Here is a 72,089-nt window from a genome sequence, read left to right as displayed (position 1 = left end):
AAAACTCAGCTAAGGCTAATCTTATCAACATATAACCTTTTAATCAGATTATTGAAACAACATGTTAATTTATGAAAAGTTCAGCATTCTGTTAAATTGCAAACAACGTAGTGAATTGCAACCCAACAGGCTGCTTCATTGAATTCATGCAGCCATTCCTGGCAAAGGCATTCCAAATTTGAACTTAATTAATATTCCTACTCCTGGTTTCCATAGTTTCTTTTTAAACATGAGTACCAGCAGAAACTGGCAGTAACTTCACCCATATTCTCAATAATAACCCCCCTCTGGCTGTCAATATGTATGAAAGGCAAAATTTTTTGCATACCCCAAACAGCCTGTCATTTTCCTGTCTTTTGTCAAAAATATGTTGGCAACTTTTTTCTCTTTTCTGCTTACACAGCTTAAGATGCTTAACTGTTTCTCTGCTTGGGTTACAAGCGAGGCACCTTCCCTCCTTTGTGTACTGGAAAGAGAGATCAGTAGCCATGCTCCTCCAACCTCAGATGACAGCCACGTTGCAAAAGAACAAATTTCACAGAGGTGGGGGGGGGAAAAGCTTTCCTTGGAGAACCAGGAACTTAAGTGGCTAAAATGCTTGGGGAAGTGTTTCATATTTTCCTTCCTTGCCTAGGAACTTCAAAAATGGCTAGTGCCCATCTTGGACCAAGACCTTATTATTCTAAATATGCTTTAAAGCTATTTTTCTATTCCTATATAAAAGGGGACTGCCCTTCTTATAAGCAATACCTGAGCTAGCCTGAATACCAGAAACACAGACCAAGAAAGTCTCTCTCACCATCTGGACAGAAAGCAGGAGAGAAGCACAGCACTGGATTGCACTTGGGCAAGGAGAAGGAGGGAAGAGACATTCCCATCAGTGTCCCACTCCCACAGGAATCTTTCTAGAGGGCACAACTCTGACTCTGCAGCTTAACAACACTTCCCTTTCTGTATAATGTGGCCCCAAACACATCTTTCACTGTCACATGAGCCTGTTCACCAAACGAACCCCTCATTCACAGTATCCAACCCAGTATCCTCTGACTTTTGGGGAGTATTCTTTGTCTTTTGTGCTGGGACGAGAGAAACATAAATATCATTCGGGAGGGTACCCAGAGAGCAGAGGGCCCCCGTGAAGAATTTCAGGTAAACATCTGCATAACAAATCCACCCTGAGCTCCGTGCTGCTACAGGACGCTGTCATAAAGATTAAGCCCTCAAGTGTGGAAACCAGTTACTTCAGATCTATGCCTTTGGACTGCTGCACAGGAATAACCCTGTATCACTTTCCATGGGGAGTTCGGTGTGTCTGTTTTACCTGGCCAAGCAAACTCCAATTATTTCAGCCAGTGTCCGACTGAACCTCACTTGCAAGCGGAGTTGACCGGCTAAGCTTTAAACCAGGTGCGACCGAGGCAACGCTAGCTGGCAGGTGGAAAACCTGGTGAGAATCGGAGATGGGTTGTTACCCGAGGATTTGTGATTTATTCCAGTTCATAATCCAATAGCCCTATAGACTGTGCTTTTCCTAGAAGACCGCTTAATGGCAACGGTTAGGGCACTTTTCAGCAGTTGCCTGCTAAAGGACTCATCGTTCCCTTAACATACAGATCTTGCGATGCCTTGCATGTCACCTCCATTAGAGAGTTCACAATTTCCTATGTTAGGGATTATACCTAAACCTTTTTCCTAAACTGAAACCAGCACGTAAGCTCAGGGTCTCGCCACGGATATATCCAAACTGATTCTTCTCTCTGAATTTCTAGGGGTGGGGTTTTTTAGCCCATTAGTCCATTTTAACCAAATGTGGCAGAGGCATAAAAGATTAAAAAAAAATTATGCTCCAATAAATTTTGTGCAAAACTTTCAATGCAAAGTTCAGAAATAAAAATTAGTGCCTCACTAAAACAAAGGCTACAGAGCGAGCTCAGCAGTAGTTTGTTGTTTATCCCATCTGTTGACCAGTCAAAATGCGTGAACTGGTGTCCGGTTAGCACGTAGGCTAATATATGAGAGATATGTGAGATGTTAATGTATATCTCACAAGGATCCACAACACAGATGGCCACTCATCCACCCAGAAGTTGGGGGACACAGCAGAGCACAGAGGCTACTCCAGAGCTACTTAAGGGAGTCTTACGGGTCTTCAGTGGGAGGAACCCGTTGGACATCATTCCCCAGGAAACCAGACTTGGTTTACTCCACTGTTCGAAGAGCAACCCTTACACAAAAAAAAAATTAACACCCTCCTGACAAAATAGGACTTAGATACACACAAGCAGCAAATCAGCCTTCTGCACCTTCTTGCCGGTGCTGTTAGCCCCATTGTTCTTTATGGCCTGAAGTCAATGCTGACCCTGCTTTAAAAGTAGGGGGGTGGACCAGATGACTTTCTGAGGACCCTTTCAATCTGAATTATCCCGTGTCTATCATATACCTAGGAATACAAGCAGTAAGACCTATACTTGCCACGCAGCTAAGTACAGCCAGAGTTGAATTGGCCAATTGCAAAGGTTAGACTACAGAAAAATTCAAGTCAATAAAGATTAAGCTCACATATGATAAACTGGCACAGTGAGTCTATGGCATACTCTCAACAGGTACAGGAGACAGATAGTGATGCCATGAACCAACTAATCAAACATTAAACACAACAAGGCAACCTTGGGCTGGACAGGACCCATATTTCATTCCATCAAGGCTGATGTCAACTACAATTTCCAAGATGTTGCAGAATAAGAAGCCTGCCTTCAGGGTACCACAGTGCAAAAAAGTGATCTTTCATCCTGACGTTCCAAATTCTTCTGTTTTATTGAGTTGAATCAACCAGGCTCTGTTAGCAGTTGCCTCCTGTGTTGCCAGACGGGGAAGCTCAAAGCCACCTGTGAATCAGGAGGGGACAAGATGACAGGCAACTGCTTGACTGATAAAGATCCTATTCTTGGAATAGTTCCTGTCTATCCTGCCAAATACGCCTTGGCTGAAGAGTGTGTGGTGGCTTGGGAGGAGGGATGAAAAGAGGGGAGGGAGTGCTGAGGATCAAAATTGCCTCCAGGTAAGGTAGGCCCAAGGCAGAGTCGAAAGAGAATGGCAGGTCAGATGGAAGCACCCTAGGAGAGACTGGGCATCTGAGAGTATGTCCAGCCAAACCCAGGATTTTCTTCAGAAGGAGATAAATAATTTCTCCTTGATGTTGGTGGTAGCCTTCAGCTTTAGGGACTCTCAAAGTCCTAACCTGAGGTAATTGCTTTAAAAAAAAAAATAAAATAAATTGATCAGGAAGCCAAGTGGTCCTTTGATGGGACAAAAGATGTTTTGTGGTTCACAGTTCATAACATAGAGAAGGGCAAATATGATGGCTAGAAATACCATTCATTGTTGCACAGGAAAAAAACTCTCTAATTCTTCAGCTCCCCTGGGAAGGACAGCAGACATTATTTCTGTTATGACCTGACAAGCATTAGCTAGAAGATGGATCCTGGAAAACAAGAGGGTGAAAGTAGTGAGGACATATGAGGGCAGCTCATAAACAGAGCCCTGCAGGAAGCAGACAGACGTGAGGTGAACCCCAACAGACTGCCAGAGTAGCTCTGAAATATCAAAAAGCCTGAGAAGTGACTCAGACAAGGACCAGCACTGCAGAACTCCCCCTGTGAAGGAAAGTTCACTGTGTTCAGCATGGAAGAAGAGATCCAGAAAAGAAACTTTCGAGGACAATGGAAGAAAGTCCACTTCTACAAGAAGCCAGCGATGGAACAGATGGACAGCATCTGTAGATTGTCTAACTTGTATCGTACCTCATTGTGCAGTCTTAGACAAATGCACAATCATCAGTCAACCAAACGGTCAGACAGCAGCTGTCACTCATGCAGGCAGAGCTGGGATCCAAGGGGGAGCAAAATGAGAGGGCCTGTTCTTCTCTGCCAAGGACCAGCAGGTGTGGAAGGAGGGAGATGCCAAGCAGAAGGGAACCAAGCTAGAAGAAAACTCATTTTGTTTGAAGTTAGCCGGTGTCAGATTAAAGAAATCAAAGACTTGTTTAGAGTAAAGCAAAGAGAAATAAAGGAAGCATTTTTCAGATTTCAGTCCAAGCCTTTTGTCCAGTTTAACCTCTTTTCTCTTGTTCCTCCATTTGCTTGTTTTCTTCATCAGTCACAACAGAATGGCTCCTCCAGAAGAGACTCATCCCTTGGCTTTGAGATCACCAAAGAGACCAAGATCAAAGCAATTTAGGAAGCACAGTTTTCATGCCTGCATCACCATGTACACTAACGTGCTTCTTCACACAGCACTGTCACTAGAGATAAATCCATAAGCAATGCTGTGCCAGAGCAGCCAGAGTTACTGTGCAGCCTTCAGAAAGACAACTACTAAACACTGAAAGGCAGTATTTGCCTGCTATCAAATTCTCTGTTCTCTAGTCTACCACCAGACTTCCAAATGAAACAAAATCAGCTATAGATTCTTCCATTTGCCAGGGAAAATGAAATCCAGTGAGCCAAGCAAGCTGAAAGGGCTGAATTCATTACAGACGGTCTTCAGGGGCCAAAATAACAACTATCAGTGGGCTTCCTTGGCCTCTACAAGTAGGTGAGGCCATCTTAATCTTTAGGCATCTCATTTGAGCTGGTCTAAACGAGTGGCTTGCATCCCTTCATAACTGATGAAGCAACTGAGACTCTTCTAGGAAGCAAATCATTTGTCCTACTTTAGTTCTATGCTAGGATGAATCAGACTTTGGAATAGCTCCCTTCTCTCTTAGTCCATGATATAGGGAGCCTACACAACTAGCACAGTACACATTTAAATTCACAGAATCAGAATTTGGCGGTATCAGTCATGTTGATGTTACCATGCCTTGAGAACTGCTCCACTTTTGCCTCTTTTGGCTCCAGTTATGTCTTCCAGGGCAGGGCAGAGTAGCTGTGTTGTCTTCTACAATCTTGTTTCATCGCAGAATTGGCTACATTCCATTTTCTCCTTGGAATCCACATAGTTTAACATCCAAAAATAACATCCCACTAAATTAAAACAAAAAATTGAAAAAGTCACTCTCCCTTAGCTTCCTCAGCACATCTAGTTCTTTCTATGTCTATTTTATACAAAGCAAGTTCTGCTCAAGAATGAGAGCCGTTTCTTGCCTTTTATGGCATGAAGCAATTTGCTGGCACTTAAAGGAAAGTACACTTCAATTCAAAGTTCGAGACAAGTGTAAGAGTGTATCTGACAGCACACTGTATAACTCATGCAATTTTTTAAACCAAGTTGACAGACTCTTTCAAGTTTCTAAGAGTAAAGGGCAGACATTTCCTGAGCCTGATTAGGACCTTATTCATTTCTGGAAATAAAGAACCAAGATGAACTCTCTTCTTCAGCTGATATTGCTGTTGATTTCTGCCCTCGCAACATGACTGAACAGTTGAGCACTAAGCACTCCCGTTGAATCGTTATTTTCTGCCTTCTCTTTTTAAGCTAGGCCCCTAACGTTGCTAAATGTACCGTTTTTACATTAAACAAAACAGCAAAATGCCCACCTTCCTGTTCGTTACCTCATACGGTGGGTCTGAATTGAAAACACCAACATGGAGAGAATTGCGCGTTGCACAAAGAATAGCTTGGGTTTTCTCAACATGCGCAGTGTCTTAAATGGGAAACAAACTACATTTTCGATCATATCACTTGACGCACGAGGCATTCTCCCTCTGGTGGTCTGATCTGAGGGTACGTTCTGGAATAATTTCCTAGAGGGAAGCTGACAGCTCTTTCACACCCTTCCCCTCCTCCCTACACACAACCGGCAGTATTATTCTTACAGGACTGTTATATACCAAGACCAAATAAAGTAATTTCCTTTAAAGCAAAGTGCCTTCATAGTATAAAGACTTCAAAGGGATCTTTGCCCACCTTTGTAGGGACTACTACCACCTTGGACATATGTCTTTTTGTCCTCCAAAAGCCACTTTAACCTACTTTTCAATTTTCAGAAAAGAGGCATTCTTTGTTGCTAACAAAAGCACCACCTTAGCACCTCACTTGCCAAAAAATTAAGTGCTATCAGCTAAACACGCTCCACCGTCTGCTCTGAGTTACACACCAGTCATGGTAGGTTTTAATTTGATTAGTGATTGGGCTAAAAGCAGCTAAATAAAAATTATAATGCCCAAGAGCCACTTAGACTGGTTCAGACACTTTAAATACCAAATCCCTTCAGCAATATAACATTATCTTTATAGACAAAACTGAGTTTAAAAGTACAAATCTAATTGATCTCAAGTGCATTGGAATTACTATATTTAGGCATTGGATTATGTACTATAGAAAGCCTCATGCTATGTAAGCAACAAAACTAATTGTGGAAAGACAAAGGTATGTGTCTAACGTGCTTATAGACTTTTAAAAATTCATATTTTCATTGAAGCTGGCAAAGTTACAGCTGCTCACACCAGCAGTGAATTTGGCACAGCGCCCTATATGTTGAGCAAACATAAGCCGGCTATTTCTGATCTCCTTCAGAAGACTTGGACTTCAAGCCCTGCCTCAAAATTACTATTTAAGGCTCTCACTGTTGCAGGAAGAAAAAAGTAAATTAGAAACCAGCAAGTTGATTCTCAACAGCTAAGCAAGACTTTCTTTTCTTTAGTCTCAACTGGGGGCTCAGTTCATGTAGGCATTTATGGCAGATGCTCAGACACCACAGAAGGATGCCATTACACTTTTAAAGAAGCTTTTCAAATGTAATATACTATTTCAGACTGAACAATTTACATAGACAAGAGGAAGGAGCAATCCATCCCCGCAGCCACTTCTGAGATTAATATATATCAGCATGTACTAAAAAAAGGACACAGAAATGGAGAGGTTCACTAGTCCAGTTGAACTTGTGTCTGGCTGGACGGGGAAGTTATTTTAAAGTCTTCAGAGGGATGCATGGATTCTGGCTGCTTTGAACTCTGCTGCTGCATGCAACTCAGTTGCCTGCCTGCAGACAGACATCCCTAGGAGGGAAAAGCAACAAAATCCATTTTTTCCTGAATATAACCCCATATCTGCATCTCAGAACAAAACCGCCATCAAGAAACACTTGCAGACAACATGATTCAAGATATCCCTCTAAAACTTAGTGGCTCATCCCGCGTTGCACTTTCTGCTTAACGTGGGATTTTCCAGTGACAACAAGGCCCAGAGAGGAGTCTCTCCTCTTGATCCTCCTTTTTAACAGGAGAGATATTCACTGGTTAAACAGGCTAACTTTACCCTCAGAGGCTTCCAGAAAAATGCGTTAAGAGGAAAAAACAACATCAAACATAGCAGAAAACAAAATAGGTCTCAAAAATAAAAAAGACAACAATGATCTTCAGTTAATTCAGGAAAATCCGCAGAGGGAATCCACCTATTAAGCACCTAAAACAAGGTTGTATCCCAGTATTAATACAAGGGTGTGGGCTGGGTCTTGGAGGTCTCATTTACAAGATGTTTCCTAATAGGCTAGGGAGAGCAGGAGTGGATTTGGATCAGAAATTCCACAGAAGAGTAAAAATCTTTCTAGGTTGAAGGGTGTTTGTGGTTTGTTTTTTTTTTTTTTTAAATGAGAAATTAAACACACACACACTGGGAAACAAAGTTAAGTTAAATCTAGCCCAGCTTTACACATTTTAACAATTCACTCTGCTGTCTGTAGAACACAGCAATATAAATATTGCTATCTCTGTTAAAATGAATTATTGACAATTTTAATACATGTTGCACAGTACATATTAATATAGAAAAATACATGTTATCAGCAGTGCAATGTTGACCATGTACTAATCCATTCCACCTGCTCAAATATTAGTGCAAATAATTATATATTTGTAATGCATCATTGCTGTCTAGTTTGAATCTCTGCCTCCAGAATAAATGTCTCTTCTCTGAAGTTGTTTGCTATTATGAGTAAAATGTTATATATTCATACTCAAATTGACTTTGGGTGGATAAGTAAAATGAGCAACCTTCAAAAATCCACTTGTCTAAGACTTAGCAAGTCATTTTAATGAATTGTTTACAGTAAAATGAATGTTATAAAAATGTTTCAAACACAAGCTCATGTTAGCTGGCTTCTCTACAACACTGAAATACCACACGTCAAACGAGTGTAGAGTTCAAAATGACCATCTTCAACTGGCAGCATCAACCGAGGTGAACCTTAACCATGTCTTTCAGCAGGAACTATTTACCCTGATACCATGCAGTTTATCTACCTATGAATCGACTCTGGGAACATCTTCTCTCCACAGTCCCACCTTTCTTTTCAAGCAAAGAGGTGGCGTTGATGAGGCCAGACACTTGGTAGAACAACAGCTCCTGTCGCCAATGGACTGATGATCAAAATGGGAAAAGCAGATGGACAACCAAGACACTGCAAGGGCTCGTTTGTGCCAGGATATACCCCGGGCTAGAAGTGAAGTTGGGATAGGGCTGAGAAGGAGAAGGGCAGCCCTGAGAACAGATGAGGTGGTGTAAAGGTGAATAAATTGCAAGGGAAGACTGTGGTGCAAACAGCCAGTTGACAAAGAGGTGGGGAGCAGAAACAGCCCCAAAAACTTACAGAGCCCCATTGTGCACACAAAGGGGAGGAATGAAAAGGACCGACATCTCTTTGTCTGTTCTCTTCTCTGTCCTTGCTAAATCCAGGTTTGAGAACAACAAAACACAGTGTGAGGAAGCTTTCAGCAACAGCCACCGCTGCCGTGATGCCTGTCTCCCACAACAGCATTTGTTTCTTCCCACTCTGGCTCCAGCAGCCTGATGGACAATTTCGGGTTTCAGTGAAAGAAGAGGAAGAAGCTTTAATACTTCAAGAAGAAAAATTCTAAAATATCAACTTTCAAAGAATATTGCATTTCAGAGGATCAGCTGAACAAGCTGGCACTTACAGCTATGGGTCTCATGAGACGGTCACACATGCTCTAAAATTACCTTACTGGGGTGGAACAATTCTGACCCTCTACAGATGACAAACTGTAGCTCGGAGCTACTGCACCCTTTTGGGCAGCCTCTGCAGGACAAGCACAGATCTCTTCTGTAGCACACAAAAACTTCACGCTACTCTATGCTGCGGCTACACAACCAGGGGAGGGCAAGGGCAGGCAGAGAACGTGCGTGCTGACCCCCCACAGCAGGGGCGAGCTGCCTGGCTGCGACCAGCGCAGGCTTTAGCGTGGCAAGGGTAGGACCTGCCCCAGCCTGCGGCTCGGCCAGCGTTGCAGCCTCAGCTCCAAGGTCTCCTCACTTCACAGAGGGGAAATAGCAGTGCAGATGAGCAGGATTTGGGACCACTATAAGGAAGTCTCAAATTTATTTTCATCCCGTATCAAGATGAACTTAAATTACAAATAAATTACAAATAAAATGTCAAGATATCTTGACCCTCAAGTATCAAACCAATTCATTTTGGTTTATTCAGCTGTTCTCAAAGGTACTCTTCAGAGATGGCTCAACTTTACATTTCATGTTACTTTCCTGGCACATTACCTAATGGACGCTGAAGGCGAGGTACCTGACACTTTTCCCCCCATGGCTAGTCCCTTCCATGAAGTTTCAATATAACGCACTGTACAGCCAGGTCAGCGGAGTGTATGTGGAAACAGAGACCTGCAGAGATGAGAGAATATGGGGAAGGTAGAGGAATGAAGGGGAAGGGAGCTAAACTCCTTCTCCTACCAGGCTACATGCGGATGAAGAACCACCAGATAAATACATAAAGGTCTCCTAGAAGCCACGCTGCAAAGTTAAAGGTTTCTCTCTCTCTGGCAGTGTGGTAGCAGCGGGGAAGGGATAGTGCAATCCTGAGATCTGGAAAGGAAAACAGGGCACAGGGACGTAAAGCTAATAGAATAAAAGGAGAAACCAAGGCTTCCACATACACTAAGGGCTGTATTGACACAGATTAAGCAGTGCCCCATACAAAAGACGACAGGCAAACACAGCTGCTTCCCCCTCTAAGATAAGCAGAAGACACGGTATAGAAGTTTCCTACCACCGAAAGAAATTAGAATGGAGGAAAAAAAGACAAGCAAAGCAGTGAACATGACTGGGCAGGAGATCTGGCTCCCTCCCCTCCTTAAAACAGGTGTAGAAACACCAGGAAACAAAAAACAAACGTGTCAGCCTTGATGTTCAGAGAGAAAATACTCCAGTGTAGATAGCAAAACAGAAATCTATGTCCACTTACAACTAGCATAGAGGCGGTGGTGGAGGAAATAATGCCTAGAAGCCAATATCCAGCAGAACATGAGGACAGGAAAGGTGCTCCTACCTTTCAGTTGTCCTCTAGAAGAGTAGCTTTTGGTGTTCACAGCTGGCTCATCCTCCTTACTGCTCCTGAGACAAAAAGTGCAAAGGAGAAGAGCTGCTACCTGCATCTAAGATTAGATAAGTAATTACTTGGGTATCTGCTTCCTTTGTATAGGAAAAACCACCACCTCAGCCTGGTTTCCCTATCTGTGACTGGTTCAACTCAAGTGCTAATTCAAATTAAGACAGTTATTGCCATGAAAACAATCCAAAGAGCACCCCTCCGTTTTGGAATTTGTCACGACATCTAAAACTGAGTACATTAGGTTTACTGTCATGCACATATTGGATTGAGAAACCTGGAACTACTGGCTTCTGAAGAACAGGCCAATGTGTACCCAACTCGTGAAGGAACCCAACGGGCCTCACCCTCTTCAGGGCACTTTGTAAGATGCAGCATTTTTGCCACGTATTTGCAACATTTCCTACAGAAATGGAGGAATCAATTCAGACAACACTCAATTACAACACCCCAGGACCAGCTATATGGCAGAGGATTGCTCCTTAGGCAACTGAAATTACGAGTTATCTGTGGCAGTTAAACATTGAAGCAACCAGTGATTTAAAATGACTGTGAAAGCTAAGAGGAAAAAAAAAACCCACCAAACCCCAACCCAAGTTCTCTTATTGATTGCGAGACAAACTGACCCGCCACCTACCAATGCCATGCCATTCTCAAATCAAGCAGTCACTTACCATTATCCAGATCACTGTACTCTTCAAAGGAAAAAAAAAAAAAAAAAAAAAAAGCTCAGCTCTGGCAAATTCTCCTTCCCTCCAATCAGACTGCATATTGCTACTCCTCACAGTGGAAACGAGTAGTGCTCACATTCACAGCATCCCTACCTATCCTTCACAGCAGATGTACGCTCCTGTGCGGATAGCCTCTTCCGGTTGAATCCAACAGTTTCAAGATGAGCGAACGGCTCCACGGCAAAGTATTTTATCCACTCCCCCTCCTCTGGAGGCTCACTTCATTTCAGGGTGGGTTGTAGCTGTGGAGGTTTTAATTCCAATCCTACTTATTCTCCTAGGTTGATGTGTATGTCAGGTTTCTATAATCACATTTTAACCTCCTCCTTCCATGTGCTATGCTACTTCATTAAAACTGCTTGTTCTCCATATCCTTCTAGTTCGTGTCTTCTTCACTTCTTACCCTCTATCTCTAAATATCTAGATGTTATTTTCCCAAGCACTTCCATTTCCCAGGTTTTTTTATTTGTGTCGAGAAGTATTCTTACAGAACACCAACTCCTTCCTGCCCTCTGTGCACACACAAACAGAATACAATACCAAATCACGTTAATAAATTATAGGACTTGTAAAAACACAGCTTATTTTCCAGCCTACAACAGTTTACTGCAAAGCCATTTTCACCAATTGTAGACAACATAATTACAGACACACATACACACCTCCTTTCAGGCATTCATTTGGCTGCCAGCCTGTTAAATGCCTGCGTTCTAGGAGCAAACATTAGAAAGGCAATACTTTAACTCATTACATGAACATTAAAAGGCATATTTGTATTTTGGATAGTACTTTATTGTATTCAGAAACCACTGGAAATATTTTCCCAAATTACATGCTATAAGAGCTCTAAACTTAAAAATGTGTGAAAATTATAGTTCCCCACCCCATCCCAATCCAACTTGTATTGTAAAGTAAACTCACCGACAATGTAGGCTTCTCTAGAAACAGAAACTCTTTCAGTGTGCGCATGGGGAGGTTTCTTAAATGAAGGGGAAAGGGAAAGCTCACACCAGTGATAAATTTGGTCAGTAAAATTACTTTTATTCTTTTTTTTTTTTTTTTTTAAATAGAAGGGCTTATACAATTGCGTATAAAGATATTTGAAGAACATGGAAATGAAATGAAAAAAGTGTCTGGAGGGAATTCTTTTTATTGAGGAAGAGTTTACATATCTAAGTTTAAGTATTCACCTACTTTTTGCTGCCTCCTGTTAACAGGCATAATGAAAATATTGCACTGAGCATCTGCATGGAAAACACAGCTAATAAAGCAAGAAATATGGTAAATACATTTCATACAACCTTAAAATAATTCAAACAATCATACAACAAATTCTGAAGCACTTCTGTGATCTGCAACCTTAAGATGATGTTCACTGTTCTGAAGTGTTTACAAATTGACACTTTTTCATAGAAAGATTTTGTATTGGTTAATAAAACCACAGCCTTAAAATTGTTGGCTTTCAGTTACAGAGGTAACAGAGAGGTATCATCTGAATTCACATCAGAGCTTTTGAAAAAAAAAAAAAAAATGGCAGCAGTACAAGCATGTGCCTCCTCCAGTGTCCAAAACTCTTTGTGGCTTTGCCATGGACAAGGAACAGAGCTACGCAGCTCAACAAAGCAGCCAGTCTCCCCGAATACGCTGAGACAGTCTGGCATCCGTTCTTTTGTTTACTGATATAATTCTCTGCTAAATATAAAATGAAGCAGAAGAACCTCAACTAACCAAGAGAAGTTCCACATAAGTCTGTCAATATTGACTACACCTGGGAATTCATTAACAAAAGAGGAAAATAATTTTATTTGACTGGCCCATAAAGTAAATTTATAGAAATGCTCTTCTGAAGATGGGAGAGAAAGAAGTTTCCATAAAATACGCTGAGCCCACAGTAGAAATAAAGTGTCACAGATGATTTGTTCAGGGATGACGTAAGTCAGACTGAAGACACAAACCACAGCAGTTCCAACCTGTTTTCCACAAGAGCTCACTCTGAACAAAGGTCTATTTACAACAGTTTTCAGCTGCTTGTGGAAAAGCTAACCCAGATGTTTCAAACATCACTGTTGCTTCAATTCACTATATGCACACTATGGCTCCATCTCAGAAAGACCTTGAATAAACGCTGGAGCATGACAGACACAAGAGTAGCCTGTCTCCAATATTAAAATTATGATCAGCGGAAGAGAAGCTTTTGCGCACTTCAACATTTTATATTGCTCAGGCACTGAGGATCAATTATCTTCAGCACAGGAATTTTCAACTCTAGGTTTTTGCTACAGCCGCTGTCCATTCCTCCCACATATGAAAAACTGGGCTACATTTTATCCTTTCACTTCGTTATAACTTGAATTTATTTACATACAAAACAAGAGACAGGAGAAAGTTCTCTTATATTAACCCAACAATGGGCACCTTTACCTTGTAATAAGAATGCCTTAGGCAAGGCAGCTGCATTTACTTTAGGAGCATACATAAAATTCAGTGTGCTGGTATCAAACAGAAACAATAATGTCAGATCATACAACGCCAATACGTTCCGGTGCGCCCTTGACTACTAGGTACAAAAAACCCCAAAGCCGAAGAACCAAAAACCACCCCGAAACTTTTCACCACTTTAGTTCTGTTTAGAATGCCACACAATGAATAAATTACATCTTTCTGGGATAGTGTTGCTTTTACTCCTACATCTCAAAGAAATTCCAAGCTAATTAATTAGAGCAAGAAATTACATTGAGCAGGATAACGTTTTAAATGAAAGAAATGACTTAGAAACACCAATCAAAGATAATTTGATTACGATTAGCTGTGCTGAAGTCTAAGTCATTAAAATTGATGAAGAATGTTTTTACACTGGTCTATTCTATGTAATCCATTACCTACGCTATGCTCTGTAGTTCAAGTCTAACAAATGGTATCTGATAATTCAATATTGAAGACTAAAATACTTTCAATGCACCACTTGCTTTCCTACACTGACATGTTTCCAATTAAAAAAAAAAAATCAGTAGCAAGAGTTGCAAAATTCTTCACTGGGAGAACTTCAGCTTACATGAAATATCATTCAGATTTTTCTCTGCTCACCTTCTACATAGTCATGTTTAAATATGGCTGCTGCTTTATTCTGAACAGTCATTATCCCACAGAAGTTACAACCATGGTTTGGTAAGAAATCATTCCCTGTGCTTTCTAACAACTGAGGCCTGCCCAAAGGTACTACACTTCTTTCCACGCTCTCAGCTGAAGTGACGAGCAAGACGAGCAGACCTATAATCAACACGCAGTTGAACAAAGGAGTGAAGGATGTTCTTGTCCAGGTTAGCAAGTTGTTCTCCTGAGCAAACTTGCTTTAAATTATCCGGGGCTACAACCAGAAGATTGCAAAGTGCATGCAAGGTATCAAAGAGTTGTAACACCAGCGCAATCTGCGGTTAAGAGAAAAGAAAGAAAAACACAGATATTAAAGAGTTAGAGTTGCAAGTCTTATAACACAATGTCCATCTAGATCTTCAAAATACTTCCTCCCGACAGAGGATTCACATCTATCATTCTCTCCTCATGTGCATAAATATATATAGATACACACACATATACATCTGTAGGGAGATATGCACACAGGCAAAGTTATATATAGAACACATAATAATGCAAACTCAATACTTCTTCAATACACACACATAGCCTGCAAGCAATAAAATGCTATCAGGAAACTGCTCTTTAGGACATGATAAAGAACTGCTGGTATAGTAACAGAATATATAACATCAGTATACAAAATGGTGATGTTCAAGCAGAAACAAACTATTTTTACGAAGAAAAAATGCCTGATTAAAAATAGAGTCCTGCTACTAATTCCGACACAGCTGTACATCACCAACCTGTACCTGCTTACCTTGAAGTCTTTGGCACACTTCCTATATTCAGCCACGTCACAAATAGCTAACATGCCTCCCATGCAACTGTAGGAATATTGCTGTAGGTGTTCATAGATAAGTCGATGAAAACGAACTCCAAGCTCCATCAAAACTGTGTCCACGTTCTTACCATCCATAGAATTTCTAATCTTTTCCACCTGCTTTCTAACATAGCCACAGACTTTAACACAAGCCTAAATAAAGAAGAAAAAAAAAACCAAAACTAGGTAACTTACTTTCTAGAAAGCTGTTCTCAAAGTGGCTTCCACATCATAAGCTGAACATCAGTCACTAAGTCTTTAAATTTCCCACATCATTGAAATTCACCATTTTCCAATTAATAATTTTCCAACAGTTTTTTATTTGCCACAAAGATGCAAAAACACGAGTAGAAAGATGGATGCAAGATAACATTAAATTAAGTTATAGTTCATATCAGTTCAGAATAGAAAAGTTTAATTTGGGCTTTTAATTCAAACAATGATCAACCAAGGGGTGGGGGGGGAGGGGGAAGTGATTAAAAACCTCTTGTCAGCTGCAATTATAAACCCAAATCAACAGCCACGCAGGCATCGTCACCCTTCCCTCACAGTACCAGACTCTATGTCCTACTGCTCCACTTCTCCCATTCCCACCTGGCTGCAGACATTCAGGCAATGCTCACGCTTCTTCCCATTGACTGTAGTTTGTTCTCTACTCCTCTCTGCATTGGTCCCTAACAAAAGCCTCGTGTAACCCAGCACTACAGCTTCTCAGCAGCCCGTAGGCTGGGATTCAGACAGATTCGGTGGTAGAGACAACGTTGTGCAGCAAAGAATGTTCATGCCGTACCCATGATGCTTTGTCATGCTCCTGCCATTCTAAGGGGAAAAACAGCCCAGCAACTAGAGACTACCTGATAACTGATTTTCTGAAACTGATAGCTTAAAGCTAATTATCAGCTAAAAACCTTGTTCCAAATCTGGGCCTCTTGGGAGGGGAAAGAATGTGACAGTTCATCCAGCGCCTACTGATTTGTGTCTGACACTAGATACAAAACTGCTAACGTTCCTTTTCAGCCTGAGAAAATAGTCCACAACAGAGTTTGGAGGTGCTTAGTGCGAACTGGAATAGCTAAGTAAATTAATCAAATGCACATGTTGTCTAATGTGTGTTTGGTAGGGAACATCTTGTACTTGATAACACTCATGAGCATTTGAAGCTATACTGATGAGCTGGGACTTAGTTTACTTACATTAGTATATTGAATCAAAACATTGTTTTCATCTTCTGGCTTAAAATCTGTCTTCTTTTGCTCTGCAGCCAAGATGTGCTTCATCTGTCCAATCATACAATTCAGTGTCCTTTAAAGTTACAAATACAGATCGGGTTTTGAAGGGAACGTTTTAATTTCCTTGATTTTTATATTTACATATACTAATATGATTCTATCCAAAAGTAAGCAGCATAAAGCAATGAGGAAAAAACCCCACTACTTAACATTTGAGTAATCTGCAGAAGATACACTAAAAGCAAACATTTATTATAAGAAGCAAGTGGTGCTAGGACATGTCAAAGGAAATACTTCATTTAACAGACATGCACGCACACACATACGCACCCTTCTGAAGCTGCAACACAACTCTATAGAGAAGATATGCTTGATTTTACATAAACAGTTAGAAAAAGAAGAATCAGCCAAAAAAACCCCAACAGCCCTAAAAACTCTTTCCTCCAAGTTCAGTGTCTTGGAGCACAGCACACAGCATGCTGGCCAGCTGGTTTTAAAGGGGACACATTAATTGTAAGGTAATCCATTCAAATCCAGCTCTTCAGGGAAATTAGATAGCATTCTTCAATGCAGAGGAAATCAGAAAGCTGAAGGAAGCATTCCAAAGAGTTTAGTAGAATTAGATCACATTGCGTATTACTCAGAAGCAAGCATCAGAAAACACTTGGAAAATGAAAGGCGGGGGGGAGGGGGGGGCAAAGAAGGAAAAACCTCTTCCTTTGCCAGAGCTTGGTATTTTTTTTATTCTCAGAAACCTAATAGAGTTTTACTGTGTCATTTATTTCTCCCTTACAGGATTTATCTTTTCAGAACATTATCTAAGGTCAAGGCCCTGGTTTACTTTAAGTCCAAACCAAAGGTCAAACAGCAAAGCAGCCAAGAGAGGTTGCATACCTCTCTCAGTGCCTACCTTTGCCAGGAACCTCCCTCTGTCTCTCCTTTTTTGTTCTCCCCTTTTCTTCATGCCTCTCACCCCTCCAACCTCCCCAAAAAACCACAGTCAAAACCATGACAGGCCTTGAAGGATTCAAGCTGGGGTGAAGGGGAGAGGAATATATGTATCCAAAGAGGGAATAAACTCCCTTTTTTCTATGCATAGAGCTCAGACTTGCATTTCAGGTGTACTTCATTCAACAATCCACATACCAATACAAATTTAAAGAAATTCTATCTTGCATTCTCCTCAATTTCCATTTTCAATAAATACTCCCAGAAGGCTGTTTACACAGAATACAGACTGAAAGAAAATCAGTTGAACTAATTTTGTTTGGCTAATAAATCACTCTTACAGAGGCAGACAATTGCCACGAATGGCATTCAAGAAGCTGCTATTGGACTGTTTCAGACTGGATAATGTTGAAACCATCAACGTTTAGAAATTTGCTTTTATTTTTTAAACTCGATCATTTCTTTAAGCAAGACAATCAATTCTAAACAGCATCAGTGGCACCACAAAGCAACATGTAAGCAGGCACACAAATACATTTTACATGTAGCATTAATCTCAAAACTAATCTCTTTTATATGTGCCAAAGCACAAATTTTTTTGAAGTCTTCATCCACAAACCTTCGAACGTACCTTTTTCCAACAGGGACTTGTTCTCCTAAGTCTTACTATCACTTTTAAGGGATTAATTATTTTACACAAACAGTTACAAACTATTCTAATGCTGATGACCGACCTGTATCTGTCTAGATCTAAGCTTATGGCCTCAATGGTTCAAGTATTTCAAACTTCGTGTTTAAACCTCTAAGGTCACTTCCAGCAGAGGCAGCTAAAATCTCAATGGCCACTTACACATCCCCTATCTCCACCTTTCTTTTTGCACCTACAGAAAACGTAGGTGCAAATAGTATATCAAATCTCTTCCTCATCTCTCTGCAGAAAATAACCAGTAGGACACAAATGCAATGCCTGTTTTTTCCTATGCAGTGCTGTTCTCATCCCTCTCCAGTACGGTGTGATCCTTACAAAAAGCTCAATAATAATTTCCAGAGTGGCCCTCGTTACCCACAGGATGGCTTATTTCCGTTACTGCAGAGAGCAAACAGGCACAGAAAGCTTAGGTAACATGTTCTAGGTTGACTAATGCCACCTTGAAATATGGGAACACTACATGCTTCCCAGACCAAAGTAGGGCTTTGCACAGCAGCTCCGTTTCCTAATATTAAGCATGTTAGTTTGTTATTTTCCTCTTCTGTAAGACAGCTATGATTTTAATTTACAATTTTTATAGCTATCCCCTCATTTTTATTTGGAGAACTATTAAAAAAAAAAAAAGATTAAATGAGTCAGTCAACCTCAAAGCAAGTCAATGTCAGAATCAAATTATTCCAGGTCTACAGACTTCTATGACTAGGTCTAATCCACAGCACTGCACAGATTCAAGCAAATCATCTAACCTATTTTTGTCAAACTTTGCTCCTAATGGAAATCCTGCAAGTCTTTAACCTATTTCAATCATCATTCCTCCCTTTTGAAGTAGGAAAAAGTAGTTTGAGACAATAAGGTAAAACTGAATTATTGCACTCTTTCAACATAACAAAAATCCTTTAACGTCCTTCCAGAAGTATTTATGGGTCAGAAATCTGCCATGGAAAATACGACCTTCTAAATAAACAAAATCTAAATTTCCTATACACAATAATGCATACTTATGGATTTAAAAGAAAACTAAATTAAAAAGTCATTTTTGTATTCAGAAATAATTCATCCTTAAAAGGAAAGCTAACACACATCACAGAGGAGTTTTACAAGAATTAATGATAAACGGAAAGTTTCAATCTCTACTTGCCTATCAATGCCCATATCCAGCTTCACTTCCATTTGTTCTATGATATCCTTTTTCTTCTGAAGGCATTCAGATAATTTAGGAGAAGAACTGCAACAGTATAGAGGGTTGAGTGCGTGACAGTGTTAACATATCAAAACAAATTTGTCTGCTGGGTCTGCTGCTTACAAAAGGATTTTGTGTAGATTTCCCATCCCATCAGAAAGGACTAATTTAGATGGAGTTAGCTGGCTTCAGAACAACGAATCAACAGCCTGAATAGCCATCTGACCCTGAGCAGGATCTGCTGAGCGCTGATGGGCAGTACCGTAACACACTTCAGGCAGCATTGTGCCTACTGAGCAGCACCTCTCCGCTGCTGCCAGCCCCTGGCAGCTGAGCGAGCAAAGCCAGCTTTTCACGCACACTAATTCACAGCACATCAGTGCGCTCTACCTCGAGTGTATCCAACCCGTGGCTCCCAACAGCATGCAGCTTTCATGTGGTTCACGTGTGGCTCCCAAGGCATGGCCAGCTGCTCCCTCTGCAGAGCCCGATAGGTACCCCCAGGAGTCTCAGCAGCCCTGATATCGCCAGCTCACCCCAAGGCACAGCCGCAAACCCCCTCTAGTCCTGGCCCGTAACACAGCAGCGAGGTCTCTAAGGAGCAACTTGTCTCTCCTTCCTATCAATACTCTTGGAGCTCCCTCTCTCCCATTAGTTCTCCAAGGAACCAATTTAACTTCCCTTCTTCCCCCTCCCATTACAGTATTTTATCTTCCCACAACATCAAGCTGAACCACTCCAAGAATAAACTCCTCTTAATAGAGAGGAGGAATGAAAAAAATTGCTTTCTTCACCAAAAATGACCATTCACAAAGGAAATGTTAATCAAAATAAGGTACCTGATCAATGGCATCAGATGATCATTGAACTGCTTGTCAAATAAATGGAAAATAGTATTGGCCTGGTGGACAACATCCAAGAAATAAAGATTTGCGTTCTTTGAATCAGAAGAGGGAATGCCTAAAGCAAAGACGGTTTCATTAGGACTGTAACGATATGCAGTTCTTATAATTAGCATGATGATTTTTTAAATATGCAGAATTTTTCCATGAATGCTTAAATCACAGGCTTAGAGTTTCAAAAATTTACCATGGTGCCATATATAGAATACTTCTCATAGCTATATCAGGTAATAACCATAAGCACAGAAATATCTTGCTTTTAAAATTTCTAAAAGCAAAATGGAACAGCCAATTTAAGTATTTCTTCAGAACACGAGTTGTATGCTTTCATGTAGGAAAGATAGGTTCTCACTGTCAAGATTTTAACTTCTTTAATACAAGCAGTTGTCTTATTTACTGTCACTCTTTAAAATGCACAGGTATACAACCAGGCATGGAATGCTTATAAAACGTAAGACGCTAAGCCTTAACATAAAAATATTCTCCTGCTATGGCACAGAGAACAATTAAAAGAGGTAGGGAGTGCTGATGTCCCAACTTCTGTGATACAAATATTTTTGAAGACAGTAGCATGTTTCCATCTGTGCATCAATTCCCCAAATGGAAGTTACACTTTAGAAGACATTAAATGCTGACTCCCAAATACAATACACAAAACAAATTTCATTTAACCAATACATTTTGAACAAGGCCAATCAATAAGACACAGCAAGGACCTGCAAAGATCATCTGCACAAAAAGGCCAATGAGATTAAATGCTCAGAAAATATTATACTCACCAGCAAGGCCTGTTTCTAATGCATAATCGATGTGTTCAGTACATAAGAACTCTACAAGCATAGAAAAAATTCTGAAAGCATTCTTCGGTAAGTCAGATGGATCAGACAGCTTTAAAGAAAAAGAAAAAAATTTATCCTAAAGGTCAGTTCTACATACGTTTGAAAGTTTATCCGATATTGCGTAGGGGATAAGCTTAAAATGTAACAAGTATTCCAGAATAATTGGAATTTTATTCTAAATGAAAAGTATCCATACAGAGAACTATTCAGGAACAGCCTTTAGGATCAATAAACCCTTCAGCATTAACAAGTAAACTGAAGCTAGCACGCCACAGGATGCTACAAAAAGCAAGAGTATAAACAGCTTCTAATAGCAATAATAAAGGAAGATATTAATTAACAGTCCTTAAAACACAGTTGTCCAGATGTAATCTCAGCAATTACCTAAACTGCATACCACTGGATGCTGGGAAAATGTATACAGAAAAGATGACTCTATCGATGCCCTGACTTTTTTTTCCTCTTTTACTACGCTTCTGCCACTGGCCACAGTCAGAGACAGGACACTGGGTTAGACGGACCTTCAGTTTGACCCAGTGCAGCTGTTCTTTTATCACTGCCACAGTACTGCAGAAAAAAATAATACAGACTGAACCTCAGCTACATTTATCACAATTCAGCTGGAGTCAACAGAGCATGAAGATTTTTATTAAGTGAAGTAACGCCCACATATACACAGAGCATCTGTACCTTCACAAGCTGTAAGCAACATGGGATTTTGGACAGCAACCTGTCAGTAAATCCCTTTTCTAAAGAAAAACGCGACAGGGCTTTTGCACATAAGAAATGCAGCTTTCGTTTTTAAGGAATTATGTGAAGACTTTATGAAGCTAGGAGTAAGAAAGATTACTATTGCAATTCAAGTTAATTTACATAACAACACGCCCAAAGATTTCTGCTGTGTTCCCCCCAAAAAACCAAAACAAAAACCCCAACAACAAAACACCATTACAGAGGTTTCCAAACACTGAAGTGTTGCCATATACAGTTACATTCAGAATTACCAACTTATTTTTCCTAAAGCAGTCACAGTTGGGACAGACAGTGTATCTGCACACATCTGTCACGTGATATAAATACTACAATTAGTTAGCCAGGGACACTTTTAACTTCTCTTTTGCATAGTGAGTTGCACTGACCACAAACAAAACCCTAGCAGTATGTATCATAACACAGAAGTTATACACCTGTAATTCTAAAAATCTCCATATATACATAGATCCATTTAGCATTGGTTTCCACCCCAATACATACAATTGTTTTCAGACCAAGCATGAAAAAATCTGACCCTACAGAAGGGAAAGCAAGGGAAAGCAAGGGAAAGCAAGGGAAAGCAAGGGAAAGCAAGGGAAAGCAAGGGAAAGCAAGGGAAAGCAAGGGAAAGCAAGGGAAAGCAAGGGAAAGCAAGGGAAAGCAAGGGAAAGCAAGGGAAAGCAAGGGAAAGCAAGGGAAAGCAAGGGAAAGCAAGGGAAAGCAAGGGAAAGCAAGGGAAAGCAAGGGAAAGCAAGGGAAAGCAAGGGAAAGCAAGGGAAAGCAAGGGAAAGCAAGGGAAAGCAAGGGAAAGCAAGGGAAAGCAAGGGAAAGCAAGGGAAAGCAAGGGAAAGCAAGGGAAAGCAAGGGAAAGCAAGGGAAAGCAAGGGAAAGCAAGGGAAAGCAAGGGAAAGCAAGGGAAAGCAAGGGAAAGCAAGGGAAAGCAAGGGAAAGCAAGGGAAAGCAAGGGAAAGCAAGGGAAAGCAAGGGAAAGCAAGGGAAAGCAAGGGAAAGCAAGGGAAAGCAAGGGAAAGCAAGGGAAAGCAAGGGAAAGCAAGGGAAAGCAAGGGAAAGCAAGGGAAAGCAAGGGAAAGCAAGGGAAAGCAAGGGAAAGCAAGGGAAAAAAAAAAAAAAAAAAAAAAAAAAAAAAAAAAAGCAAGGGAAAGCAAGGAAAGCAAGGGAAAGCAAGGGAAAGCAAGGGAAAGCAAGGGAAAAAAAAGCAAGGGAAAGCAAAAAAAAAAAAAAAAAAAAAAAAAGGGAAAGCAAGGGAAAGCAAGGAAAGCAAGGGAAAGCAAGGGAAAGCAAGGAAAGCAAGGGAAAGCAAGGGAAAGCAAGGGAAAGCAAGGGAAAGCAAGGGAAAGCAAGGGAAAGCAAGGGAAAGCAAGGGAAAGCAAGGGAAAGCAAGGGAAAGCAAGGGAAAGCAAGGGAAAGCAAGGGAAAGCAAGGGAAAGCAAGGGAAAGCAAGAAGTTGTACACAATTAGAAAAAGTTAGTTTATATCATTAATTTAACAACCATTTCTAGCAACTACCATATTGAGAAAAATAATGATCTACCTGCTTGTCTTGCAGTCACTGACTTTCACCACTAGGAAGGTGGTCATCCCAGTGTGTACAGGTAACAGTGCTGTATCTGTATTTTGTTATATTTTTGGCCCCTCTAAGTATACAAGATATTAAAACTTTTAAATATCTAAAATGTTAAGTTTTTCTGCACTAAGCTAATTTAGAATGTTAGAGGCATTAAAATTTGTCAGAAATCAGTGTAGTTAGCTAATAAAAAATCCCTAGCATTTAAGTGTCCAATTAAATTTCAAGGGTTTTCATTTACACTAAAGTATCAGACAAACAGTAATTGGCAGGCAGTAAAACCAGTGATTTAATCAGAAGGAAAACACTTTTTTTTGTTAGACTAAAGCATTCAAAGAACAGTAGAGGGTTACCAAGGTAAACCATGTTAAAGATTATTCCTCTCAGCGTTTTACTGGTGATATTCTCTAATGCTAGAGGAAATGGCACTTGACACAGGAAAAACAACTGTTGAACTATTCTCTGTATTTTTAAAGCAGGAAAAAAAATTACACTAAAGACTTCTCAAGTCTTGGGTCTAATTTAGTAAGAAAAACCATGCAGACAATAGGTTTAACCCTCCCACTTCTTCCAAAAACAGACAGTATTAAAAACCACAAAATACAACTGAATCCACATTTAAAAAACAAACCCTTAGCCTCCACCATGGCCCTGATTCAGTGAAGAATACAAAAGAGAATTAATTTGTTTAATAATGTCCTTCCTTTCTTCCTATCAACTGAAAATTGAACCTTAGGATTTAATTTCACGCACAAAGTTATATCACTAATGGAGATCACAGGAAGCAAACTTACCCTGTGACATCTTTCAAAAGCTTGTTTAGTTTCTTGCAAAAGGTTAACCACCACTTCTTGCGACAGAAAAGTTTCTCCGTGTGTGTCAATACTTGGCCCCAATGGTAAGTTTGTACGTTGCCTTATTCTCTCTTTCAGGTCTTGAATACTAGAACAAAGATATACCAAAAGAAGATTTCACTGGATGGAAATTTGGAAGCTCAAATTCAACAATGATTTAGGATATTTTAGTTGTTAACTTAAAAAAACAGAACCCAAGACACAGTTTAGGGTATGCAAGCATTAAGACAGTCTTGCAAGCTTAAAAAAAAATTGCCAGTAAATGCAAAACTACCACCTCTGATCCCATGGTCAATTGTGTTCTACGATGGCACGTTCACACCATGGGACCAGCTATTCCCCATTGCGGAATAAGAGTAATTTCAATTGAATCCTATGGCACTTATGCTCTGTGGACAAAGTTTAGCCTCCATACACTCTGTCACATTGTACTTTCAAAACACTAACGAGAGCTTTCTATCTCATCCACGCCCACAAATCCTCTCATCCTCATCCACTATCTCAGCAGTCCTGATTTAGTCAAGCATGCTCCAACACATTTCCATGCATAAAACAACCCATAAAGTCAGTCACTACAATCAATTTAATTTTCCCCAAGAAAATTAAATTTTCATCTTTTTTTAATTCATTTAATTACTTTGCTGCTGCTGTTCTCTCCAAATCACTTTTCATTCCTGCCACACTGAACCCAGTAGCTCTTTGAAAGGTGCAGTAGTCTTATCACCTCTGCTTCACACAAGTTTTAATTCTTCCTTTCCCACTTCTCACAACTTCTTTATTAGAGTTTCTCTACCCTGAGGATAATGAAGTCTTGTTTTACCTTTCTCTAAGTCCATTGCATCTTCTGGGCTCATTAAGAGCTTTCTCACTGACATTGCTATGGTCTTTTCCCCTTCCTAGGTCTTGGGAGGGGACCACAAGACCTGGGCAGGTGAAAAAAAATGTATGCTTTTAGATACACACATATACATGCTTTAGGTACCTTAATTTTGCTTCAGTCCTTTTGTGGATCTGGATCCTAAGTTGAAACATAGGTTTAACTGGTATTTTTCATTTCCCATGAGCGTATAAATACCATGCATCACCTTTCACATGTACTGAGAGCAATATACTTTTTAGCAGAAGTTAACATAAAGTGATAGCAAACTATAAAAAGCTGTAGGTCATTTAGAAGCCTGCTCTTTTGCAGTTCATCACTGTACATCTGACATGGCAAATACTATGTTTCTCCCCTTACCGCCACCCTTCCATTTTAAAAGTATGAAACTTCACAGAAGAAGCTTACCCTCCAGTGCCAATGGACCTCTTCTGGTGGTTTTTTGAATCATAATACCGTTGCAGAATCATTGCACTCCTACTTTTCAAATAACCAATTTCCACCTCAATGTAATTCTCCAAGTAGGAAATGAAAATGGATTTGATAAGCTTAGACAAGAAAGTCTGCTTATCAGTACCCAAGTTAAATTCCATCAATTTGCTTGACAGATTAGTAGTTCTTTATGCAAAAGAAACAAAGAAGGGGAGAGGAGGAGAAGGTTGAATTTGTACGAATTACAGCATTACATGTTTGTAAAGTACATAGCACAACGGAATCCTGATTGCGATTAAGACTTCTAGCAGCTTTACATTTAAGTAAAGAATTTCACATAATTCATGTTTAATTACATACAGTACAATTGCAATCAAATAAGTTGCAGTGAGATGCAGAGGACTGGCTTTTGCACAGTTTTAAAATTACTCTCAGAGATCACTATACTAAATACTTCCCATTAAAAATAATAATGGCAATTTTAGATTTTCTTTAGGAAAGCAATCATTGTAAAGGTTAATGGCCATAAAAAATTTTCAATTTTTATGAGAAGTTTACATTTTTGGCTTCTCTTCCTACATCTCGATAATAAATCAATCTATTACAAGAGAATATCTACAACAATAATTTCATCATCAATATATAAATACCTTGTATATAGATCATAGAGATTCTTAAGATACTGTTCTGCATCTGATTTCCTGTGTTCTTCTAGCTGGTCCTTCACATAACTCTGTAGAATTTGGGTACATCTGTTAGAAGATGAACTAGCAACCACAGGTCCTACTCACTACTTGCTAGATTATATGCACTTTACTGCAAAGTGTATATCTTACTTAAGGTAATTCATATATTCTTTGTTTTTAAATCTCTAATTTACAGATCCTGCATTATCTACAGATAGAGTTAAATGCATCTTTTAGAAGAAAATTACTTAATAATACAAAGCAGTAGTGTGTGAAGCAAAGACAAAAGACAGATTGCTTTGAAAATATGCTTGACCAACAAACACAAAATCCTCTCTTTTTAAGAATCAAAAGCACCAGAGGCCTAGGGGCATTTCTGCAGTTGACAGTAAGCAAAGGAGATGCCTACATATTTGCTTATCATAATACATACACAAAGCAGATACAAGCTTAGAGCCTTCTTGTCATTGAATATTTGGACAAAAATATTATTTACCATAAAATACTAAGTCAAAAACTGACACACAAGTTCGGGGTTGAAACACAAGCTCAATCTCTACACTATAAGGAGAATAACATCTACATGGAAATTGCTTTTTGCAACAAATAGTCGTGTTGTTGACTTTACACACTTAAGTAGGTGTATTCGCAGGATGGAAAACTTAATATTTTCAACTATTCCAGACATTCACATAAATATTGCATTAGCTGCGAGACAGTGTTCACAACATAAGTTATTTTTGCTTATTCAATGCTAACCTTACATATGAAACCCAATTCCAAGAATGAACAGATTAAAGATACTTATTAAATGTGAAACTTCTTTTCCTGACATATTCTTGGTAGGGGACATACAGAAGAAATCAAATATGCATATGACGTCTTGTGAATTAGCTAATGAACACACCGATTCCCTTATAATTTTACATATTGAACTTGAGTATGTTCAGTTGCACTGGATTCAGAGTACAAGCTGTTTTATTTGATATAGGTTTGATTATCTGTCTGAATTGTTACAGAGCAGTCCGCTGTGATTCTACATCCTTATACAAGGTTACAAATATTGTAAATTCTCATTAATTGTTATTACTAGATACAATATTTTTGGATGAAAAGTTTCCTCAATGAACTTCAGCATGTTAAAGTTTGAAATACCTGAAGTTTAACTTCAAAGATATTTTGAATGAGTTTGGCTAGCACAGTCTCTGGATTGCTAAAGACTTCTCCAACTTGCTTATTCACTCGCTGGCAGAGAATAGCTGCATCTTCAAAGACGTCATTCCTCAGGAATGCACCCTAGGGTTTCAGAAGCACATTTCATAATTTATTTACAACAACCTATATAACTAAATAAATCAACACCCAAAGAGATACACGTAAAACAAAATGCATTACCTCTTGACACTGTTTTATGTACACATCAACACAATGGGAATAGCCCTATGGAAGGAGCAAAACAACTCAATGTTAAAGCAGGTTCTCCATGCTTTCCGTATAGAATGAAATCAAGGAAATACAATCCCTGTGAAAAAGTTATTACAAAAAAATAGATTCGTCAAAAGCGTAGACTCTTTCAAGACCATTTTTGTCACAATCCTAATGTAACGTCACTTATCACCACTCTACATGGATATACAACACAGGTTTCAACATTCAAGTATGAAAGTCAGTTCACACACATACAAGAAAAGATTATCTTAGAATGGTCTCTACTGACACTGCCTCCAATCCCCCATCATCATCTGCCTCTTTTATTCCCCTGCATTTGGTTTGGGATGGAACATCTCAGTATTTTTGAAGTTATACATGTTATCTGACATGGCGGTTGTGCCCATACAAATATGTTCACTTAAAACAGGCACTTATTGTATCGTGGGTTGTTTTATTTACGTATTTAAATTAAACCCCTCAGTTTTTACCTTAAAATGAAGCAAAACTGCTGCTACTTCTCTCATTCTGGAGATTTCGCCTCTCCGCTGTGCACTGGTAAACTCTTGAATTAGCTGGCACTCTAAATCATGGTACTTACCTGGAGAAGAAAGGGGATAACAACAAAAATCCATCAGGCTACGTAATACAAGCACCGACAAAAACTGTAATACTGACAGCACTGCATACTACTTTAATCATCTTTAACAATTCAAATATAGGAATATGGATTGAACTGCATAGATAACTTACTTGCTATCTTTGATTTTACTTCAGAAAACCTGTTAACAACAAAAATACCATGATTAAATTCAAATCCACATCACAAGAGAAATCACAGACATCCTAGATTATGAGTAACAGGCACTCTACTTAAAAATGAAAACATGTAACAAAGACGACAGAAAAGTTACACGCTTTATATCCATAAAAACCTACAAGCATCTAATTCAAACCTAGCATTAAGTCAGCACAGCAAAATTATCCCATTAAAAGTCTGTTAAGCAGTTTAGGATGTGTATGTAAAGATGATCCTACAACATGAGTGTGCGAACACAAAATCAAGAATAGAGGAGAGAGAAATAAGCACACAACCCATCTCAAAAAGCTACATGAATCACTAAGTAAAGCACCAAAAAAGTAGACAGGGGAAGCATCAGAAAATTACAGCTATGTGAAGATTATTTTTTTTAAAAGATGTTCAGATAGAATTTTACCTGTCAAAAGGCAGTTCTTGTGCAATCAAATGCAGTTTCTGAATAATATCAGCTGCCTCTTTAATCTGTTAAGAGTAAAACATGACAGAATTATTACAGAAGGTCTGATTGTGGGCTATTCCTTTCCTCCTCCTCCACTGTCCAATTTTCATACACGTAGTTCCTATTTCTAAAGCTGGTTGAGTTGATATACCCGTGGAAGAGATCACGCCCTTGAAGTTCCTCTATGTACTTTTATGATGCTTAAAGGTTTGTTTGGGGTTTTTTTAACATAAAATTATATAGGTCAAAACATGATAAAAAGCCTTTTATTATACGTTCACATTGGGCATGCCTGTGTAGGTGTCTAAGCTACCTGGACAAATAGCTCATCACTGCACTATGCCAACATAGCTATACAGCTTGCAGACCAAAGATTTCTCAGGGCTGATTAGATCAGAATTGTGGCTAGAGCAATCTCATGAAAATTTGCACCCTTTCATTTGGGAATAAAATATATAGCTGTAACACAGAGCTGGCTGAACTGCAACATTATACTTTACAAGGGATTAGGATAAAAGTCTTACTGAATCACACCCAACCAGAAGAGATCTCTGTTGAACTCAGAAGTGAAATGGCTAGCAACCCTATCAGACATGTCAGGAAAAACACTGGGGAATTCTTTACAATTGATGAAATTAGCTGTATAGCTGTATCCAAAAAAGCCATGACAATGCTTGGCATGGAGAGGGGAGGAAGGGGAGAAAGCAGATCAAAGAGGAGCATTGTTGGAGTACCTCATTCTCCCAGGAAGGAGAAATGGAAGCTGTATTAGAAATTATAAACTCTGAGGTCCAAAGCAAAGATCAAGATGAAAGTCAGTTAATCATGCATCTACAAAATAGGAATAGATGCATGAATACAAAAGCTAACAAATAAAGTTAATGCAGCATGCAAATTTCTGCTCTGTCCTGGACAGCAAAACCTTTTATCATTTATTCTTCCACGATCAATCAGCATGGGAAGTGCACCTCAGTAGCGCTTAGTGACCATTTCGCTAGGCTGACTAAAACTATAGAAAACACCAATTTGAAAACGTGGGGAACACAGCTGGTTGCAACTCAAGTTCAGTGGATTTAAGCACGCAGCGTTGACTGGCCCAAACCAGACACAGCTCTGGGATGGTTTTACAGGCTTTATTATGCTGTCTTGGTGACTGGAAGGCACCTTGAAGGGGGCGATGAAAGCTCTAGCTACTACATTCAAGCAAAACCTTTATAAGTTGACACAGCAGAGAACATGGAGAACATGCAGTTTATCTCGTCGTTCCTGTTAGTCATGTTCCAGGGAACTGGAGTGAGAGGAAAGGAAGTAATGAAATCCTGTTCTCCCACCACTTAGAGCAGGCTGGGATTAAAACTTTTCAAGAATAGAACAAGACACACAGGTAAGAATACAGAGCACAGGCATCACGCTAGGTTGGTTGTTCAGCAAAAACAGTGGCTCTCAAAGTATATCCATTCTGCTTATTAAGAGCAGCTTATGTTTTGAACTGTCAGCTTACAATAGCCTCTTAAGTCAAAAGCAGCTACGCTCCTCAAATAAATCCAATGAAATAGCAGTTATTTCTATGAGCTTACAGCAACCTTAATACCTAACAATTGTGATCAATACCGATGTCATTAGAGTAGTCTATATATTAGTAGTTATTCACCCATGTTACAAAAAAAAAAAAAAAAGAACAAAACACCCCACAAACACAACATTACAACATTTTCTTTGTCTCCTCTTCACACAATAGCTGTTAACTAACTTAGATTTTATTGAATTCAGGGCCTTTTCTTATGCACAACAGAAGCCATGACAAATCAATTTCCATGGTTTCTGCTTAAATCCGGACATATTTCATTTTTAATTGAATCAGGCTTCTGTAAACTATTAAATCAAAATAAATACAGATTCTGTAAATACAACTTAAAGGCCATAACATATCTGGAAAAAAATCTGAAAAATCATGGACAAATAATGGCAAGAGAGAATTTTAACACAAGATATTTTTATGAACAAGTTAAAAGGCATAATGGAATAATGTTGAGTACAGAACATAAACGGAGGAAAGGATGTAAGAATAATAGTAAACACATTAAACACAGGACAATGCTATTGCATGATAAATAAGTGAGCTGCTAGATAATTTTGATAGTTTAATTGTTTTAACTGGAGTGATTTGCTCACTTCAAGACTCTTCAGTACAGGAGAGGGACTGCTAGCTGGCAGTGCAAGGGAAATTATAAGGATTCAGAGGGTGAAGACACACAATACATAACATGGGACAAGACAGCAAGGAAAAACCTTCACAGAGATGGTAAGTCAGAAATTGCTCAGTACAGCTAGGAGAAAGTAATGTGGGAAACAACAACTTGAGTGTAGGGAAAAAAGGAATCTGACAGAGTTTAATAACTGACACTACTGAGAAAAATATGAATTCCCTAAGAGATAACTGCATTATAATTCTCTTCTCACCTCTCCTTTCACAGGATCCCCTGCTCTCAATGTCTCAAAGAAAAACCCACACTTGTGAGGGATGGCATAGTACAAAAAACCATAACATCCTCCAAAACACTATCTAAAACACATCAGTTTGAGGATCAGAAGACACTGACAAAGCATTAAGGTTTTATATTTAAGAATATTTGTTACTATCTCATACTTTAGAACTATCTTTAGTTCAAAGATGCATTAAGATGTGATAGCACTTGTCTAGGCAGGTTCTTTTATAAACACTACTTCTACTTACTGTTTAAACTAGGAGACAAAAAGCTGCAGAACAGTACTAACCCACCTTGACTGAAATCAGTCTCAGTAAGATAATTTGTATCCAGAAAATCTTGTTTGTGTTCCCACACACTTCCTCCGCAGACTGGCACAAGGCTTCTGGCCTTTACTACATTTGTCTTCCTCCAGATTTGCTGAATATCTTACTATTCTTCAGGGTGTATAAAGATTAATTTGCTTACCAGTTTCCAGGTTTACCCTATTTATCTACCAGTTTTTTCAGATCCTCCAACAGAAAGTATCACGAAACTTCAAGTTGTAAGTGCAAGTTGAATTCTATATGAGACTCTTCAGGAGACAACACATAATTCTCTTTAACTTATGCTTTGTTATTTACCACGTTGCCATTAAATATTTTTAAAACACATATTTTATTTCTACTTGGCGGGGAGGGGGGGGGACGGGACGGGGGACCCAAACCTTATGCAGATCTGGAAAAGTATGTCCATAGAAGAACTTCTGTTATGTTGAAACCTTTCTGTTTTCCTCGGAAGTCAGAGAAGTTTTTATGTGCTCCCTCTCTGATTAGGGCAAACTATCAACTGGTAATTACCATATATCCCCAGATCATGAATCGAAAGTCACTATGCAACTGACTTCTTAGGAATACAACTATATGAAATGATCAGTTTTTCATTTCCCTGAGAGATACCTTCAGCTCAGTAGAGAGGGGATGACTATTAACCTATTCTCAGGTCCTTTATGAGCTGCATTTCAAGCACATATTTTTTGCTGAATGTGCAAACCAAGTTTTTGCTGTTCCCACATACTGTAATTTTTTCCTGACTACAATCATATCACTGCACAGAATTTAAGGAGAGCGGGAAGATTCTTCAAGACACACCTCAAAAAAACCCCCAAACCAACAACTTTACTTATCTTTCAAACTGCATAGGGAAATCTAATATGTGTCCTTTTGCTTACAGCTGGACACTTTTCCTTCAGTTTACTTCTATTAGCCACACCATTCAGATTATATTTGCTTCATGAACATACTCCTGAAGCATAAGAAAAACAAAATGCTTTAACATTTCTTTGAAGTTTTTCTGCCCGGTTCCTCTAAATTCAGAGGGTGGAGACATAACCACAGGACTATACAAAGCCCAAAGGCATGCTGTGACAAAAAGGTATCCAAGGCCAGTGGACTGACCCAACAGAGTAAAGTTTCACAAAGAAGTTGTATTCAGAAACGTTCTGCATTACAGGGTGGATCTGAGGCACAGGGTTCAAAGGAAAAAGGCAGATATTGTATGCACTCTAAAGTTGCCCTCCCAGCGTTTCTCAAATCTCCGATAATTTCATAAAATGAAAAATGCCAACATTGCCACATTAAGCATCAATGAATACAAATGCTTTATCAGCAATCTGCAGCCTAGTGTTGTTAATTTACATTTCAGAACAATGAAACTTTAACAAGTCAGTCACTCACTGGTTTGAAGTCTGACCATGGTAAGTCATGGTAGCAGCTTGTAATTAGGGCAGTACTGCTTATTGCTTTGAACTGCTTTCATCCCGCTGACAGCTCTTACCTTTTCAGAGTTTGTAAAAACATCAGACTTCAGCTCTCCATCCAGAAACTCATTAAAGTATTTCATCAGCTTCTGAGCCTCCACAGCCCGTTGCCGTGGCGTGTTTACCCCCTCCAGTTGGTCGCCAAGGTGACAGACCTTAGTTGCTACATAGCTGATGTGCTCATCTAGTTCTTGGAAATGTTGGAAGGCAACCTGGGAGAACATAGGCACGGACACAAAACTCATGATTTCCATTTACTGTACTTTAGGAAACACTAGATTTACTTCAGTAAGCAGCACAGTGAATGCAGGCATCAGCTTTCCAGGTGCCGTACCTCAGAACTACAGAACTACTCAGAACCACTAATTAAGTACACGCAACTGCTTAAAGTTTAGTGTCTTCCTTTAAACTATTGTGAAGACTCGCTACTTTCAGAATAGCTAACACTCATTAATGGAACATGCAGATAAGCCCCCTTTGACAGGGGAAATTGTTTTCCATCAAACCCTCTTTATTCTTATCTCAAACAGTAGCACGCTGTACCAAGAAACGTTAATAGAGCATGTGATGCTTTTAAAACTTGCACAGCTTAGCACTGACTATACTCTTTAGATTTTACCTGGTTGCTTTTCTGCAGCTCTTGTACTTTCTTGGCAAACTCCTTTGCTTCCTTCTGGCATTGCTGTTCTAGTTTCTCCACCTTTCTCTGAATCCTTTCATCCATTACCTGTAATTCTTGGATATGATTTACAAATTCTTCCAATAATCTGATTTAAAATAAAATACAGGAAAGCAGACTTTAGTTTGAAAGACATTGTCTTCTGCAGAGAGCTTAAAATACCTCAAAGAAACGAACTTGCCTACAAGGCTGATACAATCATGTCTAACTTACAAATGCTATTTTGTTTTAAACTACACCGCCCTAGTTGTGTAGAACTCTATGCCTACATAAAAACTATGTGATCACATAAAAGGTAGGCCAGGGGAGAGGGGAATACCTAAATACCAATCCCTCAAGAACGTGGCTCTGCCACAGGTACAAAAGTCCCTATATCCCCATCTTCCCTAAATAAGTCTCTTCAGGGCAAAGAGAGCTTAGGCCACTACATCCCTTCAATGTAAGGGCTATAACAGGAAAATATTTTCTACTGTACATGTTACTGTGAACTTGTAAATCAGCATTCTATTAATAGGCAATGAATACAATCATATAGTCTCATAATGTCATTTTGGTAATAACCATGTTGCTTCCTGACTTCACTTTTCTTCCTATAACATACACCATTTTAAGGTTGGTTTTTTTCCTGCCCTTTCCCATCACTTTGATTTTTCAGACTCACATTTTAATCTTCCCAAATACAGTACAGCTGAATGCATTCTTAAATTTCCTCTATTCTTTTTCATTCCATTCTCAATGTCTCTCTCTTTCTCATTCCTGTTTTTGTCCATTCTGTCCCATTCCAGTCATCTTTTCAGCTTATACTTTTCTAAACATCCCAGTCACTGATGCTCAGGGAATGGATTATTCCCAGATCCTCCATAGCCATAAAACGCATGCTAATAACTGAAAACATATGAAAGATTTGAGAACTCTGCTGTCCAGGTTTAATGTCAAAGCAGAAGAGGAGAGGAAAGGGGAATCCCTTCCAGGGAGCTATTTCTAGACTAGTCAGGAATCTGCATTTTCACATATACTCTGTTCAGAAGGTATATGGTGAATATGAAGCCCTTCCAACCAGCAGTGCTGCTGAAAGGCAGAATGAGCACGCTGTTCCTCTCCTGGCTCCCCATGCACAGGCTAGAGACTCTTAGCAACCAGAAGGGAAAAGTAGAACGTATTATTCTACCCTCATACGACTCCTTCCCAGTAACAACTACAGTACCTCTCTTGGCCAACATCTAGAGCTTTCTCCGAGCAACACCTAAATGATACTAACGTGATTCTCTTTAGTTGCATGGAGGGTCACTGCAGTTTCAGTTTTAACTTCGCTGCTAAAATGACTGGCTTTTACGCTGCTGCTTGGAGCATGTGAACTGCCTTTTTGCTCACTGTATTGGTCTAAAACCTATTTCAAGCGGTATCTTTACAACAGTAAGTGACTTAAAGGCACAACTTATTAAAGAAAACTGGATTGCAGCAGACGTTTATGACTTCTTTCCTCCACTTCCTGCTTGCCAGAAACCCGAGGGTAAGCATGTTGCATTAGATTCTACAGAAAACCACAAGGAACAGACTTAAATTTACAGAAGTATATTTAAAATAAAATTTTAATGATAGTAAGTGACACAAAGCATACTTTCAAACAAAAGCCTAGAGAAGTGCAGATAGCTTCTATTCATTTTAAAAAGCTGATTCAGTTAAGTTTGGGGTTTGTTTTTTAAACAGGTGTTGTGCCAACTCTGCACTTACTCAGCAATAGTACTCAATATAGTGACAGAGGAAAGAATGCCTAAATAGAAGAGGTAGCTGCTGGTCAGGTTTCTCAGAATAAAGACTCCAACATTCTTTCTACCAAACAAAAGCATCATCTTCTAAAAACAGAAAAAAACCCCATACACCAAAAGTTCTGTTTCTTTTTGATATTAATTTTGGCTCCCTGCCCAATACTAGAAGATCCCACAAGAAAAATATTTACTGTTGCAGGATTCTCCCACTTGTCCTGAAAAATATGAAAGTGCATCACAGAAGTTAATACAAGCAAACCAGCAGAAATATAGAAGATAGGTTAAACTGAGCTGGTATTGGCACAAATCATTAACTACCCTAAAGTATATACTAGGCACAACTGAGGAGAAAGAGCTACAGAAAGCCATGTTGTGTATTTCCAGGCTTCTTCCTGCTTAAATCACATGTAAAGCTCTGCACAGGATACAGGCCCTAGATTGAATGTCAAGGGTTCAGCATCTTGCTAGAACTCCAACAATATCCTTCCTCTTCTCACATGCCTCCAAAGAGCCAGACTGCTCCAGAAGGAATGTCCTTTGACTGTGCTAATGAAGCATTTCGTATTTGCTTTTGAATAACAACAGCTTGTCTATGAAGTTAGTAACTCCTAAACTTCTTAAGAGTTCTAGCTCAGGTTACTACGAACAATCTTAATCTGGAATAAGATCATGTGGATGAGAAGTCACTAAGGAACAGCTATTGCACTTGCTCGTCTCCCAAGTGGTAATCATGTGAAAAATGAAAACACTTAAGTTAATTATGTCTCTAGAAAGACTACCAATACTGGTACAAAAGCTAAAAAGTAGCACTATTTGAAAGAGCCACTCTTTTCAAAACAAAAGAGGATCCAGAGGTTTGGAGCACAGAGGCTTAGATGTTGAACACTGCTGTATAAAATTGTGCATCTGAGTTACCAATGCACCACCCAATGCCGGCCCAGTAACCAGAAAGCTGGCTTCTTAGGGTGAGGTTTCTCAACAAAGCCAAGCCAGCTTACCACAAGAGAAGGTCCTACACTACCTCCTCCTTCCCCACTTCCCCTGCCCTAGCCTTGCTCCTTTCCACACCCACATTCCTTCTCACCACCAGCTCACAGACATACAACCTCTTCCCTTTGCGCCTGCTCCCAGGCCTTTCCAGTCCTCCAAAACTGCCAACCCAACTAGAAAAAAAGTTCACTCTTTTTTCTTGTCAGGTTAGTTTTCTGGCATTTTAGTAAGTTAGATTAGCTTACCATGAGATCACGTGCCTAGAGCTAGCTCAAGATGAGCCATCACAGTGTGCAGCTAACAGCAAGAAAGAGGAGCACAAGCCCATCTCCATTCAACAGCAGCAAGCTGTTCATTGGATTCAGACTATACCACACAAATTCATTTTAAAACAATCTAGGTCAACATTGCCATGTTCCTGCCTTTCTTCCCATCCTACCTATTTGTGCCTTTTATTTGCACCAGGACTGTAAACTACTGGGTCTTAAAACAAGCCAGCTCAGGGAGCTAAACTAGCAAGAAACTCATTAAATTGACTTAACTATCATAGCAGTGAAGTCTCATATTATGCTTTAATCCGGCAACTCCAGTGCTTTGGAACATTCATGTCTGACAAGGACAAACAACATCAATTCTTCATTCAAAAGGTCTAAATCAGAAAGTGACTTTCCCTACTCTTGTTACTGAATAATTGGTTCTGAATAATTGGCTCATGGTCACAAATTCTAGCAATTGTCCCAAATGAAAACCTCCTTGGACACACACCAACACTACACACAGGCTTTTTGTTATATGTGTAACAAAACAGTACAATTAGAGATACGTTCACTTTGACCATTATGCAATTTTATTTTACCTTTTCGGATCAAAAGCTTCTCCACCTCTGGAACCTCCTCCAGGTGTTCTCCATGCCAGGCGTTCAATGTATTCATCTGCCACAAAAGGCTCCTAGCCACAGAATAAAAACTCCTTACGATGTGCCACAGCAGGTTGTCCCTTAAGCAGCTGCTTACACATCATTTTGAAAGCATTTAGAAGCTTTACTACAATCAAGAGCAAGTACAGTGTTGACAATTACCCCATCACCTCTTATGTGTACATATTTAACATAGAGAACACCGTTCTTAATATGGTGGGTTTGAACATCTAGTCTATAGATTGCCAGACTACTAGCAAAGAATTTGCTGCAGGTCTGTGAAGAGTTGGCTCTAAATTACCTGTTCTTATTTCCAGGTGAGCTTATGGCTTGTCATTACAAAGTGCCTGAACCATGCAGCAGCTACACCGATTTGAGATATTACATCACAAGACACAGCCATCAGCTGTGCAGCAAATCAGATAGGAGAACTGATCTGTCTAAAAAATTACGCGGCAAAGTTAGTTTTCTTTGCAGTTGCTCAACTCTCTGACACAGTTCACAACACGGCATCACAAGCAGAACTGACCAAGGCACTGCCCCGTGGCAAAAACAGTGTGAGATTGCCACTGGACACTGTGCAACATCAAACTGCAGCTGCAGAAACAAAGCAGATAAAAAGGGCAAAAAACAAAGCAACCATAAACACAGATGATGGACTCGACTTTCACAAGAAGGAAAAATAGGGCATGAGTGATGCTAAAAACACAAGGTTACTCAAGTTTCTTCCATAATATTTGCTGGATTTTCCATAAAAATACCACACAATGGTGAAGAGTTAAGATTATTTATCCACCCAACAATGTTTTCTGAAGGTAGAGACCTCCTTATAAAACCAAGACCTCCTATTTTAGTTGGCCTAATAAACCAGCTCAAACATTTCTTCACATAGTTAATATTAAATACTCAAAACACAGTCCAACACCTATCCTTTAAAAAACTAGTATTTATCACTTCAGCTTCATTGGTAATCTAGCAGCATTGTTTAGGCGCTCACATCAGCACATCTAAGATCAGTAAGCAAAGTATTCTCACAACCACCAAGATTTCACGGAAAGCTTTTAAATTACATGCAGCAATGGTCCTAAAACTGTGAAACACAACCCAACACAGAGCTGGGAGTGGCTCTGGTTAATAGTGGTATTTGTCACAACTAATTCCTGTTAACGAAACATGTGAATATGCCACCCCTGCTTTTGGTAAAGCTTGGTTTAAAAAACCAAAAGTTATAAAAAAATAAACAGACCTCCACAGGTATCAAATTGGTTCCTGTATCAATAGGACTAAAACCTTGTCAGAAGTAATAAGGAGGGAAAAAACCAGCATTATAGCGCTATTTTAATAACTAAAAACAAGAGTTGAAGAGCAAATATTGCCAGTTCAAGGTTTGTCATTCCTCAGAAACACATTATGCCCTATCTAGACAGGCCCAGCTATTAAACAGAAGGATAAAAGTTTTTTAAATATACTTTGCAACATGCTGAATCCTGCTAGACAGGACAGAAACTTCACCCTTTCAACAGATCACCCAGTAACTCCTCATTCAAAGACTGACTAGAGTAACTGTGTTTTGCTCAGCCTCCTTGGTTAAGCTTCAAAAATAACTGGATGATACCACGTACAAACCATTTCTCTGCAAGTCACTCATCTCTTTAACCCAGCTCTTCCTGATACACAAGTTTAAGTTTCCTTTACTTGAATCCTTTCCATCAAAAGTTATAATGCAGTGTTTTCATACCAAGTGTAAATTCTCTCCTTACGTCATCTTTACATCTAAATATTTGGGAACATTTTTGCAATTTTAATTATAGGTGAAATGAGCCATTCAATACAGTAACATTCCCTTCAGGGGAGCCCGCCAGCTTCCTAATTACCTTATGGCTCTTTGCAGCACTTCTCCTTTATATGAAAAATCACAACCACCATCTTTCCTCTGAAGATCCCGTAATTCAGCTGGAGTACCACTCTACTTACAAGGACACCAACTATGGAATAACTCTATATAAAGGGTGCACTGTTTACTGATGCTCTGTGTGTATATATAACATTTTCTATATTTCTCCCTTCCTTCAGATGTTTGCACGAAAAGATAATTCACATACACACACAGAATGACCTTGAATTTTTTTCTTTTTTTTTTTTTTGCAAAACAACATCTACAGATTTTTTTCTGCAAGCCTATTAAAGCCTCCTCTCCTAAGGAAGTCTGATATGCATGCTCTAGACCCTCAAAAAAAAAAATTGTAATGCCAATCTTGCTCTATCCATCATGCCTCTATACTCCTCTAAATCTCCTTCGAGTGCATGTGTACAGAGAGTACCTGCAGCTCCCTCCCCTGCATCCCAAAAACTAGCCAGGCACATGGAAACAAACGCTGTGGTTGACCCCAAACTCGGTGCTACCTGACCAGCCACGAGGCCAAACTGAACCGGCAGCAGCCCAGTCCCCTCCGCCGCCCTTCCCACGGCGTGGGCACTCACGTGCGTCCCCCTCTTCCGCAATGCTCATCCCGTCTTGCAGCCTGCCTCTCTGCTTCTGCAAAAATTATAAACCTGCATTTTGTTATAACAATCTGGCACATCAGCAAAGAGTGTTAATCAGTTTAGTTAGAACTAAATGATGGCAAAATGACTGCTATATGCAGGTATAGTAATATCTTAAAGGGGCGTAAGATGGAAAATACCCGTTTTTCAAGAACACTTACATAGGAGATCTGTCCTTCAGTTTTTTAATCACATAAACCCTGTTCTGTATTATTTAAGAAATAGTAACTGCAGGGGATATTATTATGCGCAGAATACTGACAAACAGAGAAACAAAATGAGCTTTTTCTTCCAAATTTTCACAAAGGGTGTGCTAAAAATAATCTATTTGATTTATGAAGAATAAATGAAGTTCAACAGTGTCTTTTTAAGACATGATTTCACAGGCTCCACTGCAAATCCAAAACTTTTTAGTTTTGTTTGTATATCCTATCTTCCATATACATTTGCTCTTTTTAATGCTATCTTGATAACAGGGTTACCTATAGCTGACAGCCTAATTCCTATTTTAAGTCTCCTATCCAGTTCTGCAGAAATTGCTGAAAATCAGCTATTACAAATGTCATTTGCAAGTCCTTTGCCTGTTATCAGATGAGCACCAACAGTCAATTTCTTCACAGCTTTGAACTTCCCTCCAGCTCTAGAGGAATTAACGTGATCCTATCCATTCAGCCAATACTACTGATTTCATAAGAGATATGCCTGAAGTGGATGATAACCTGGTTTGATGTGGTCTGTATAAATGAAACTAAACTGGACCTAGCCACATTAAAAACCAGTTTAGAAGTAATCATTGTTAAATTACGCTTTGAGTTATGAGGGAGAATTAGCCCGTGTTGTGTTCATTTTCAGCACAGATCCTTCTACACAATATCACATATCTATATTGACAATGACTTTCAAACACACACACACCCCTTCATGAAAACATGGCAATCAAATACCACCCTCAGTATGCAGCTAAGGGTTACTCCCATAACAAGCACATTTTCATGTTCTAACCTATATGGCAGTGCCTGCAAACTAACATAGTAGGCAACATTAATTTAGTGAATGTCAACAAAACCTCTCTTGCTTTTGGAGTGAAAGAGAAGCGAAAGCAGGAGAGAAAGAAATAGTGGCTTCCATATTGGAAAACATGATTTCAAGCCCTGTCTCTAGGCAAAGGTCTCACCTACTTGCAATTTCATCTTTATTGCTATTGCAAAATGGAACAAATTGTTGCATGACCCAAAGCAGCCAAAACATACAGTTTTCTTTCCACGTCCAAGTTGTCTCACACTCAACATCCCACAAAGAAAAGAACCGCGTTGTCATCACGTTGAGAAATCAACGGACTCCTAGGACAGTTAGAGAGGTGCAGAGAGGGCATAAAACCTGGCATCTAGCTACTTAGAACATGGTATATCAGTCTTGCTATTTTTTTAAACCATGCAAGCCAAAAGATGTGAGTCATAACACTCGTGTCATAACAGTGATTCATAAATACAAGTGCACACAATGCATTTATATAAACCACAGATATAGGATCTTCCAGAGAAACAGGAAGACCTTTCCTGAAGGCTGGGCAAAGCGTGTCCCAGTGTTAACGCACCAAATGAACAACCGGCTCTCGAGTGACTCAGAGAGTAAATACAGGATACCTGGTAACGATACCACATCCCCATGCACTAGCAAGTGGGAACAAACACATTCTCTTTATCACAGGTCACATCACAAGAGCCCGTGGTCCAGGCCAGGAGAGAAGAGTTTGCCAGACTCCTGCTATATTCCTGCCCTGCTCGTGCGCAGCCTTGGGCAAGCTATTCGGTTTCTCGTGCCTCAGTCCCACAGTGGCTAAAGGGAGGGCAAAGTTATTTCCTTATTTCAGAAAAGTAGAAGCCGCGCTAAGACACCATGGCGCTGGGGTCAACTGAGTATGTGCCTTCGGGAGAAGAAGAGTGGCAGTCGGGCCTGGCACGGCCTGGCACCCTGCTGAAAGCGGCACCCCATCTGCGGCAAAGACCTGGGAGCCCCAGGGGAAGGAGGCCCAGGCGTAAGGGGCACCGCAAGCCCTCGCCCGAGGGAAGGTGAGGGACTCCATCCTCCCGAGGCATCACCCACGCTCCCCCCCCCCCCCCGTTTCCTCAGCCCCCCAGACCGACACCCCGTTTCCTCAGGTTCCGGCACTGCGCTGCTCACCCCCCGCACACGCCTACGCCCTCACCCCGGGCCCCGGGCGGGAGGCCCCGTTTCCCTCCCCGCAGCCTCGCCGCCCGAGTTGGAGCTCGCCCCGGGGGGGCTGCGCCTCGGCCGCGGCGGGGGAGGGGAGAGGCCGCCGCATCCTCTCAGAAAGCCGGCCGGCCCCGCCACCACCCTCCCGCCCCCGAGCCCAGCGCGGCCCCCTCCGCCCGGGGAAGCCCGCAGGGAGCCCCGGCGCTACGCCGCACCCACCTCGAAGAGCTCGGCCGTGGTAGCCATGGCCGCAGGGAGGGCGGCGGGGCTCCTCAGCGGCCCGCCGCCACCCCACCGCTGCCGCCCATTGTGTCCCGCCGCCCCGGCAGCAGCAGCAGCCGCCGCGGCGCCGCCTCCGCCCGCCGGAAATGGGCCTGCGCCGGGGCGGCCGCCGCCGGGGAGGAGCCGGGAGCTGCGTGCGGCGGCGGCAGCCGCCCCTCCGCAGCGTCCCGGCCGCCTTCAGCGCCGCGCCGGCACCGCCATGGCCCTGCGGGCACTGTGGCTCCTCAGGCACGACCCCCGGGCCGGCGGCGCCGTGCTCTTCTCCAGGTAACGGCGGCGCGCCGGGCCGGGTGCGTGTGGAGACCGGGGAGGGGGGAGGCGGGGATGGGCGCGGGCTCGGCGGCCTGGGCAGGCCCGCGGGTCAGGCCGGGCCGAGTCCCCTCGGGGGACCGGGGCTCGGCGGGGGTTTTCTGGCCTCTCCCCGGGCTGCGCGTCTTGTCGGGCGTCTGGCCCCGGTAAGGCGGGGCGGGGGGGGGGGGGGAAGAGAGAGAAAGCTGGCGGGTTCGCATCGGAGGCGCCGGTGTTTTCAGAGCAGCCGGGGTTGCCTCGGGGCCCCGAAGCAGTTGCAAAAATGCCAAAATGGTCTGATGCTGGATAAATCCCTTCTCTCGTTCAAAGCGCCGCTGGCCACTGTACGCTTCTGAACCCGATTTTGAAGATTTCTGGGTTCAGATAATGTGCTTTTAACTAAATCTGTTTTTTCACAACTTCTGCATCTTGCACGTGACTTTCCTTTCTCTGTTCCTCTTTCTGTTAGTTACTGTGAAGATGTTACCCAGCTCTTCTCTGTCCTGACATGGAAAAGGGCAAGGTAGTGATTATGAAATACTGTCAGATAAACAAAATGGGCCAAGTAGAAAGCACGTAGTTTGCTTATATTTTGCTTATATTCTCTTCGTATTGTTCTGTAACTGTACAAAAAGTACAGTCTTTTCAGGCAGAAATTTAACTTTCCATTTGATTTTAATTGTTGCATACAAAGACAGTTTTTTTAAGTTAGTGAACCAAAGGAGGACTTTTTATTCAGAACTGTTACAGAGTTTTAAATAACACTTTGGGTTAGGCAGGCTGCTTTTGTTGATCGGGCAAAATTTGTTGCTATTTCCTTGTGATTTCTCTGTGATTTCAGAGGACGCAATTCCAAAGAATGAGAGGAAAAATAGCTGAGGCTAGGGAAAGCAAAAACACTGAGACCTGGATAAAGAGGTGTGACCTACAGTCCTAGTCTGGATTCCGTAAAACTGAAGAGAGAACCTAGAAGGAGGCAAAAAAAAAAAAGGGGGGGGGGGCAAGTAGACTATCTTCCATCTTCAGATGCAGACAGATCTCTACATTGGACATTCCTCTGATTGTTTTAGGATTAGTATTATGCTCCTTGTATTACCTACAAGACTAGAGATGAGGCCTCCGCTCTACAAACACAGAGAAAGAGAAAGCCTTGTCCCAAAAAATCTGAGAATGTAATCACCATGGAGGAAGGGGGGGGCTAGTGACAGGGATACGTGAAGTAACTTGTCACACAGTAAGCGGCAGAGACAAGGAATAGCGCTCCTTTGAAAAGGGCAAACTATACTTGATACTTCAAGTGATTTCCAGACTTAGATCTTTCAAGTTCCCAGAGGAAATAATAGGGCTGTGGAAACCCCAAGTTTATCCTCCTAACTGACCTTAAATTCAACAAAGCACACAGACAATATAAAGAATGCCGGATCACATGGAAACTGTTGGTTTCGGGACTTACGCACTCAGCTGGAGATACGTGAGCCCTGATCTTTAACCTCAGAGAAGACATCTGGGACATCAAAGCATTCCACTTTTCTTGAGCTGATCATAACTTAATTCAGGCAACAAGTATGGTCTCTCTCTTGAATCACCAAAGCTCATTCATCCCTGGAAACTTTCATCTTTTTAAGTTTTCATGACTGTCTAGAAGGGAATACTGAAAAAATGAGATCTGAAGGGCTAACTAACCATCTAGTGACTCAGCTAAAGCTGGGAAGATTCAGTGGGAGGAAGAGAAGATTGCTGTGGCATGGGGACAGCTTCAGCAAATGGAGGAGGCAGCTTGGGACATAAGAAAGACAAAACTAGACTGAAATATCTCCTCTTCCTTTGTTTTTAAAATATTGACCAAAAATGGGAGATGCTCACCAAGGTTACATGTAGCTTTTTATCAACGACCTTGATCTGGAAGTCTTCATAAATTTTCGAGCTGCAAAACCACTCTGTTTCCTTGCTCTTCAAAATAGACATGAGACTGTAGGGAGGCGTTTTACTGTCATCTGTATCCTGTTTACGGATCTCGTAGCTCTGGCTTGTCTCTGCCTGTGCTTGCTTTTTCCTTACTGAAAAAAAAAAAAAAGCTGTAGATGCCTGATTAAGAATCAAACACAAAAGCACAATCATTGAAAATAAGCCTGAGGAAGTGTAGCTGCCTCCAGCAAGAGACTCTGCTACTCAGTTAAGAAAAGATGGTGTAGGTGGGACTTAGGCAACAGGATAAGAACCATGCAAGTGTTCAGGAGCAGAAGGAGAATGCTACATATGGAGGTCATAGATAAAACAAAGTACCACATTGCTGGGATTACAAGTTCTATGGCAATTTAAGAAACAGTCTGTCAATGTGTCTTTAAAAAGATGGTATAAAAAGGGGACTAAATTAAGGCATTTATGTATCTCTGCATTTTTTTCTCCCATGTTTGTATGTAAGCGTGGCTCTGAGCGCAAACAAATATGCAGCCTGAGAACAGATCTCCTACAAGATGATTCATAAAGTGATTTAACTAGTTGCCTGGCGAGTAACCTGTGATATGCACTTTGAGCGTCTGTGGATAACTACTAAGAGAATCCACAAAAGAGAATGTAGAAAAGCTAGCCTGTTATCCAACTTAATGTAAGAGAGACTCAGGGGAGTCTGTAGTTCCAAAAATGATGAAAACTAATGCATTAGTGGAAGTAATGTTTTTCTTTTCTTGGCTATTTATTAAGAGGCAACTCTTCAGTTCCTCTTGATAGATTTAGGTTAGCTTGAGAAGAAATTCATCCCTCTCTCCTTTAAAAAATAATACTGCTTCAGAAGAAGAAAATCTCAGACATAACATTAAACAGCTAGTATGATTTTTCTCAAATATCATCTCTAGGAAATTTGAAATTAAATATATACATTGATGCAACATAGTGATTTTAAAATATACAAAACCTTGCGTCTCTGTGACATTATGATTACGTCTTAAATACTCAAAAAAAAAAAAAAAGAAATTATGAAGTCACATGTATTGCACTTGCAGTGTGGAATCCATTTCGCTCCCCCCCAAAAACCATGCAGCTCTTGCTGGAAAAATTGGACTTGTGTACAGTGAAATCTTTTTGTATTTATAATATTGTAAAGATTTTTAGTTAATCTTGTTAATCAGTTAAAGCAACTGCTGCAAATCAATTGTGTAAGCTCAGAACAGCAATGAAGAATCTGTACATAAGTAACTTCCATTATACTGTCTCGCAAATATAGTATTTAGGAGAGTAGCAAAGCTGTAGCAGTAGCATGCTATATCTAGGCAAAAAGCTGTTGTAGTTGAATTTGATTACGTGGGACATCGTTTTCTTAAATATCTGAAAACTTGTCTTCAGTGTGATCTCGCCTCTTAGAAATATTTCGCTGTTGAAGTTTCGCTGCACTGGTGTGAGTCATCCTTGGGTTCATTAGTGTCGTTTAAACATCCTATACCTTTGTGCAACAGGAATGGTAGACAGACAGATTCACGTTTTATTAAAGAAATGAGTGAATGTATTTGCTCAAAGTTTCCAGTAAAAATCCACCTGCTAGAATGAATCCTAATTACTCATGAAATAGTTTTATTGACAATGATTTAGATTCTGATCCCGTCACTGTTTCTATCAGGACGCTGCTGGCTTCCACTTACACAAGGTTACTTTTAGGACCGGGGGGCCTTTGGGAGTTATTTGAATCCCTAAGAGAAACCCATCCTTGATTATATCAATATTCCAAAGATTTTTATAGTGCTTTTGCATTCTCTGACAGTCAGAAAAGGGATTGCGTGGTTCTGCTTCTAGGAACTCTGTTGGTATGGTATTTTGGGTGGAAAAAGATGAGTAGCACTAACACGCTCTTATTCCCATGTCACAGACGTTACCCCACCGTTGAAATACGTGCTGAGACCTTCAACGGGTCAACACATGTGCCTGTACCATCTGACAGCGCTTTTCTTAAAGCTTTGCTTTTTGAACTGAGACTCGTAGACGACCATATTTTTGTGGAGCATCGAGATACTTGTACTCGAATTAATCGTTCATCGGTATATTCAGTTCGCACCGAAGGAGGGGATCTCTGGCCCGTGCTTGCTTTTCAGAAGAGTGGTCTGATATATGCGTGTCTTCCACTAGTTGAGGAGACCTTGGAGCCACGGCCACCCCTCCTCACCGTTAGCGGGCTCTCGCAAGGACTGGCTCTTTTGTTAGGCATTGTGGACTACATCTCTCCGAGTCGGAAGAATGAAGCTGAGATGAGTGCGAAAATAGGCCAGCTTCGAAATTTGCTTATACAGGCCTGTCCGCTTGGCACCCCCTTAAACACAAACATACGCAGCTTAAACAGCTCGTTCGATGACATTCAGGAAATGCCTACAGATGAGAATCAACCAGCTTGGAGATCCAACACATATAAAGGCAAACCTCAGGTTAATGTCTGTATCACTGAAAAAGTCAAGTGTATGCAGTATGACAAACGAGATGTTGTGGACATGTGGCAAGTTTATGGAGCTGTAAATTGCAAGGTGAGAGCATTTTATGTGCAAGTCTGACCAAAATATTTTTCATGCAAGCACACTGGGAAGGTAAATATTCATGCCATTTTACTTTGGTATGTGATCAGTGAATTTCTAATACTGTAATATTTCAAAGTATAACAAACTATTACATATTAGACTGATGCGTTAGTGGGTTTTATTTTGATCTTTACTGTTTTTTTCCTGCATGCTTCATGCATTTTTTCAGTAACTATTTATGGGACTTAAATTTCCAGCAGTAGCTACCTTGCATGTATTTTCCCAAGTTTTTCTTATTTTAAATGAAATAGAAATAATTTCATACAGTCTTTGCATATAGAGACTAAGAAATGGTAGTGCTAACACCAAGTTTATTTCCAGCTAATAAGCAATGTGTTAAATAATGATTAGAAACAGAATTTCTGAATGAGTCTTCTACAAGTGTCTTTATGTGAGCATTTTTAATTAATTTTCCTATAAAACGAAAGTTTAATCTTCTATCCTACTTTATTCTATTACAACAACAATTTGAATCCACAAATGTTGTTTGTTTGGCTGACGTAAGAACAGTTGATACAGAATCTGGTGAAAGAAACTGGTTGTATGATTATTTTGAATGTTTTCGTATGTGACAATGGTTTTCATTGTTTAATATTAAAAGTTGGGGAATATTCACTAAGTAGATCAATAATAATTATGAAATACGTTAAAATTTGTGTTTTCTGTAATTGATGTATTTAACATTCTTTGTTCTAAATTATGCTTAGGAAGCACACTATATTATCACAGTACACTGTAGTTGTAACTGCCAGTGTTTTAAGAGGAGAAGGACCTTCTAATAAAGTGGATCATGGTAATTTAATTATTTGCAAGAGGTGGGATACTCATCTCTGAAGGAAGCCAACCTAAGTACTGCGCTTCCGAAGGCTGGGTTGTTTCCCACCAGCCGTGCTGGTAGGGATTATGTGGGTGAACAGCTTCCTGGTCTCAGAGGGACAAGTTTCTAGGTCATCTTGCAGAGTGGATGGCCTTACATAAGAAGAAAGCCCTGGTGTAATCATGCACTGCTGAGCTGGCACACGGAGGGACGAGACAATGGATGCGCTGCACATGGTTGCCGTGAGAAAGCTGACATGGGACCACAGCGGCCATTAGTACCATGCTTGAATCCATTAAGCGGATGTTGTAAAAGTAACTGAATTAATTAGACTATCACCAAGTGTGTTTATGTAACATTCATAATGATGTAGCTGTACAGGACGTCCTTGGCTTGCTTATCTGCTGTTTTGCTGAAGAGTACCTGTCAATTAAGAGACATTTAGCTAAGACTGCATCCCTAGCCCTACTGTGGGAAAGCCTACAGAAATGGGAAAGGGACTTTGTTTTGAAAGTATTTGTCAGTACTAATGTTTGAAGCCAGCTGAAAATTTTTAGTGTGTGTTTTTTTGTTTGGTTTTTTTTTTTAAATGCTTGTATTCGATTTTTGAACATCTAATTCTGACTTGAGGGAGATATTTTAGAATAACTTCTTAACTTCATTTTTTCAAGTGTGACATAGAGGGATCTGCACCAAATGTAACCCTTAGTTTGAATCTCCCGACTAATGGTCCTCCGCTCCAAGATATCGTGGTCCATCATTGTGTGACTTCCGTTGACCCTGCCATGCTGATGTCCAGTAGTGCCGAGCCACTGGATGATTCTGTGTATAACGGACCTTACAAATTTCCTTTCATTCCTCCTTCAGATTCATTCAACTTGTGTTACTACACTTCCCAGGTAATAACATCCCTGACCCTCGCTATTTTCCAGTCTACAAATGGGAATAAAAATAGCTGTGTTGAACGTGTCTGAATGAGTTTCAGTCTGATACAGGCAGGTGGAATGTTTTTTATATAATAAACTGCTTGGAAGGCACTTCAGGACTTGTATCATCTGAGTCACGTTCAGGAGGCGCTGGTACCTTTGACTGCATGGCGTGGCTTTTCTTACTTTAAGTGAACCACTGAGATGCCTGAATTAGACAAAATGAATCCAGGCTGAGATGTCAAGTGCATATACCACAAATCTATGTATCGCAAGCAGCCTGAAGAGTTTGACACAGTCAGCAATTAAGATGTGTTTGTTATTTTCTAAGTACTTTAGCAATGAAAACAGTATATAACTGATCTTATGATGATGATGTTAATTTATCTTGAGAATGAATATAGTTTTTTCCAGGTTCCTGTTCCACCAATTTTGGGATGTTACCAACTTATTGAAGAGGGATCACAGTTAAAAATAACAGTTAATTTGAAGCTTCATGAAAGCATAAAGAATTCTTTTGAGTACTGTGAAGCTCGTCTACCTTTTTTCAACAGGTAAGAATAAAGAAATCCTAAATAAATTTCTTCCATTTCTCTGTGATCTTCCTGAAATGAACCTGTCAGGAGTCAATATAACAGATTATGCTCCATCAGAGTACTGCCAGTGGACACCGAGCTTGCCAATGTCGGGAAGCCCCCTTGGAATTCCTGTAATTTCCAGAATACAGAATTGTACCAGAATATTTGGTAACATTCTGAATACTTCTGTTGCGCATCCTCTTTCCCTGTGGTATTTTTTCACGTGAAACACCGCCACAATCCTCCAGGTGGATTAAGCCTTGAGATCACTTCCAACCCAGGGTTACCTCTTCCTTAAGACTGCTAATCCTAGCTACAGATCAGTTTATCAAAAATATAGTTATTTAAAATTAAAACGATAGTTTTCATTTAAGCCTCTCTGACAACTGCCGCGACTATGCTGTCACATAATCATCATGAAAATTTAAAGATGAAATGATACAAAGTTGCTGATGCTGATCATAGTGTTAGTAAAACACTATCAGTGAACTAAAGACAGTAAAATATCAACAGCTCTTTTATGATTACTAGGTTGAGACCGTGGTGATTTCCTCCTGCTCTGTAATTTCTTTTCATAAATTAGCGGTGTGCTCATATAGGTATGATTTGTCTGTGTGCACATAAATAACGTCTTTCAGCATTTTGTTGCTTTCTTTAACAAAATGGGTGTTAACAAATACTGAATGATACTAATTCCAATGGTTTTATTTCTCCTCTCTTATACTGTAGGGGCCCAATCGCTCAATTAGAGTACAAAGTTAGTTACGGCCAACTGGATTTGTCACGAGAGAAGAGCCTACTGGTTTGGGTCATCGGTAAGCAGAATACCCCTGTGCGCTCTGACTTCCTCCCCCAGTCAGTTTTGTGTAGTGTAGGCACAGCTGTATAATTTCTTACAGATGCTGTTTCTGGCTTTAGGACAGAAGTTCCCTAAATCTTTGGAAGTTTCTCTGGCTGGAACCGTGTCTTTTGGCACTGCAGGCAAAGAGCACCCAACTGATTATGTTTGCACTGGGAACACTGCTTATGTAAAAGTAAGTCGCAGGCTCTGCGAAAAGAGGCCTTAGTAGTTATTTTTTTATTATCTTAAATGGTCTATGAAGATACATTGATTTTAAATCAGACATAATTATTAGCCTCTTTGTTCTCAGCATGGAGTTTTCTGTTTTCATGCTTACAGGATTTGACATCCTGTCATTTTGGACTACGCTTGCACACCAAGAGCATGTAACACAGATTGCCAGTATTTGCGCAGCAAGCATGACAATATGCATCTGATCATGTTTTCCCTCTCTTTCTATAGCTGTATTTTAGGATCCCAGACTTTACACTTACTGGATGTTACGTAGACCAGCATTCTATTCAGATCTTTGTACCAGGAAAACCCAAAATTACTGCATGTGAGTTGCTAAAAATGTCATTTATTTAACTGAAACTGTGTATTGAAGTTATGAACCGGATGTCAATGACTAAAATTCTGTAGCTGAAGTTGGACGAAGCTTTTTCCTGGTTTGCTTGGGCCACCCCAGAAATTTTGTTCTCTGCTTTGTATTTTTTTTTTTTTTTTGGTGATGCTTAAAGCGCCCCTGGAGTAGGGACTGGCATCTCCCTTTCAGACGAAAGCTCTTATTACTCGGTTACAAAGTCAGTCTCTCTCTTGGGCTCTCTCCCCTTCACCCTGTGATGTTTTACTATGCTCTGCAACAATGGCAGAACTTTTACTGGGGGTGCAGAGAATGCCTCTCCGTAGTCTGGCCCCTTGTTTAGGACACTTTTGTCAGACGTGATGTGTGGATTGGCAATACCCAGGCACAGAACTCAGCTCATGCACGCAAGGTGAGACTGTTGCTGTCAGTGTCGTCACACCAACATCCCTTGGTGGATGTGGCTCTACAATGAATCTGTGGAGCAGAAACCAAATCTGCTTATTCTTGAGTTAACACATGACTACTTCCAAGTCTGCACCAAAAATATACTAATTGGGAACACAGTAGGCACTCATTAAATCTGAGCAGTACTGTCTAATGGAAGCATTTGTATTTGTAGCTGTCTGTCTGTTGCAACTTCTGTCAGTCATGTTAGCAGAAGTCTGTAAATGCCTTTTGAAAACTCTGATCTATACTGTTAATTTTGTGACAGGTCACATTCAGTCCTAAATTGTAACACAAAAAAAGCAACATTTTCATACTGTATGTTTTAGATCAAGTATGCAATTTATACTCATTGGACAAAATCCAAGCCATCCACCTGCTTTTGACTTAACTTCTGTTTGAATTTTAAGCTCATGACTGACACATTAGTAAAGGTAATTGAAGCTGAGACTTTCAATGTCTCATTATCAGAAATGATTTTCAAATAATAATAAGAGTCTTACAGTTTAAAGAGGCCATTATACCTTTTCTGTAAACTACTAAGGATGGATTAGTAGTCTCTTAGCTTGGATGAAGGAATGTCTGATTGTAAGGCACTCTGTAATGCTTATTTTTCTTGTCTGTTTTTTTTTTTTTTAGCCCGGGAACTGATTTCTTCCGACTACTATATCTGGAATTCCAAAGCACCAGCACCTATGGTGTACAAAACCTTATTTGACTCATCTGCTTGTGAATGATTTTTGTATTTAAACAAAACAGACAGCTAATGAGAGTAATGTCATGATACAGTGAAAATAAATATTCTCCAGCACTTGTACTTTGTATGTTTGCTTAAAAATTTCTGTTAAGGAAAAACAAAAGAGGTCACTTCTCTTAAAAACATAAGTTGGTTTTAAGTTGTTTAGTCCTGGATAACAGCTTAGGGAAGACAATTTGAAATGTACTTGCCGTGGCCATTTTTACTTTCCCTTCTAACATTAACTGGTGATACAGATACAGACTGGTACAATTGGGCATGTCTTCCGGGAGGACTCCCAGTTACTTCACTGTTTTTGTAAACCAGAGAGCTCACGGGACATGAAAGCTTTCAGTGTCTCATTCCTGTCCTGAAGTCACAAGAACCTGATTAGACCCCAGATTAACAGGACAATTAAAAGCGTGAGTTCTGTTATTTTCACAAGATGCATACAGAATACATACGAGTCAATAATTTACAAGAATTTTAAGAGAGGGAGCATGGCATAAGCAGCGCTTCTAAAAGTGGAGACAATACAGGAGTCATTATTGCCTCTGTCAGCAGAAGCGGTGAGTTCCCTTTCATACGTGCCTGTGAACTGCATCGATCTGAAAGGTAGCCTTAGTGAAGATCCAGAGGTGTGAACCTGGTTTTTCAAATCACAAGACTAGCTCTGAGCAGGCAAAACCAGCTAAGTTTGCTGGAGGTTCCAAAAAACATCACTGAACCGTTTTCCTTGGAAAAATAGGCGGAAAAGGACTCAGTTTACAGAGACAGACCTCTCATTTTAAGAAGAAAATTGGTATCTGCAGGAACATAGGAAATGGACTTTAAGAGAGTTATCAGGAAATGAGCAAATTCTGAAAGGCTGGTGAAAAACTGAGAGAACCTGGAGAGCAGCACAAAAGAAGAGAAGAATGCCATCTAATAACCGAGCATGCCGGCTGCTCCTGGTGTACCTCTTGTTTAACTGTACGCTGTGTGATAAATAAGATTAGTGATTATGTAAGGAGAAAAGTTTTAAGCTGTAATTTAAAAAATGCTTAGATTGAGATAGCAATCTAATCGGTTGGTTAGAGGTTCTAAAGGGTGGATTAATTCATGTGAAACATGCCGTTCAGCTGAAACAGCTATGCAAACTTACAAAACAGGGCTGTGCTGTGACCCATTTCACAGAGGTGATGTGTCTGTGTTGATTAGCAAGCAAAAGGTGAATTAATGATTTTGCCCAGAATCCAGCCCCTACCTCTTACAGTTGTCTGCATGCCTGGACACCACAATGTGAGTGGGGAGAGGGGGTCTCTCTGTTGGAAGAGTTTAGATCATGTTCTGTACGCCGGGCACCCGCCGCAGGATTTCAGTGTGCGGTGTTTGCTTTTCACCTACCCAGGAGAAAGATGGGAGCTGTCTATTCTGCACAGCAGCACCTTGGCGGAATGGCTGTTCTTCTTCGCAGCATTTCCCCAAGACATGCTATGAAATGGTGGGACTGTCAAAACTCACAGCACAGTAGAAGAGAATCCCCTCGCACTTAATAGCAGGGTGTCCTTCCCAAATCCTCTTCCTTTTTGTTTCCTTCTTGTCTGCGTCCCTAAGTCTCTGAAGGTTAGGAGAGCTGCAGTACTGAGGAATGGGAGGGGGCTGCTGCTTTAGATTACTTTGCACACACCTATCAATGCAGGTTTGGAGGGAGGGAGGGGATGGGTGATGTTTCTTTTCTAGCCCTGAGCAGTTTTCTACGACTTCACGCAAGCCATCACCTGTTTTGATTTATTATAAGGGTTTGCTCCAGAAACCTCTGGATTATAACTCTAGCACACTCTTGCTGCAGCGCTCTGCCCCTGCTCAGGGACAGCTCTGTAGTAAGAGAAGCGGGGAAAGGAGGCTGTGCCTGCCTTTCTTTTAAAAGTGTGGCCGAGGTCTCTCTGGCAGGCTTGAGTATGCAGCGTGCCCTGTTCTTTGGCAAGCACCCACGCACGAGTCAGACAGCAAAACAGATCAGGTTGACCTGGCACACACCTTAATCCAACGGTCTTGTGCAAGAACTGTGAGACACCCACGCTGGTGGAGAAAGAGCCAGATGAAGCCTTTCTCCTGGCCTGACGGCTACACTTGTCTTTTGGGAAGGGGAAGGGCCCATTCTCATGGACGCTTCATAAATCTTAGTAAGCTAGTGAACTAGCAAAGTAAGCTTAGTAGTAAACTTAGTAAGCTTAGTAAACTAGATGGCTAGCAACTCAGGTCTATCACAACTGAGGTACCTTTAGGCATGACCTGCAGAAAACAAGGCATGGAGAGAAATGAGTGATGTGTGTAGAGGTTTCAGGTGCTCCCAGGGCTGGGCAGCAAATGGGGACACTGGGGAGACAACACTAGAAACCAGAGTTCGAGGACTGGCAAATGACTAAGCCTTTCTGTGCATCTTTCTGTTCCCTGGTAGTTCCCCAGACAATTTCACTGTTTCTCTATGTGCTCCAACCATTTTCCCTGTTTTAAGAGGAGAAAAAACACTTCAAAACCTAAATCGGGAAGATATGATTGAGAGCTCACGTGAGCCTGAGGACTCCATGGCAGAGGTGGTATCTAACAGTAGTTCTGGTGGGCTCTAAAGGCGATTAAGCCCTGTGTCTGTGGTATTCCTTTAGCTCTTTAAAAAAATCAAGAAGTTTTTAATACAACAGTTTCTTTAAAAATACTCTGTATTAAAGGGAAAAAATAAGAGTTCTGTTTTGGTACAGAGTGCTGTTTCTTCTACAAGAGTGCTTGCTCCTTGAACTGCTTATATTTATAATTTCATCACAGGTATAGACTGTATGAGATCTATGCAGATAACTTTGCACAAAGACTTTCAAAAGAGGTGGCCAAAGAGTTCTCCAGACTTAGTATTGCATTTCAGAGGGCTAGAAGAAAACTAACATGCAAATAATTGAAAAGAATAAATATAAGGACTTAAATAAATATTGGGTTGTCAACCCGACATTTTTCCCAAACAAAATAATGGGTATAAATAAGTAAGAAGTTAATACAGAACTCACTTCATTAAGAAAATGAATTTGTTTCATTTCATTAAAATTTTGGGGTAATGTAAGTAATGCCAATCAACATGAATTTAAAGCAAATATACAGTGTCAAACTGTTTAGATGAGACTGCACATTTAGTTGGCATCACAGAGAACTGATGTAACAGACCGCTAAGAAATGAAAATAATGCGAAATCCATGTACAACCCACTAAACGCAGCAAAAACTGGCTGACATTTCCAAATGCAGTGGCAATGGGGAACCATCATCAAACATGTTTTGGAGCCTGACTGTGTTATTTAACTCTTTGTGGAAGGTGTGGAAGGAAACGGGGAATTTGCAGTGATGAAGTTTGCAGTGGGTGCAGTGGCTGAGAAGCAGCAATTACTGAAGGTGCTGAAGTCCTCATTCAAACCCTGATGGTTTGACTGTCTCAGGAAAAAAAAACCCAAAAACTAAAAAAATAAAAGTAGATGTTCCAGCACAAGCAGGTGCACAGGTGTGGGTCTGAGAACAGATGCCATCGATACAGGGTGAGAGGAAAAGAGAGCCAAGGAGTGTCAAAAAGACCTAGTAGGTGGCTTTCGTGTGCATTGCTGTGGCCAGAAGGACCAGTGCAATCACTGAATGCGTAAGGAGCAAAAATGCAGGAGGAGTACCTGGCACTGGTGTGATTCTCATCAGCCCACATGGCCCCCATTTCGAGGAAAAATGTCCGGATCCTGAAGCTTCTGAGAGCTCCTGAGCTTCTCACCAAAATTTCCCTTGTTCTTCACCCCCTTGCTATTCCCGGTGCAGCCTGCCTCTCCCTCAAAGTGTCGTGTCCAAAGGGTTGGGGTGTACTGAGGTGCCACGGTGAGGAGAGGGATCTCCTCAGGTGCTATGTGAACTCCTTCCCCTCCAAATCCTGAATCATACCAGAAGCGAGGTGGGACCAGGAAGCCCACCTTCCCTTGACTGGTAACCACTGCTGGAGAACACCTTCCCAGGCCCCCCGGGGAACACCCTCCCACCACAGTCACCTCGACCATATCTCCTGAGCTTGCCAGTCTTATCGGGAGACAGAGTCAAAAGCATCACCAGTGTCCAGGTGTGAGACAGCAAGTGTCCCCCCCAAATTCACAGTGCCTGTTCCTCTCGCCGCAGAAGGGAATTAGTCCACCTACCGCGGTTCGATGTTGTCAAATCTGTGCCGGCTGTTACTTACCACTACTCAGTAATTTGGTGCTTTTCCAGTTTTCTGGAAGCCCTTTCCTCCCTCCAGGGTCCCAAGGTATTTGGTGACAGCACCAAAATGGTATATGCCAGTTCCTCAAGTACTTTGGGGTAATTGCTGTTAGCTTAGGTAATTTGTAAACAGCTACTTTTTCTACATAATTTAGCGCTTCCCTCCTCTGCTTTTTTATCCTGCTTTTACCGGTGTTAACTACCTTGGCCATTTGGTAACAAGTAAACATTGAAAGAACAAGGCATGAAACATTCAATGGCAGTTTTCCTCTATTTATTCATGCTGTCCTAGAAATTTGCCACACTTTGTCCTATTTGTACAAGCCCTGCTGCGTTTTAAGCCATAACAGAGCTTGTGAGTAAGTCCATGTTTGTCCTTCACTACTTTTGCTGTCTCCTTCACCACGACCTTGTTCTGGCAAAGATGATGGCAACACTAGAAAATACGCGCTCCCCCGAGCAGCCTTGTCTCTGATTTATCGCCTGTAGGCTCCCACTTACCAACTTTCTGAACATACTGAAATCTGGTCCTATTCCCCCTCTTTCCTATGGCTGGAGTTCTCCAAGCTTTATTTTATTGTCACCATCTCCCACATTGCCTCCCGCTGTCCCATCGCCTGTTGGCTCCTCAGTCCTCAGGCTGGCATCTGAACCTGGACCACATTGTGTCTGCAGCAAGAATTTATCAAATAGTCAGCGTGGACAAAATACACGATCTTACCAACAGCACCTTTTAGGGTGGAAAAAAACAAGCTCACCCAAAGCCGTGTCCATCCTGAGAGTACCGTGGCAGGAAATCCCTGAAGCCCTCAATCCCAACGGAGCCGTTAGATGAGAGTTTTGTGGATCCCAGTTTGGGAAGTGCAAGCTTCCTTGGAAGAGCTGCTATAGCACCGTATGGCTGTCAGTGGGAGTCCCACAGGGGCACCTTGGGGTTGTTCCTAATCTCCGTTCCCTCCATGCCACCTGTGGATGCCAGGCGCCCACCAAAGCCGCTCTATCACTCCCCTCCTCAGCTGGACAGGGGAGAGAAAATGTAACGACAGGCTCGTGGGTCGAGATAAGGACAGGGAGAGCACTCAGCAATTACCGTCACAGGCAAAACGGACTTGACTTGAGGAAAATTAATTTAATTTATTACCAATCAAATTAGAGTAGGATAATGAGAAATAAAAACTAAATCTTAAAAACACCTTCCCCCCAACCCTCCGTTCTTCCCAGGCTCAACTTCACTCCCGATTCCTCTACCTCCTCTCCCCCAGCGGCGCAGGGGGACGGGGAATGGGGGTTTGGGTCAGTTCATCACCCGTTGTCTCTGCCGCTCCTTCCTCCTCAGGGGGAGGACTCCTCACACTCTTCCCCTGCTCCAGCGTGGGGTCCCTCCCACGGGAGACAGTCCTCCATGAACTTCTCCAATGTGGGTCCTTCCCATGGGCTGCAGTTCTTCACGAACTGCTCCAGCGTGGGTCCCTTCCACGGGGTGCAGTCCTTCAGGAACAGACTGCTCCAGCGTGGGTCCCCCGCGGGGTCACAAGCCCTGCCAGCAAACCTGCTCCAGCCTGGGCTCCTCTCTCCATGGGTCCACAGGTCCTGCCAGGAGCCTGCTCCAGCACGGGCTTCCCACGGGGTCACAGCATCCTTCAGGCATCCACCTGCTCCAGCGTGGGGTCCTCCACGGGCTGCAGGTGGAGATCTGCTCCACCGTGGACCTCCATGGGCTGCAGGGGGACAGCCTGCCTCACCATGGTCTTCCCCACGGGCTGCAGGGGAAGATTGCTCCGGCGCCTGGAGCACCTCCTCCCCCTCCTTCTTCACTGACCTTGGTGTCTGCAGAGTTGTTTCTCTCACATCTTCTCACTCCTCTCTCTGGCTGAAGTTTGTTGTGCAGTTTTTTTCCCCTTCTTAAATCTGTTATCCCAGAGGCGCTACCACCGTCGCTGATGGGCTCGGCCTTGGCCAGTGGCGGGTCCGTCTTGGAACCCGCTGGCATTGGCTCCATTGGACGTAGGGGAAGCTTCTAGCAGCTTCTCACAGAAGCCACCCCTGTAGCCCCCCCACTACCAAAACCCTCCCACACAAACCCAATACACTACCCCAAGTTATTCAGGTGCAGGGAACAGAGAATAGAGTTTTAACTCTCAGTCTGACTCCCATTGACATCAATACTAAAAATTCCTTGGGCACAGGTAGGACCCTGTACGGGCCCAGCATAGGCCACTTGGATAGGTGCATCTCCTTGATTATCTAACATTTTTCTTCCTTATTTCCACAAATCTCATGTTGCCCTAAGATGCACCAACCTGCCGGTTTTTGCAGGAATGACACGATGCTTCATGCAAGGGGAGCAGGATCTGAGAGAAAAAAGGCTCTGTTCTCCTAAAAATGTGAATTGTCTCTCTTGTGAGCAGACTGGCAATAAAGCCACTGGCTCTCTCCACCCACACCCAGATCCAAAGGACCACAGGTTCATTGCTTACTGCAGCCCTCCAGGAGACAGGACAACTAGCTGCGTGTTCCCAAGAGGCTTTCAGAAGAAACCAGCATCCTTGGAACTTGAGTGCTGGTCCCTAAGGAGCTGCTGCATGTGCAGGATGTCTGGAAGGACAGCAGTCCCACCAGTCCAACCCAAGTCAATGGGGCCAGAGAGGAGCTGGAAAACAGAGCAGCTGTGCTTCTCCCAGGGGAAGGGATGGCCCACTGTGCCCCAAACCTCACCTTTCCACCCACAAAGGGGCTGCAGGGCTCTCCCAAAAGGCTTCCTATCCAAGGTGTGCCCATTCGCACAGACGCCTCATCCTCAACAAATCAAGCCAAACGCTGATGGAGAGGTCTCAGCCCTCGTGGTTTTTTTTTCAGGGACTCACAACCCACAATGCAACTAAAAACCAGATATTTTAAGGCAAAAGCCTGCCCCCTTTTCCCCTTCTTGCTTTCATGGAGCCTTCTAGAAACCTGGTTGAGCTCTAGATAATTTTTTGAAAGCCTGATGCCATCTGTAGCGACACGTAACAGCAAAGAACTAAACCCAGCCCATTTTCTTCCCAATGAGATCAGCTGGTCGCTTTTGATTTTCTCTAGAAACCTATCTCTTCAGGATCATTTTTTTTTCTTTTTTTTTTTTTTTTTTGAAGTCAAAGTCTGTTTCCCGTTTGGTAGGTGACCTGTTTAATGTTTTCCCTGTGTCTGGGAACTCCTTAGTGTAATTAGCGACCTTTGAACTCCACAACTAATCCTGAGCTATTTTGTATTCCTTACTCATCTTTAAGGCTGGACCTTTCTTTTCTTTTGAGTCCGCTGCCACAATTAAAGAAGAAACAGCTGCATTTCAAAGGGATTCCAATTCCAGAAGCTTAATCGTGATTGACATGTTCTTATTCTAAGCTATAAGAAACTCTAAGAGTCCTTTCTTGGGTTAAAACTTCAATCATTTTCTAAAAAATTATCTCAATATGGATTTTATTCATTTTCTTTGATAACCATTCTTTGCGATTTTTTTAACTTGAAAGATGCTTTGAGTTTGCAATGAATATGAACTGCGCCCACCGAAAGAATGAATGGTGTCAGGCGCAGGCTAGATGCAGAAGTGGCTAAATTCCATTTATTGTCAAAATCTGATTATGAAACCTGACGTCCACCATGTAGCTTGACATCCTTCCATATGCCCAAAAGGTAGGAGAGGTGGAAGCGCTTGCAAATGAACCCCAGGAAGGCTGGGGAGGGAGACGGCATAAAGCGTTCTCCAGAAATCTACATTTTTTGAACTGTTTTTCCCAATTTTTATAGCGCAGATTAAAAAGCCGTTCTTCTTCTCTCTTCAAGAAATGAATTGCCCAAGAAAAGTCACAGCAAAAAGCGACTGCCATGAAACAGGTATAATTTGTATGGTTTAAAATTGTTGCCACAACCACACGACAAACCCTGAACAAGGCTGCGGTGCTTAAATCTCTTCCGAGGGCTGATCCTAGAAAATGATGGCAGCCTGTTGGGTCCCGTTATTTAATTATCTCCATCTCACTTACATTCGAATTCAGCGTGACCTTCGAAAGTCAGGCTTAAAAAGAAAAAAAAACAAAAAGGCACTTGAAAAGCTGTGCGTGTGTTTGCACAGATCCACACGCGTGGTGGGCACGCCGATCCACGGACATCGCTTCCAGCCGCCAGTATAAACCTGTACGAAACGATCCCAAAGAGCCCCGGGTAAGGCAGCAGGCAAGACCCGGTGTTTCTAAGACAAAGGTCAAATAAAAAAAGGATGTTAATAAACAGCCCTCCGGTTTAAAGGGACTTTTTTTTAAGGATTACATCTTAAATTCCAACAAATCAGATTTAGGAGTTACTGAAAGTGAAATTGATCCATCCCTCAGCCAAACTTTGCAATACTTTCCTGTTCTGACATCATTTAGATAGTTAGCTGTATTATCAGATTAAAAACCATTGTACAGGGCCGCTGAAAGGAAAAGGAGCCAAAAAGCTAAACACTGCCTGAATTCTGAACCTTTTAACCTGGCTGAAGTACGTTGGTCCCTGTTATGCAAATACCTTCAATCCTCTGCTAAGTTCAGTGGAAATAATTTTCTTGAATGACAGGTTTATTCAGCAAGGATTCAGTTGGCGATTAATCCCCCTTTGATCTAAGGTATTTCACTTAACTACCAGTTACCTCGTCCTGACAAAGTGCAACCGAGATTAGGGAGATCACTAGAACACGACCAGGGTGTGCGTTTATTCTCCCCAACCGTTCAAAGCGAAGGGCCAAGAATGCAATCTATTTTCAGTATTTGAAGATGGAAAGTCCTGTCTCCTAAGTTAGAAAGTCAATTGAATACCAAATGGTGTTTGGTCCTGACGGAACGGGACAAACGGCTGCGACATCGTCTTCAAAACCAAGATATTCCCACTAACTGTGATTTTTGCTGTGACCTACCCCGGACCCTGCTTTGCAGCCAGGTTTTTCCTCACTCTTACAAAGCTGCCTCTTTATTTCAGATTAGTGCGTGGCGCGTGTAAGAGATCTCTGCTTTTGAAAAAGCAGATAAGGCACGACATTTTCCAGTTTTAATCTGTTCGATATTATTCCTTGGGATTCACCTTGCTTTTTGCTAAAAAATCCCTTTTCTACTTCTCCAGCAAGTACAAGCGTGGTGCAATATTTTTGTGCCAAAACCTGTTCATGAAGGAAAATACATCATGACAGATTACAGAAGTCATTCACTAAAATAAAAAATTTCAGGCAACTCATCTGTGGCTGTCTGACATCTGAAGGAACAGATTTTTTTCTTTGCTTATTCATTCCCCAATATGTTGTCTTTTTGCTGAATTATGACATCATTTTGTAGAAGCATAAACTGCAAAAATGCTGCAGCGACCCAGACGGCACCACGGGAGCGCGGTCCCGATACAGGGCTTAGCTGGGTCAGCCCGTGAGAAGCTGATTACAGGATTGGGCGTAAAGCTGTATTTTCTTATTGCAAGTGGAAAGGTGGAACAATATCATTTGCGGGATTTTTTTTTTAGTTAAAGTGGCCGCCAGGATTTTCACTCTAAACTCTCTGATTTTAGGGGGGTTGGTTGTATGTAAATATGCCTGAGAGAGGGGAGAAAAATTATTTTATTCCACTTTTAGGACTTTACCCATCCTGAGATATTAGGCAGTTACTTGAACAAATTCCTTGTCCGTAGAATCTGTTAAAATCAGCCTCCTAAAGCGAAACCCTGTACATACCTCCTTGCAGAATCGGAGCTGTATTTGGGCATTTCTACGTTCCATAGGCAACCTTTAAACCATCCTTCAGATATGTTGTTGGTTTTTTTATTCCCTTATGTTAAATACTTTGAGTTTTTAAAAACCTGCTCCGTAGGGTGAGTACTTGCATGTGAAGGGGCTGTTGCCTGCGCTGGGGTCCCCCCACCCCGGTTGCGTCCCCTCCTCATTTACTCCCATTTCCAATGAAAATTTCTGAAGCGTTTCCTTGCGGGACTCCTTGCCCGCAACAGCCGTAAAATCCCCCCAAGGGCTGATCGAAGGCCCCCATCACACTTGATCAGGTCAGTAATACACAAACTAAGAAGGATTTGCACTCGAGACAGTACCAGCTTCTTAAGAGCCATTACAGTGTAGTGGGTTTAAGAAAGAAATCCCTTTTAAGAGATGCCAAAATCTGGAGTAACATGATAGTCTGTAAGGCTTTAGGGTCTTTCTGGTAAATATAATGTTACATGTGCTTATGATTCGGTAAAAATAAAAAGGGAGGATTTTAAAATATTTCCTATATTTACTATATTGACTATATAAACTCCACAACAAGCCAGTGAAGGAAAGAAATTAAGCTTTGAAAATAAGCCCAAACTGTTGTGTGCCTAACGTTATAGCATAACAAATACGACACAGTGACCACAAGCAATCAAAGCAAAGCTCCGCAAGCCCCATGCTGGTCTCTGTACTGCCTCGTCGGTGATAGATAATTGATGACTTGATTTAGCTAATGACTACATTAAATTATTTAGGAAGATTAGGTTGTATTTTTACGAGATACAGAAAATGCCTCAACTGCATCACTTGCGTTTTAAGCAAAAAGAAAAATGTGGAGGGGGTGTTCTTTCTTTGCAGTGGTTGTGTCAGTCTGTGTTCATGTATATACAATGTATACGTATATAAGTATATAGCATAAATAAGAAAGGAAATATCTTAAGGTAAAATATCTGAATGGCATTTATCAGTTTCATTGGCTGTTTTTCCCAAATCGAGCAATAACAAACTTTCATCAAATACGTAATATAGGATGATATTCTATTCTGATTACATTAAAAGCTATTTCTTAATTAATCATAGTAATCTGTTGCTTAATTTCTTAAGAAATAGGGGTTTGTTCAAAAACAGAAGGCATCTCCAACATCCCCAGTGTGCACATATTTTCCCTTTTCCGCCCTCAGCAGCATTTCTAGAGGACAGACACCTTAAACCACCGCACAGAGCTCTGTCTTAAATGCAATGTACAACAGGTCAACCTCCTAATTTCAGCAAAGGGCAGGGATATATTGATAAAGGAAGAACTTTACTTCAGCAACGCTGCAGTTTTCGTGGCAAAGGCCGATGTTCTCCAAAGGCCTTTTCTGCCACCCGGTGGTGACACTAAACCAGCGCTCCGGCTGCAAAAACCAGCTTTGCAGGGAGGGATGGCTTCTTGTCATTTATTTATGTTGCTTATCTACACCGTGTGGGTTATCCGGCAGGTCACTGGTTCACTGGTGCAACTGGTTTGCTGCTCACCCTTATATCGGGGAGCATTGAAAACTCTTTTGCTCTGCTGCCTTGGATTCGGCCATCCTGGTCTTCACCCTTTTTATTTTATTCTTTCATTTATTGCTCCTCTAGGTAGATGTTTCCTCAGAGTCTGGCTAGGGGGAGCTTAATTTGGGGGCTGGAAGAGGGTTGGGAATGACTTTGTTACCAAAGCTTGGCCTTTGCAAATATTTAGGCTCAGTCTCAGCTTAATGCCGCAGCAGCTCCCGACCCCTCCAAGCCCAGAGCAGACCCATCTTCAGCCTGGGCCACCGCAGCTCTCTGGGATGGTCCAGGTGAGCAGAGGTACATCGTGCTGGGAAAACCTCTGATGACTACAACAAGCTGTGCAAAGCTTTGAAATGGACTCAGGATTGTATTCTCAAATTGCTATGAAATCACTTTGCCCCTTGCAGGACTTCTCCAAGGTTTCTTCCAGCTGCCACACCTGCAAGGCTCGGGAGCGCAATATTATGCACCTTTCACCCCTAAACCCCATAAAAAATGCAACAGCAAGCATGAACTATGATTTTGTTTCCATTTATCTACTCACTGGCAGAAAAAGTGTGTCCGTACTTAACCCTGAGCTTAACTGAAAGACAGTAGAAACAAGGTCAGACTCCAGTTGGTACCATTGTATTTATTGATACTGGTGGGTGAGCTGAGATTGCAGACTAAGCAATTAGAAAAACAATGCTTCGTGTTGCTAAAACAGACACATTTGGCCTCAAGTCACAGAGAGAACAAGCAGCATGAAATGACATCAATCCATTCCTACAAAATCACTTTTCAAATCGCTGCACTCCCAATCCTTGCTCTAATGCACCGATTATGCTTCTCAGTCTCATTTGTGTTTGTCCAAGGAGCAGGCTGGAGAATAACCGGTGCCAGATGAAGGGAGTTTTATTGTCCGACCAATTTGAGAAGAGAATCCGGGGGCTATCACCAGGGGAATAAGTCATCTCTAGACATTTCTTCACCTTCTCAACAGGTGCACGTATCTGTTTCTGCAGCCGAAGGGAGCTGCTTTCCTACATGAAACCGTAGATCCGCAGGCAAGCTCCTGGTGGCACTTCTAATTCAATTAACTTACTCACTGGAACTACCGGAGAAACTAAATATGACGAGAACAAGAGGAGAGGCTGGGCCAAATTAATAGGACGAGATCCTTTTACAGGCTGGCCAGCAATCCTGATCAGCAGCCCTGAAAAGCAAATTGGAACAAGCAAATTGCTGTTGAAAAATTCTTTCAGCACTCGGCTGTTGCTACTCAGCCGGTCATTGCCGGGAGTCAGAGGTTGAAAAATCCCGGGCTGGTGCTGACAATGGAGGCATTATTATGACAAACATTTACATTTTATTTATTGAAGTGTTGGAGGTAGATTACTCTCATCTTCAACTGCTCTGGATGGACTGCACCACTCTGAGGGAAGACTAGCGGAAACAAACATTTTATTGTGGGGGAAAAAAAATAAATCATATTTCCCACTCCCAGCCTAATGAAAGGAAACTCAAGTTTTGAAGATTACACTCAGGAGAAAGCTTTCATCCCCCAGGACTCCTTCTTTTTAGGAAAAAGCACAGTACGGGGGATATTTCCTGATTCCAAATCAAGTTCTCTTGAAAAATAATGTCATTTTATGCATATGGCTGACTTGACATGTGCTTTATGCAAAAGTCCTGCTGCTTTCCTTCATGGAGACCAGGGTACACAGCAAACAATCCGTTCAAAGTGTCCAATCAAAGCTTTATACAGATGCAAACTAGTGTGTGGGTATTGTTTAAGTGGTTGTGTAATTGAATATAGTGATCACATATGCATGGGATATTCGTTAGCTTGTAAAAAGAATAATTGCATGTTCATAGCTGCAATTTCCACTGAACCTTTTGACTTTAAATAAGCAGTGGAGATGGAGAGGGAGGGGAAGCTGAGCTGGGGGAGCGGAGACAAGTAGCAAATCATATGCACATCATGAAACATCCTTCTTCTGACTTATGTCCCGGATTTTATTTTACAGATAATAAAGCACCGATGCATCTGTAGAATAAAATGTTGGGGGAAAGAAAAGGGAAACATGCCCAGTTAGAGCCCAAGTGAATGGTTTCAACTGGAAGAATAATTACAGCGATTAAGCTGTAAGTTCCTCTCTCTCGTGGCAGCGCTGGCTCCGATGCAGCGGGTCCCACGCCAGGGCTTGTGTTTCTGGGGAGGGCTCTGACCTCAGACGTCCAAGCGGGGGGCACCATCTCCGGGAGTCTGACCTAAAAAGCTTGGGACCTGCTGCTATAGAGGAACAAAATCCATTGCCACCCTCCTCCTCGGCTCTTGCGTGACAGGGCACACAGCAGAGAGCAGGCCTGGTGCTGATGCTTTTCGCAGTAATGACCTCAAATCCAGCTCTGTCCTTGTCAATTATTTGGGAAAGCTAAGCCCCAAATCCTTTTACTCTCTCCTGCTGCTCGTGCCTGCTGGCCCACAGACAAGAGCCAAGGGAGCGCTTGTTCACGGGAAGATTTTTTCAATTTTTCTGTGGTTTCCTTCTCTTCTCCTTGACATCTGGGGGCAGAGTGGAAGGAAAGATGAGAGAGAGAGCAGCAGCAAGTCCTTGATCCTTGGGTCAGGAGAGTGCTGGCCCCAGTCCCAGGCTCGGCACAGACCCCAGGGGTAGGATTTGTGTGTTGGGTGCTCTTGGCCAGCGAGGCTGCTGCTGACCTGCATGCCCAGGCCCTGCCTTCCTCTAGAAAGCTGTGAGCCTCCAGCGCTTCTCTTCCCCAACAGGAGAAGCCACACTTGTCCAGCCTGCCTTGGCGTGCGGTCATGGTACCAGGCAGGGAGTGTGGCAACGTGGGCAAGAAGCTTTTTGGGGGTGATCTTTTGCCTGTGGATCCCAAAGGGGGGCACTCCATGGGCCACAACATCTCCCCTGCCCCACACTCCAGAAGCAGCAGGAGAATAAGTCCCAAAGCAATCCAGCAGGATGCATCTTGCAGCAAACACATGCGTGTTCACTCTGGCTCTTCCTAGGCAGCAAAGGCTAGAACAAGCCATAACAACTCCAACCTATGCTGGAGGTTTGATGCCATGCTCAGCCAGCCCTAAGATCTGGGATGATGGCCAAGGGCCATTTTGATCTCCAAAGCTGCACCAGATTGAATTGCAGTGAGACCACTCTGGCCAGCAAAGCTACTGCTCCAAGAGTTGCATGCCTACAAGGAGGTGTTCCTTTGTTTTCCTTCTGAAGGCCCCAAACTGGTGTAAAACATCCTTTCTGTCACTGCCCTTCCATGTTCCCTCTTCCCCTTCTGTGTCTGGGTAATGGTGCAGCCCCAAAGCAAGGACCATCTTTGCTTTGTATCTTGCACAATGCTACCAGCAAGTTTCACAAAAGCACAATCTAAACAACTTGCTCAAGCAAAATTGTGCAGGTGCTCCTGCCAGTGTCCAGCTAAATTGTATTCTGCAGTGAAACTTGGAGCATCATCATGTACTAAGGAAGGATGGAGAGGAAAGGTGTCCACTGGTTTTCTTTTGCAAAATCATGATCATGTATGGAAGGAACTGTTCCACCTATTTTAGACGGGATTGGAAATAAATCTTTATTTATCCCCAGAGAAGGGGTGTAGGATCCCTTTACACACCCTTGTAAGCCTAAAGCAACCCCAGCAGTGTGAATAGTTGGACTACTGACACCTGGTCCAAAGAGTAAGGCCACTGCATTAAATTCTTTGCACCTTTTTAATTCCAGTGACTTTATTTAAAGCATTCAGTATTTTCTATCATTTTTGTTTGAACTTATTTTTAGCCTTTTTTTCACTGTCAAATGTATTGAAGCTGACATAATTATCGCTCTGACTTCCCCAAAGGCATGTATTTACCTACTTGTTAAAAGGCTTTTTCCATGCCGCCATGCTGTTGCTGTGACAAGATGACTTTGAAGGCACAGTAGGTAAAATAATATTGTATATTGCACAGCAACCCCAACAACGAAATGTTAATTTAACCAATAAAGTAACCACATCGTAATTATTATAATCACTATTCCTTATCTCTTAACGGGGCTAAAAGTGGAATTCAGATTTGCCATGTAGTGCTTGTCAGCTCTGAAATTACTACACAAATCACTCAGAGCAGTGAAGTTTTTGGCCCCACCGCCTCTAACTCATGGAAAGTGAGGAAAGGATTCTCTGGATGAGACTGATGTGGTCTCATAGCCATCGTCTTCTTCCTCCAGCTCCCTCCTGCTCCAGCTTCCCATCCTGCTATGATTTTCCTTGTCAATGAATGGGATATTTGGGTGGATATTTGAGATTTTTCCATCTTTGTACTTCTCCAACTGCTGTTAATGTATCCCTCTGCTCCATCCTACTAGGAGTAAAGCAAAAGAGCCTTCTCTAAAGCAACCAAATTCAAGGTATTAACCCTGAGGAGCAGGTGAAGGGCAACACCATCACCCACAGAGCAAGTGGAGCTCTTGGTTTGGCCAAGCCCAGCTGATTTCACAGGTTGGACCTACACTTCCCCACGTTCTGTGCTGGGCCATGCTGTGCTAGGGCATGGTCATCCTCGCCATCCAGACTGGGCCAAATTTGGGGAGCATGTGGCTCCCATCTCTTTTACAGGTTTTCATCTTCCTTCCATCAAAATCGAGGTTCAAGAGCAGCAGTGCTCAGGCAGGTCTCACTCTGGTAGCGAGTCATCCAGGGGATGTGCTGGGACATACTCTCTGATCAGGTAATTTGAAATCAGCTGTAGGATTTAGCTATCATTCTTTTGTGCTTCTAAACCTCTCTGCTGGCTTTGAAATTCCCATCCTGATTCTCATTCCCAATGTCACATAAATGAATGGATGCCAAGTTCTCATTTAGACTCAGAAATGAGTTACTGAAAATATAGTAAATCTGTAGCAATGATGGACATTTAGGAAGGCAGAGAGCTTACAGTGGGAAAGAAAGGGAAAGAGAGAGATGGAGAGTCTTTTTGTGTTTGTAGGCATGGCAAAGAGATACGACAATGCTGCAAAAACTGTGCTTGCCCTTTTGCTGAGCAGCGAGTTAGAAAAACTGTGGTTCAGTGTAGCTTGAGGGAGGATGATCTAAAGCTGTACAAGGGAATTAGCATGTCTTAATCCATGGCTGCTCCCCAAAATGGCAAGGCAGGAGCCATCTCAGGGTGGTTATCTCAGCCCCAGCAAGGAAGAGTCTGGCACTGCAGATCTCACTGCTTGGACTGGCAGCGAAAGGGCAAGTGGCCCCAGCCTGTGCCCAGGGTCCCACATGCGGTATGGGGAGACCCACAAGCAGACTAGAGAGGTCCAGGGAGTGGGCTGCGCTTGGGAACCGTGTCCAGCTCAAGTGAAAGGAGCTCATTTTCCTGCCCTTACAACCCCCTTCCATGGCAGAGACAGGATGGTCCAGCTGAGCACTAGCTCAGCCCTCAGCAAGGGCAAGCTCAAAAGCCTGTGCTGGGAAAGTGCCACAAACCCTCCTGAGATGTGGGGCAAGACTCTTAGTGCAAATAGACCTGCGCAGGCTGGGCAGGAGGCAGCTGCAGGCAGAAGACCCCATAGATCTGTCAACACAGTGCTAAGCCTGGACTAATACCTGCTCCTGCTCCAGAAAGTGGCTTCCAGACCAAAGACGCCTGGGGTCCCACCAGCCAGGAGCCCCTGTGATACAGGGGTGGCTGTTGTCCCCCTGAGGGGATGGATCTGTAGGTGATCCCAGGGAAGTCTCGACATCCTCTACAGAGGGGCTTTACGAGGATAATTATGTTACAGGCGGAGCGGCATTGAGATACTCTAGCACCACGAGCCTGTGTGAAGTCCGAAAACAGATTTTTCCCTTCTCACATTTTATGGGGTGTGGAAATAAAGCCAATCCACATCCCAGGCCAAATCCCCCAGCCAGATGCCAATCTGGCTCCTGACTGTGATCCTCAAGCTAATATTAATTTGTCACAGAGGCAACAGCAGAAACAAAAAATGTGAAGAGAGGGCCTGGGTCCACAGTAGCGTAGGTTTTCAATTTTGCTCCAGAATTTTTGACATGAAAATTGATCCATGACTTTGCAACCTACCTGAGGAGTCCCCATTAAAAATCAGCATACCTAACACTTGCTACAGGCAGGTTTTCAAGATACCGTAGTCTTTCCCTTGCCTTAAAAAGCCATGGAAACAGCAGTATTTCAGGTAGCACGGTGCAGTAAACCTTGGTAAATACTGGACTGCAGTCCTTAAACTGCACTGACCAAATCACCCCGCAAGAAAAGAAGCAGCTCTTGGTAAGGCCAGTTGTTGCTGTAAGCCAGGGCTGGAATTGCCCTTTTGCACTACTAGCCGATATGAATCTGGCAAGATATTTCCTATATTTCCCATTGCTACTTCCAAAGCTGATCTTTCTTCTTTCTTCTCCTCTGGGGATATCACAGGGGCTGGACACCAGTAAATTACCCACAGCGAATCCATCCTTTCCTCCGGCTAATGAGGAAATGTACCAGTAAGTCTTTCCTCTGTGTTAAAAGAGAGGGGGTTTAAGCCGTCTCCGCATGCCTTCTCGTCACCCCAGCGCTCCCAAGAGCATTTAACACCAAATCCGCAACACGCATGGCATTTCCCAGGTCTCAGTGGTGAGAAAACTTCATTGTCACCGGCAAATGCCACATTGTACATTCTGGGGACTAATGGTGAGAAAATGTAACCGTGCCTCTTTTTAATTTTCTCATCAGGTTAGAGGCATGTACGTCGCAGGGGTTAATTGTCAGAAACTTTAATTGTTACCCTATGACTCCTGCTTCCCTTGTGTGTTAGTGGCACGCAGTCAGGGCTAATAGTGAGAAAATTTGACTGTAGCTCTACCGCACTCTCTTCATTAAGCTAATGGAACATTTTCCTCTCATTTTCTCCCTAGGGTAGCTGTAGGAGTGCTACCTTATAATTGTTGCTCTTACTGTAATTGGCAGTAGTAGGAGGATGTATAATCTCATTGTCTTTCCTGTGCGGTGGTAGATTTATTTATGACCTATTGACAATTCCCAGCCAGCAGCTGTAGCGCAGTGAGTATTGCATTAGCCTTTCCCCCCAGCAAAGGGAAGACTACACAAAGGCTGTTATTAACTAGAAAGAACATGAACCCAAGATGTCCCACAGGACCAAATATTAACATCAGTAACGGCAAACAAAGGCGCTGCTGACCCTGAAGATACATGGGTATCTTATTCCCAGGAATAAGATCATCCTTTGTGAATTCTCATGGTTTCTGGCATGCCTCATCTCACCGGTAAAACACAAATGGTTAAATTCATCTCCAGAGCTGCTTCAGCACATTAACACCAAAGATAGACCAGGCTGTCTTCGTGCAGATGCCACATTACCTTGCACCACAGTTTGGTGAGAAAATGAGGTCTTGATTCAGCAGAGCCCGTACGTGAGGGGGGATATTCCAGGCCCACTCGGCAAAGCACATAAAAACATGCTTAATTTTCAGTTCTTGCTCTGGGATTTTGCTGAACAGGGACCTAAACTGGTTTGGCATGAATAAACCTGATCCTTCCTCCCAAACGTGACTGTTAGGATCCAGAAGCAGCTTGTAGGTCACAGCTCCTGTTGCCAGGTTGCTGAAAGATGCAGCTTTCCTGTGGATGACACCCTGCAAGCAACTATTTCCATCCGAGGCTGTCAGCAATCTTATTTATGTCTCCATGTCCTTCCTATCTAGAAGCTGCTGCTCCTCTTGTCCGCAGCTCCAGAGAAAGGCTCTTCGTGTTTACTCGTGGTCCAGCATTTTCATAGCAGATGTCTCAGACCTTTAAGAAAGCTGGGGTCAGTGCAAGCCGTGAAGCTCTCCAGGCTGGAGGAGCATCCTCCTGCAACAGCCTGTGGACAGGCGCTTATCCAACGAGCCCAAGAGAGCCAGCATCAGGCCCCGAGCCATGGCGTTATACTGTGTTATAGCAGCCACTGTGTTACACTGCTGCTCCATGACCACCTAAGGTGGAGAAAATAAATAAAGGTAAGTCGTGGTGTAAGTCAGCGCAAGATCAGAGCCTGAATGAAGCTAACGCAGACTCCTACCATTATCTGTTTTTCAGTGGGTGAAGTGATGCTCTTTCTTCCACCTTTCATCCTCAAGGCTGAGGCAATCAAAGCAACATCTGGCAAATCCCTGTGTCTCCAAAACAGGGAGGACATGAACAGCAAGTCTCTCTCCTCCACTCTACTAGCTGTCTTTATTTATTTTTCCATCTTCTCTCTGCTTTTCAAAAAAGCAAAGAAGAGAGCAAATGAAAAAAAAGAGGGAAGTAAAGAAAAAAAATACTGACCCAGATTCACTGGCAAAGCAAAAACAAAAGAAAGAGGGAGGGAACCACAAGATGTTTGCATCCTGATTCTGCGTTCAT

The 72,089-nt window shown here is 41.8% G+C and overlaps 2 protein-coding genes across 3 annotated transcripts; one reads left to right on the top strand and one right to left on the bottom strand.

The window, feature by feature from the left end:
• Window positions 1-11,882: 11,882 nt before the first annotated feature.
• EXOC5 (exocyst complex component 5) lies at window positions 11,883-42,390 on the bottom strand. Its single transcript, XM_050897503.1, has 18 exons — window positions 42,337-42,390; window positions 37,300-37,391; window positions 33,628-33,775; window positions 33,026-33,220; window positions 28,683-28,747; window positions 28,219-28,247; window positions 27,957-28,066; window positions 27,433-27,477; window positions 27,193-27,333; window positions 26,002-26,084; window positions 25,328-25,537; window positions 23,983-24,130; window positions 20,791-20,899; window positions 19,949-20,069; window positions 19,068-19,154; window positions 16,237-16,345; window positions 14,981-15,196; window positions 11,883-14,513 (listed from the first exon to the last, which is right to left on the bottom strand). The coding sequence occupies exons 1-18, from the start codon at window positions 42,361-42,363 to the stop codon at window positions 14,325-14,327; spliced, it is 2,124 nt and encodes a 707-aa protein (XP_050753460.1). The 5' UTR covers window positions 42,364-42,390; the 3' UTR covers window positions 11,883-14,324.
• Window positions 42,391-42,564: 174 nt separating this feature from the next.
• On the top strand, window positions 42,565-52,249 carry AP5M1 (adaptor related protein complex 5 subunit mu 1). 2 transcript variants are annotated; one of them, XM_050898310.1, is made up of 8 exons: window positions 42,565-42,666; window positions 46,544-47,189; window positions 48,729-48,956; window positions 49,398-49,537; window positions 50,291-50,376; window positions 50,480-50,595; window positions 50,865-50,961; window positions 52,072-52,249. In XM_050898310.1, the coding sequence occupies exons 1-8, from the start codon at window positions 42,599-42,601 to the stop codon at window positions 52,167-52,169; spliced, it is 1,479 nt and encodes a 492-aa protein (XP_050754267.1). In that variant the 5' UTR covers window positions 42,565-42,598; the 3' UTR covers window positions 52,170-52,249. The 2 variants fall into 2 exon arrangements, with proteins under 2 accessions (XP_050754267.1, XP_050754268.1); XM_050898311.1 differs by lacking the exons at window positions 50,865-50,961; window positions 52,072-52,249 and having other exon boundaries at window positions 50,461-50,567.
• Window positions 52,250-72,089: the final 19,840 nt, after the last annotated feature.

Source organism: Gymnogyps californianus, chromosome 5, assembly GCF_018139145.2.
Source record: "Gymnogyps californianus isolate 813 chromosome 5, ASM1813914v2, whole genome shotgun sequence".
NCBI classification, from domain to species: Eukaryota; Metazoa; Chordata; class Aves; order Accipitriformes; family Cathartidae; genus Gymnogyps; species Gymnogyps californianus.
The sequence above is the reverse complement of the archived record's forward strand: the minus strand, read 5'-3'. Positions and strand labels throughout refer to the sequence as shown.

Bases quoted from the DNA above. Each gene is read 5' to 3' on its own strand.
- EXOC5 (XM_050897503.1), bottom strand. From the start codon at position 42,363: ATGGCTACCACGGCCGAGCTCTTCGAG. The intron at 28,067-28,218 runs GTAAGTTATCTA...TTTCTTCTCCAG, and splicing joins AGTAAAATCAAAGATAGCAA to GTAAGTACCATGATTTAGAG. The intron at 25,538-26,001 runs GTATTTATATAT...TTTTGCATAAAG, and splicing joins CTCTATGATCTATATACAAG to AACTACTAATCTGTCAAGCA.
- AP5M1 (XM_050898310.1), top strand. From the start codon at position 42,599: ATGGCCCTGCGGGCACTGTGGCTCCTCAGGCACGACCCCCGGGCCGGC. The intron at 50,377-50,479 runs GTAAGCAGAATA...TTCTGGCTTTAG, and splicing joins CCTACTGGTTTGGGTCATCG to GACAGAAGTTCCCTAAATCT. The intron at 50,596-50,864 runs GTAAGTCGCAGG...CTCTTTCTATAG, and splicing joins GGAACACTGCTTATGTAAAA to CTGTATTTTAGGATCCCAGA.